This window comes from Furipterus horrens, unplaced genomic scaffold (genome assembly GCF_987537825.1).
Source record: "Furipterus horrens unplaced genomic scaffold, mFurHor1.1.pri manual_scaffold_10, whole genome shotgun sequence".
NCBI classification, from domain to species: Eukaryota; Metazoa; Chordata; class Mammalia; order Chiroptera; family Furipteridae; genus Furipterus; species Furipterus horrens.
This window is the reverse complement of record NW_028327180.1, coordinates 83,210,802-83,280,868: the sequence shown is the minus strand read 5'-3', so window position 1 is coordinate 83,280,868 and position 70,067 is coordinate 83,210,802. Positions and strand designations below refer to the sequence as shown.

The window sequence follows — 70,067 nt, the reverse complement described above, 5'->3', positions numbered from 1 at the left end:
ACCTTCTTGGTGCACAGCCTTGTGTGCGGCACACAGCTCCAGATATCAGCAACCCCATGTCCCTGTGTGTGTTCTTTGATAGGAGGAGGAACAACCGCCCTGCCCTGAGCTCTGGTCCTACTTGCCGCCCTGCTCTGGGGAGGCAAGACCAGCTCCCTAGAGAACCAGGTAGTAATGGGATCAGGCTTGGAAGGGAGCAGAATTCCTTGGGGGGGAGGATAGGGGGTGGCGGGGCTTTTGGGGGTAGTGAGGCTCAAGGTGAGTGAAATGTAAAGACGCAAGTGGGTGAGATTTTCCTTCAAAAACACCGTTCCCATTCTGTTCACGTTTCTAGGACTGTTCCGGAAGCTGGTGATGAAAGGGTTAATGGCACCAGCTGCCATATACCCCTAGCATTCTGAGCAAGTGCAGGGATTTGCCCAGAGAGCATCAGGGTCACCACCTCTCCAGAGATGCCTTTTAGCTGTTCCCAGGATAAAACCCCCCAGTGAGTGAGATGGAAACCTAAAATGAAACTTTGTCAGACTTCTCGGACTCCAGCCTCATTACTGTCACCCTGTCAGCCTTGCCAGCAGCAGCAGCAGCAGCACTGACTCCATCATCATCATTGCCGCTTCCTGAGGCCTGGTCTCCCTTTGGGGTTGGAATGTACAGCCTTGTTTTCCTGGGCAAATGTACCCTCCCCTCACTGGCCTCAGGCTGCCTTCCTCCTTAGGAGGATGTCTCAGAGACAAAAGGAGGTTACAAAGAACAAGCCTGGCACAGTCCCAGTACCCTGGGAGGTTCAGACCCTATTCCTTGCCTTCCCTACTTCCCCGTCTCTCCCAGGGTCCTCTCTCCCCTCGCCCATCTCCTATTCTGGGGTCCAGGTTAATTGAAGTACAAGATTTGCATAGGCATGAGGCCTCACCCGGGGAAATTCCCCCTGGTGACCAGGCTTCCTTTCTGAGGTCAGGCCACATCATCAGACACTGCTCCTTCCTCTAGCGCACCCCAGGCTCCTGCTGGCTGTGGTCCCTATCATCTGGCAGGTGTACACCCAGGCTCACAGACTTAGTCCCATCTTTTGACGTTGGGTGCTGTCCAAGAGACTGTGAGCATAGCGGGTGGGCTGGGGAGCTGGAGCAAAAACAGAGGTGGTAGATGCTTGAGGAATATAGGAAAGGGCAGCAGGCAGGAGGTGGTCTGGAAGCCGGGATTGTGATGCTAGCTCATCCATCAACAACTCCCTGCCTGACCCTGGGCATGTGCATCCCTGTCCCATGGCCTCAGTTTCCTCTCCTGCCCAGCCAGGGGGTTGGTTAAAACAATGTCTAAGCTTTGTTCCAGATCTGATAGGCCAAGAAGCCACTTCCTTTAGCAGCACAATCTTGCAACATTTGTCCTTGGATCATCTTCCTTTGCTAAAATCTTGCAACATACTGCCCTGTATTTGTTTCCTTGAAAAGCACAATTTTGCAAAATGCATCCTGGAATCCCATTTTTCAGATGCTGACAGAGTTACATGTACCTGCTCTCCTCATTGTGACTTGGTTTGAGTTTTAATTTTTCTTTCTGCATCCATCACGTATAATGTTCTGGGACCCGTAGGAAGTGGGATAGAGCTCTCTTCTCTCCAGATTCTAAAATCTGTCACCCTAACTGTCTGATTCTCGTACTGAGAAGGCACCTTCCCTGGTACAAAAAGGGGAAAAGGTGGGGTGAGATCACTTGAAACAGTGAGGTCCTGGAACCACCTGCATCAGAACCAACTGTTGGGATGGCAGCTTCAAGAGTGGGAGTCACAATTTTGAGTCACCTGGGGAGCTTTTAAAATAGCAATCCCAGGCCACACCATCTGAAATTCTGCTGTATTTAGCCTGGGGTGGCACCTGGGCATCTGTATTTTAACAGAACTTGCCAGGCGATTCTGATGTGCAGCCACTGGTCTAAGGACCCACCCAAGACCACGTGGATCAGGTGATTCTGTTGGACAGCAAAGGTGATGACTCCCTGACCTACGTTATTCTTTATGAAATTGTCCTAATGGGTCTCCCTTCTATAGCAATTCCCGGGTTCTAGATGGGCGATAAGAGTTGACCAATTTTCACAGATGAGGAAAGTGAGGGACAGAGAGAGGAAACTAATTGCTGAGGTCATATGGCGAATTCAGGAATGGCAATGGGTCTGGCACCCAGCGGATGCTTGGAGACTCAAAGCGTTTTTGCAAAAGTCATAGATTGGATGTTGAGGGACCGAGGTACTAGCAGATTCGGTACTTCCTCATGGTTCTTGACAGTGAGTTCTCCTTGGCTGCTGTCTACGAGCAGCTAATTCTCACTTCGGAGTCGGAAGACCCAACTTCTGCAGTTTGAGTTTCCCAAACTCTACTAAGTACTGAGGTCACCCCTGGGAGGTTATGAAAAAATGCTGCTTTCAGGGCCCTCCCTGTGCCAGATGGTCTGATTTCTTAGGTCTATGGTGGGACCCAGATATCATGCCCAGAGTCCTGGGCTAGGTCCTAATGACATGAGGAGTCCTCATCCTTGGGGAGCTTTCAATAAAACTAGTGAATCAGGAAATCTATGGGATTCAGTCCGTTCATTCACTAAACTGATATTTATTGATTGATTATTATGAGGCTGGCCCAGTGCTATTCCCACACATCAATAGGAAGACCAGAGATGTCAGGATGGGACATGGGGGGTTGGATAATTAAGTATCAAAGGCAGAGTCTTATGACAATGCCCTTGTGTTTACCCAAATCTCACCCATCTTCTGAGGTCCAGCAGAGATCTCCTCATCTCCCCCAGGTAAGCTCTAGAGACATGACCTGAGTTTGAACTACAGCTATGCCACTTATTAGCTGTTGGCTGAAACCACTGTGAGCCTCAGTTTCCTCATCTGTAAAGTGGCAGCACCCATCTTGTAGGGTTCTGACGAGGAACGCATGCAATAATTCATTTAAGAGCACTTAGCACCATGCCTGGTCCGTGTTCATCTTAAATATTAGCTGTTAGTGTTATCATTTCCTGACCATCTTGGCTTGCCCCGACTTCTCCTTCTTCTGAACTTTTGGACTTCTTCACAGTGTCAGAATGGAAGGTCTTTTAGTGATTACCTGGTCTGACTTCCTTTGCACTATAGAAAGGGAAACTGAGGATCAGAGCAGGAAAAAGGACTTGCCCAGGACCACACAGCAGAACCAGGACTCAAACTCAGCTCTTCTAATGCCTTGTCCCAGGGTCTCTTCTTCCTCGGTATCTATCCCATGGCCTGAACAGGGAATTCATTGCTGGAAGCAGGAAGAGGGGAGAAAGCACGAGAAGCTTATTGCTCTCAGCATTTCGGCAGGGAAAGAAACCCAGTGCTAATCTTGCCCTAGAACGTGCAAGCCAAGTATTTCAAATGGGAGATTCCAGCTCAGGTGGGCCCAGCTTCTTTAGCCTCATTAGCCCCTTCAGGGTTCCCCTGTCATTTAAGACTCCACGAGCAGGAACCGGTCTAAGCTGGCCTTCGTGAATGCTCAGAGGACCTGATTACTGTGGCCTCTAGAGAGAAGACATTGTGTTTGGAGGGAATGTCGCAATCTAAAAAACATCAGGGTGGGATGACGCATTCTCCTGATGAGGAATCTAAACCTCCATTTCCTCAAGGAAGGGCCATTCCTCAATTTCACAGGGGCTCTGACTGACTCAGCTCACCAGGAGATTTCATAAAGGGGGCCAGGGACAAGACCTCTCTCCCTGAGACTGAGCCCTGCCACCAGCCCACATGCCTGCCTCTGCTCTGTGAGGGAGGCCCTTCAGTCTGGTGTCGGAGGGCAGGGAGGGGCACATCGGACGGTGTGAGTGTGGGAAGGTGTGTTCTACTCCCAACAGAGGAAAGGGTCTACGTGGAGGGAAGCGTAACATCCTTAGCGCCTGGTCTACCTCCAGGATTGGGGCTTTTATTCCTGCAGAACTTTCTGAGATGATGGAGCTACCTGCACAGTCTGGCCTGGTAGCCATTATTGAACATTTACAAAGTGGCATCTTTCACGGAGGGACCGAGTGCGGTGCGGGACAGAGCACTGGAGTAGGAGTCAGAAGTCCCTCCATTTAACTCACTTGGACAGTCACTTCCCTTGTCTGGGCTTCACTTCCTCATCTGTGTAGTGAGTGCATTGAGCCAGGAGATGTCTCTGGCATTCCCCATGGGTTCCCAATGGGAAGGGCACAGAAGCAGTTGAGGACTGGATTCAGTGAACTCACCCCCTCCCTCACCACCTATCCCCCTCAAAGCCCCCTGCCGAGGACTGCATGTTACCCCTGGTGGCCTGGCCTGCCTGTTTCTCCAAGCCCTACCTGTGTTACCTCCCGCTTGCCTCCAAACTCCATGCTCCACTCTGAGTGAACAGTTTTCAGTTCCCTGAAGGTCCTCTTCTCTTTGAAAGGTCCATTCCGTTTACTGAGAACACTCTTCCTTATGCTCTTGCTGGACCATTTTCAGATCTCAGCTCTGGTGTCACTTCCTCCAGGAGGACTTCCCGGATCCCCCAAACCTGACCAGAAGCTCCCTGGTCCAGGCTCCTGGAGCTCCCTGTATTTCCCCTGCCGGAACACAACTCTGCCACACTTAGTGTACTTACCTTCACTTGCTGACAGCCCCAGAGCATGACAGAACTCTCTGCCATGATGGAAATGTTCTAGACATGTGCAGTTCTGAGCACTTGAAATGTGGCTAGTGCTACCGAGGAACTGCTTTACTGATTTTATTTCATTTTAACTAATTTTTATGTAAACAGCCACATGTGGCTAATGGTTACTGTACTGAACAGGGCAGCCCCCAAACCTGTGAGTTCTGAGCAGGCAGGAAACAGGTCTGACTTGCCCATTCCTGTATCCTCAGGGGCCTGTAAGACGGTAAGTGGTCTGAAGGAACTGTAAGAGTGAAGAAACTCTAGAACCAGGAATGATCAAGGAAGGCCAGCTCATCCAGATGGTCCCCTCCCCACACATCAGCAGAGAATGAATAGAGTCTTTATGTTTGTACAGTAGTTAATAGTTTATGAAGGATGTCTGCAAACCATCATTTTATCTTCATTACCATTCCGGGAGGCAGGCAAAGCAGGCCTCATCATTCCCATTTTACAGCAGGGCTCACTGAAGCTTAGGATGGGGAAGCGGGGCTCCGGAGCACTGGCTGGTTCTTGCAGAGCTGCGCTGTTCCTTGGTGGGTAGGTCTCTGAGGCCCCACCCAACATCTAAATGAGATCTGGCACATCTTTTCCTTCCCTGTGGGGAATCCACAGAGACTATGTGGAAACAGATGAGATAGGATGGAGGGCAGGAGGATGTGGACTGCGTATGTGGTCATTTGCTCGGGGTCCCTGGCATTGGAATCCCCCACCGTAGGCAAAGGCGGAAATAGACGTCTTTGGATGACCCCAGGGAATTGGGTGGGGAGGGGTGGGAAGGCCAGGTGGCCCTTGCCCTGCTCCAGCTCTCAGGCCAGCTCTCAGGCCAGCTCTCAGACCAGCCACAGGATCAGCAGGCTTCCAGCTCTTCCCCAGAGCCTTCTCGCCTCCCTGGAATTCAGAGCAAGCGGCAGGCAGTCTGGGAAGTGACAGGCAGGAACTGATAAAGAAGGGCCCTGTGTTCTGCCAGCGGGGTGGGAAGGGGCCTCTGCTGAGCCTTGTGTGGCTGCCTGGCTCCTCCATCTCGGGGAATTCCCCTCCTGCCTAAAAGTCAGCCCAGCCCAGCCCTCCTTCCTGCAGAAGCACAGCGAGCAGAGGAGGCTTCACAGGGCCGGCAGCCCCCACTGCGCACACCCTTGTCTTCTCCTGCCCTTCTCCAGGTGAGTGACCCGGCCTGGGGGCAGTGAGCCAGGCAGGACAGGGGAAAGGGCTCACTGCACTTGGCCACCAGACCCTCCCACCTCTGGGCCAAAAGCTTCCCGCTTTCCTGCCAGCTGGGGTCGGCTGCCCCGGGGCCCAGCTCCCTCTTTTCCTGACTCAGGGCTTGGGCTCTGGGCCTCTCTACCTCCTTGCCTGGCCCGGTTCTCTTCTTGCTTCTCTCCTTCTTTTTATTTCCTCTTCCTGCCCTCTTCTTCTCCCCCAGCCTTCTCAGCCAGTCTTCTCTCTAGTTGCTACTGGTTTTTCCAAAGGGAAGGAAAAGAAAGATCTATTTTCGTCTTATTCTTCCCCCATGAAAAGGGAGTAGATATATAAGTATGAACGTGGATGTTTGTGTGTGTGAGTACGTGGGTCTAGGTTTGCGAGTGTGTGTCGGATCTACTGAGGTATATATGTGTATGTCCGTGTGAACGGAGGTGTGCAAGCATGTTTCTGTGTTTGTTTGTCTGGGTCATTCTGTGTGTGTGAGTGTGTGTCGGTGTGTGAGGGAGAGTGTGTGGTGTGTGTGTCTGTGAGTGTCTGGGTCATTATGTGAGTGTGTGTGTCTGTGTGGGTGTCTGGGTCATTACGTGAGTGAGTGTGTGTGTGTTTGTGTGAGAGGGAGTGTGTGGGTGTGTTGGGAACTTTAGCGATCTAAAGTTAGACAGGAAGCGACCAGGCTGGAGTCCACCCCTGCCTTCCCTGAGGACGGAATGGAAGGCTGAGACTCGCTAACACTGGAGCAAGTGGGTCTGGGGAGCGTTCCCACCTGCCTTACTCCTGGGGCAGCTGAACCTTTCTGTGGCTGAACCTATAACAGAGAGCCTGGGGCACTAGGAGTGGGTGAAGGGCTGGCAGGCGGTGGTGATGTGGCCTCCTCTTTGATCACAAACAGTCCATATTTTCCAAATACAGTCAGAGGCCCAACCCAGGGAAGTCCCTGGCTAGGAGTGGCAAGGAGTGGAGGCCAAGTCACTGTGACAGTGGCTTCTGGGCGGGAGAGGCAGGAGGGGCCCGGGAAGAGGGAGCATGAGAGGACATGGCATGAGGCTGAAGGAGGATGGCTCTCAGGGCCCTGTCAGGGCTTTTCAGGATTAGAAAACGTGCTGGTTCCCATGGGTCTCCTTCCCTCAGGGGCCGAACTGGGCCTGGCTGACCTCTTCCCATGCCAGGAGGATGACGAGGGACAAGCTTGGATCTAAACCCAGATCCATTTGACACTCTGACCTGGAGATAAGGAGGCCAGAAGGATAGGAGCCAGGGCAGGGAAGGCCCGGGCTCCTAGAAACCATGGGAGGGCCCCAGCGAGGCCACAGAGGCCGGGAATGTCCCCAGTGTCACTTCGCCCTTTCCTCTCCTCCAGTGGTGCCCCAGAAACCCTAGAGTAACAGGCAGGTCCAGGGACTCAGGGGAAATAGTTGGGATGGGGAAAGAGGGAAACAGGAAAGACCTTCTAGGCCTGGCAATTCCGAGCACACACTTTGTGAGGTTTACGGCAAGTTCCGTGGCTCTAGGCCATGGGGTCCTCACAGGAAATAGGAGGTAAACAGCCCCTGCCCGTGGGATGGGATTGATGATCATAGTTATTATTGCTGCTTTTCACTGATGCCAGGCCCTGTGGCATTTCACTTGCTCCACCCTGTGCATTGGGCACCGCTCTAACCTTCACGTTACGGATGCGGGAAGAGTCGCAGAGCGATCACAAAGGGTAACTGCTGGGGCAGGGCTGGGATCTAGGCCCAGGTCTGTCTGACTCCAGAGCCACACCCTAACCCTCGAAGGACTTACCTCTTGGAGGAAGGACAATTCTGAGTGAATGGTTTAATTCACCTTGGAGTACCAAATGAATATGTGTGCAAAGTTGTAGCTGTCTCCATCTACGCCCTCATTCAATTATTTGGGAGGTAGGTAGAGAGAACTAAAAATGTGTTCTCAGGCTGAGGGTCGGAGGCAAGGGACGTAGAGGTTGCTTGCTTATTTGCTTCTTACGATCACTGAGTACAACTTCAGCCAACATCATGTGCTTGACACGGATTTCTCATTTAACTATCGCTGAAATCTCTCTCTCCTGTACACACACACCCAACACCAAAAAGCACCTAGAATTCATGATAGGGCTTTACATTCCCGAGATGGCCTCAAGCTATGGAGAAGTGAGACTGGATCCAAGGAAGGACCCAGACCCAGGATTACTCTTTTCCTTGTTCCTTAGCAGCTTTTCCTGAGTTTCACTGACCCCCTAGCCAAGGCCCCAACTCACTAATTCACATAATGGAATGATACACTTGCTTGTTTGCTTTGGAAGCTTCATTACCCATAAGTGGGGCACGTGGAAATAGCACTGATCTGGAAGCAGGAGACTTGGGTTCTAGTCCCAAGTACTAATCACAAACTTGTTAATAAGACCTCTGGTGCATCCCTGCCCTTCTGGTCCACAGTAGCTTCATCCCCACAAGAAAAAGGCTCAGTCTGATCCTTCCTAACAACCTTCTAAAAGAACTGGCATTTTTAATTCTGTCTTGTTAGCTGGCAAGACTCCATAACACAGTGCTTCAGGGTGTCATGAGTTTAAGAGCCTGAATCTTCCTGCTCCCGTTACCTGTTACTGTGTAAGACCTTGTCCAAGTCATCCAACAGCTCCAAGCCCCAGTTTCATCTGAGAAATGGGGATGGTAATGGTCGTGGTCTCAGAGAGTGGTTGGGAGACACGATATGTAAAAGTATAGGCCTAGCACACAGCAAATATTCCACAAAGGTTACCTTTTAATGCTTTTAAAAATATATATGTAGCCTCCATTCCTTTTTAGTCATTTGATTTAGAGCAATCAGCTATAGGTGGGTTTGGGGGTATGTTTTTTATTTCCCTCAAATGTGGATTTAGGTCTGACTTTGGAGCAGCCTTGGTGGAGGTGGCAGAGGGAGTGGCAGAAAGGAGATTGGGAAGCTGTGTGCTTTAAAACAAAACGGAACACAGATCTTTTAATTGTCCTCGCAGATGGCGCTTTGCACAGGTGCTTCTTGTTACTCTGGAAGAGCAAGAGATTCTCGGCTGCCTGAGTCACTCAGCTCCCAGTGTCAGGCCCAGCTTCCTGGCTTGGAAATCTTCTTCCAGATCTGGGGGGAGAGGAGCAGGGAGTGACAGGCTAGGGGACCTGTTTCCCACCCTGCCAGGCCTCCAGTCCAGGGTCCCACAGTGGATGTGGATGGTGAGATATAACCTGGGGAGACTGTATTTCTGGGTTTAACTGTCACGTAACGCATGCAATCCATGTCTACACACCACTATCATTTCTCAAAGGCCTTCTGTGTGTCAGGCTTTGGGCTTTACTTGCATTATCTCATCTACCTGCATGATCACCTGAGGGATAGGTACAATTGTTATCTCCACATTCAGAGAGGAATTGAGGCTTAGAAAGGCCACCCAGGTAGTAAGTGGTTGAGTAGGGGTTAGAACCCCATTAGTTAAATTCATAGCCTATGTTCATGAGTACTGAGTCTCTGTAAGACGGTAAGAAAAATCATGACATTGTAAAGACAACATGGTGTTGTGGAAAGTGTACGTATGTCTGAAAGCCCAGGTCCTGAATTCCAACCCTGATTGCATCACTCAATATGTGTGGCCTTGAATAAGTCCTTTAGAACCTGTCAAATAAGGGACTTTGGTCAATGTTCTCCATGGCCTCTGACATGGTGGGGTGTTCTAAAGTCAAAGACTTAAAAGGATGGGAGGGGTGGGTGTAGTTATGACTTGGAAGAGATGAATTTTCTCACACATTGTAATTGTTAAGAAAAATTACCCAAAAGTAGGAAATCAGGCAAAAAGATGACTGTGTGACCTTTTTATGTCATACTAGAGCATTGTCCAAAAAACCCACCTAGGATCCATCTGGCCTTTTGGAGAATGAAATTGTTTTCCTAACTCATAAGGTCAGTCAGACATTTTACAAAAACAGTTGAAATACTTTGGAAACAAAATGCAGATAGTTGGAGACCCTTCATTTTTTTAAAGTCAATTTCAGTGTTCATGAGAAGACTTGGGTTGGGGTTAGAAAGAGAGCATTCTAAGAAAAGGTCATTTGGGATGGACAGATGAAGAATAGGAAGTAAATCCGTTTGGGGAGACCCAATGGGTAGAGGTGATGCCTGAGGGTTGCCACATAGATTCTAATCTCCCTGTTCCCTCCCTCTAGTGACACTCAGTTGTGCTTTGGTGTTTGCATCCCTTCCTTCCTCCCTTTCTTCAAAATCTGGGTATATGTGTACTTATTTTCAGAATTAAAATGAACGAGGATTTATTGTTTTGAGAATTTGGCAACACCTTTAAAGTAACTGACGGCATCCCTGGATGTCACAAAGACTGAAAAGAGAATGCTTGGAGTTGGCAGGCATATACTTGGGTATGTGTGTGTGGGTTCGCACACAATCCCAGTTGATTGACAGACATCTGCTTCTATAAAATGAGGGCCTGTGTGAAATAGCTCCTCAAATCCTTCCTAAAACTAAAGCTTACCTTCTTTAAAATAAAATGATGATCTTAAAAAAAGGGGGGAAAAAAGGGTTTCCAACCTTAAAACAAGTTACAGCTCCTGATGGATCTGGAGCTGGGAAACGCCACGGTTTGTCTGGATGACTCGACCACCTAAGGTGTACGAGGTAGGCCGGGCAGGATGCTGACTCTGGGTTTGTCCATCTGGGTTTGAATCTTGATTCAGACACTTACTGGAGTCATCTAACCTCTCCGTGCTTCGCATATTTATGTTAAATAAAAACCCGCACAGGTGGGGCGCGGGACAAAACCTATCTCACTAGGATGGCTGTGCAAATTTAAGTGATGCATGCAAAGTGCTTACAATGACTTGAGTAGTAGTAGGTGTTAGCAGTAACAATAAGATTCCTGAAGGCTCCTTTCAGCTCAGAACGTCGATGAGCTCTGCTAAGAAGTCCGGGAGCATCCTGCACCGATCTCTGGGGCCCTGCGCTTTAGGTCTGGCTTAGCGCCAAATGCCTACGTGACTTTTGGCAAGCTCCTTCCTCGCTCTAGCCTGGCGCCCCTCGGTACAGGAAGTTGTGGGGTGGTCTCTGCGGCTGGTCGCCACTGTGAAGTTTGGGCTTTCAAGGTGGCCGTAGCCTCATTTCAGAGCCCGAGGCTTCCGGGGCTGGGAGTGCGGTCGGAAGCTGCCCAGACCCAGGGAAGTCGCCAGCCTGTGGGACTGGACACCAGCGGCCACTCGGCTGCCTCTCCGGTTGTTTACTTCGCTGGGTCCCACCCTGGCGCTCGCGGGCTTGGCCCGGAGAGTACAGTGCGATTGGACGATCGACCTGTCAATCTCTGGGGACTTTCCCAGGGGTGGGGCAGTCCGGCCCCTGGGCACTTCCTTGTCCCACCCCCTTCTCGGGAGCCGGTGGGGTGCTGTGGAGCCGGACCCTGGCCTGGGCCGTCACCCTGTCCCTGGCCCTGGGACTGGAAGGGGAGAGTGCGGCGCTGTCCCTCAAGGCCCTCACCCTCTGGTAAGCAAGCAGGCTGGGCCTGAGCGAGGATGGAGCGGGAGGAAGGGAGTCTGGGACTGGGCCGTTCAGGGCCTCAGCAGTGGGAGGTTAGGCCTGGCCTGGTGGCCTGGGCACCTCGGCTCCTGGGCTCTGGCACATGAGGCCCCCGGGTGCCTGGCGCTTCCCGGGACGGCTGGGAGCGCCCGGCTGTGTGGGGAAACCCTGCCCGGCGCAGAGGGTGGTGGGTGCGCGTGCGCACTGCCTAGGCAAGCGCGTCTAGAAACGGAGCACAGCGAGTGCAAGGCTTGCAGGCTTTGTGCACCATCCGGGTGGAGGGTGTGTGCGGGCGTGAGTCTGCTTACAGCGTGGGAGACCAGTTTTGGAAGCAGTGTGCACAGGTAATGAAGAGATAAATAACTATTATTTGGGCGCTTTCCAAGCACTTGATCTAAACCCTTTACATGCATTAAACTCATCCATCTTCAAAATGAGTATTATTATTATTCCCATTTTGTCTCCAGCCGAGACACTTGGAGACTGGGGTCTCACAGCTAGGAGTTGCAAAGTCAGGATTCGAAAGCTGGCATTTGGCTCCAGAGTCCTTGCTCTGCTGTTTCTGTTGAACATATTTTCACAGTGTGGGAGACAACATTCGTGTGCACGTGCAGGGTAGCTGTAGATGTAACATTTCTGGGAGTGATTTTGGGCGTGGCGTTTCTGCATATGGGTGACTTTTCCACTGTAGAACATTTGTGTGCCTGCAGTGATGTGTCTGGAAGCGAAGGCATTCTACATTCATTAAATGTGTGTGACTGGGCTGACAGATTGTTGTTTTGGTTCCGGGGGGCGGGCCTTTTGTGGATGATGCAGAAGAATCAGCAACATCCATCCCCACCTCTTTGCAGAATGACAATGCAGGGGAATCTGTGGATTCCTAATGCATCATTTTTATTTTACAGTCTAGTCAAAATGGAATTTAGGTAGCACTTACTCACTTTCCAAATAGTGCTGTATGGTAGAGGGGAATTTGGCAACTGATGAGAGATCAGGAAAGGAGACTCTCAAAATTTTTTTTACTCCTGACAATGGATATTGCATTATTACAAACTCATACCAATGTTGTGATGTTGTATCACTATCCCTATTTTACAGCAGAGGAAACTGAGGCAGTGAAAAACCAGTAATGGTAGTAATAACAGCTTTTATCTATGAACTTACCATGTGCCAGACATGGTGCTTTACATTCAGTATCTCATTTAATCTTTTCAACAACCCTAGGAGATAATCACTATTAGTAATCTCAGTTTTCAGATGAGGAAACTGAGGTCCAAAATGATTAAGACTCACCCAAAACTAATAAACTCTGAACCCTGGATACTGTTTCCATTCCACTAACCACGGCTCCTGTTCTGGCTGTGTCCTGGGAAAATCATGTGATCAGGGACTGGTACCTCATGGAAGCACTTGATCGTGTCCCTCTGGAAGCTGCAGCCATGAGTGCCCTGTGTTTTACATACTTATATAACCCTCTTTCCCCCCACCCATGGGTGTCCCGTGGATATAGCATGGCACTCATACTGAGGGTTGGTGCCTGCCCCTATGCCCACACCAGGTCTTTTGGGGCCCCAGGAAGACGTGGGGTCTGACTCACACCCTTAACCCCAGTGCTCCTTGTGACTTAGGCCCGGATGTCCTGGGTTGGGTTGGGCCGACCTGATTTGAGCACCTTAGAACTATAAGAGGTTGTCTGCCTGCCTCCCTATCTGGGTACTACTGGGTGCTCCCTTACTTCTGCACTCACTGAGGTTTAGCCATGACACCTGCTTTTCTTCCCTGCCAAGCTTATTCTTTCCTTGAGGCCTTCGTATGTGCTTTCCTTCTGCCTGGAACATCTTTCCCCAGCTCTTTCCATGGCTGGTTCTTCCCTGTCAAGTCTCAGCTCAAATGTCATCTCCTTGGAGGGGCCTTCCCTGACCTTTCTATGCAAAGTAGCCCCTTTTTTCACTTTCTGTCATAAAACTATTGTATTTTTTCATACATTTGTTATGCTCTGAAATAATCTTGTTTATTTGTGAGTGAGAAAGTATATGTACAGAACTTAGTGTCTGGCATATAGTAATTTCAGTGTTGACTTGTTAGTGGTCTTTCTCTTTTTGCAAGTCTGTGCTGGCTATGTTCAATGGGTGAGTAGAATCGGAGAAACTAGAATACTGGTGCATTTCCCAGGTGAGGAGACTGAGGCCTAGAGACAGGACGGCACTTGTCCCGGAGAGGTGGTGGCAGAATTGGGATGAGAACCAGAACTTGCTTCCCAAGGCACTTTTTTCTTCTGCTGGCCCTTGTGCCTGGTGCTGAGCAGGTGGTGTGATGCTCAGGCACATATGGAGTTGGCTCTGCCTGTGAGGAACTGGAAGTGGAACGGGGATGAACGTGCTGTGAAAGCCATTGTGTGCCAGCAAGTGCCTGGCAGTAAGTCAGACTGGAGTGCAAAGCAGTTAGGGGACACCAGGTGGGCAGGGGGCTTCTGGATGGAGCTGCCTCCAAGGCTGGGCCCTAGAAAGATGATGAGGAGCAGAATTGGGCCTGGCAGTGGGTTTGGGGTAAGGCTCTGCTGGCTTGGGGGAGATGACAAGCTAGACTAGGAAAAACCCTATGGTCTTGACTACCAGGCAGAGAGACCTGTCAGTTTTTCCCTGTGGGCAGCACTGGGAAGTGATCATTTCGCTGGCACACTTGAGCAGGCATCAGAATCACTTGGGTGACTTGTTAGATCGCTGAGTTGCGTCCCATGACACCTGACCCAGAGGGCGCTGGTGGCACTGCTTCTGGTCCGGGTGGCTCTTTGAGAACCCCTTGTGCAGAGCTCATGCTTTAGAGTTTGGCACACCTGGGTGGGTACTGCCTCTGCTTCTGCATCTCAGATTCTGTGCCCTCAGCGCTGCCTCCCAGAGCACTCAGCACAGGGCTGATGCAGGGCCAGCCGTCAGTGAAGGCCCACTGCTGGCCTTGTTCACGGTGATAATAAGGATATTGAAGGGATTTCAATGGGAGAGGAGGATTGTGCATTTCTCTGTGCTTCAGGAAAACTTGCCTTTGACCCTGTGCCATCTGTGGACCATGCTCGGTCCTCTCTGGCTGGGTCGCCCTTTGCTTGGTCTCTTTCTGTCTCTGGTTTCTCTGGTTGGAATAGTGGAAGCTTATCTGTGCGAGGGGCTCCGAAGACAACTGGCCTATACACCCTCCACAGCACGCAGCACCCCAGCAGGTGCTCACCCAGCTCCCACTTGACCCCCACCCTCAGGGTCAGGGAGCGCTCTGCCAGACAGGCAGCCCCCCAGTGTTGTTACAGATGGCTTCTTTTGCAGGAAAGGGAAGGGGGCTTTGCGAAGGGGCTTCCATTCTTACCTTCTCTTTGTTCCCTCACTGCTCATTTGAGCACTTTGGGGAATGGAGGGAAGGACAGAGGCAGGGTAGTATCAGGGTGTGGTAAAGAAGGCACAGCTGGCCACCAGAAGACCCGGTCACCTCCCCTCTGTATCACTGCCGTCTCAGCAGCCTCAAGCAGGCCTGTTCGCTTTGCTGGCTTTGGTGTCTCAGCTGCAAAATGAAGGAATTGCACTGGCTGGTGTCACTGGTGTCTCAGGGTGTCCCCTTCCAACTCTCAAAACTGTAGGCCAGCGATTGGGCCCCGAACAGTTTCTGAGATTTTCCTGCTGGGCCAGGCCTTTCTGTGCCCGCCCTTCCTGGCCCTGGCCCTCTTGGAAGGGAGGGTGTGTAGGGTCCTCTGGAGAGTGGCCAAAGAGAAGGCACAGGAAAGCGGGGAGAAGCTCCCCAGCCCCTAGAGACAGGCTGCGGGAAGTTCTTGATGTTTTCCCCAGGACAGTCACTCTTCTGATAGGAACTAGGAACAGATGAGTGGCCTGAGGAGCAGCTGGCTCTTTGTCTGAGGGCTGCCCTCCTCTTCCCGAGGACCTCAGCCCAGGCTGTTTCCTGTGTCCTTGAGCGCCTGTGCACCAAACCCTGAACCCCAGACCTGGTGACCCAGGCAGATGGGTGTGTGTGGGGGGTGGGGGAAGGCAAGGGGAGGGGTGCTGTGGGAGTCCTGTCACCAAGGAGTCATACTCAGAGGCCAGAGGTGGTATTTTTAGGGCGGGCGTAGGGGGTGCCCCATGAGTCAGGGGCCTTTGGTTGGGTCTCCACCCACACTGGAGAGTACTCAGTCGGCTGGCCATTGCCCTCTGCCTTCATCGCGACCAGCGTCATCAGAAGGCTGAGGAACCTGGATCCCTCCACACCTCCACTTCTGCCTCAGCAACTGCTACCCCTGACCCCCTGCCAGCCCCTGGGAAGAGGGTCTGAGAACAGCAACATTGACTTCTAGTAAATATTAGGATGGGATCTTTCACAAATAGAGGGTAATGTGCAGATGTTAGGCACACACTAGGACACATTTCTGTGTGCCTGGAATTTCTCTCTCATTATCCCCTTCCCTCCCCTGAACTTAGAGTTTATTCTCTTGCATTTCTCCATGGTTTCATCATGAATATGTGCCTCCCTAGGCAATATGTAGTATTGTTTTGTATGTTTTAAAATATTACTTAAATGCTATCATATTGTCTATATTCTTCTGAAAGTTGCTTGTTTTGCTTGTTATCTCTAGCTCTGGGTCACTGAAGTTTCATTCCTTTTTTATGGCTGTATAATATTCTCTAGCATGAAATTGCCCTGTTATAGCTCCTCATTTTCTTTTCCATTAGGTAGTTTCCAGCTTTTGCTGTTAAATGAGGATATATTTGGCTTTTTCTGAAAGGTCGTACCTCTGTCCAGCTGTCCCCTTCCTAGCCCTTAAGGCTCCTGTTGGGATAGCATTTAAAATCTACAGAGAGCTATCTGGTTTCTAGTTGGTCCTCTCAGCATTTCCAGAGGGAGAAATAAGGAAAAGGTCATCATGGTCACCTGGTGAGGGAGCAGAGACAGGACTTGAACTCATTAAACCCTCTTTCTATCATATTTGGTATAAAGGAATTCTCAAAAGTTGTCATCTTTTGACTTAGAGGGGGCATTTACAGGGCTGGAAAAACCCTTCGTTGGATACACCAGCTCTGGGCATACTGGGGACTGAGAGACAGAAGGACAGGGGAGTTCCTCATCCATTTTGTCCCAAGGTTGGACCTAGTGCCCTTTGTCCCTGTAGCTGATAGTTGAGGTCCTTCTGGGTTGGGTCCCAGCTGCATGGAGTGTTGCACCGTGGATCCCAGGAGCTGAGAGGAGGCGTGCGTGGGGGAGAAGACCAGTGGGCTGGTTTTGCTCGGCTGGCCTTCTTAGCCTTCCTTAGAGGGCCGTTGGCTATGGGGGCACATGGTGGGGGACTGGTGATGGTTCCACTGTTGCCCCTTGGGAACTGTGTGGCCTTAAGCCAACCTCTGCACCTGTCTCGACCCAGCTTCCTCTCCAGCAAAGCAGGCGTCAGGCCCTATGTGAGGACCCATGGACAGTAGGCAGGAAGCTTTGCACCTGTTCCCAGTGAGGGTGGTTATCCGAAGTCTGGTGCTTCTCTTCCCGCCTTTGCTGCCTCAAGGCCAGCCCTGACCTTCCTGAAGCCAGAGCCTTTCTGGCACATTCCAGGCTGAAACTCTCCCCTGTAGTTGCCAACTCTTTACCCACCGAACCCCTTGACTAGAAAACTTGCTCCTGGACTTTGCCTTCTGATTTGTGATCGCATCCCTGTGGCCCTGTCTGCCCACGTGAAGCAGATACATAATAAGGAGTCTCTCACTCACAGCCCTGCAGCCTTCCCTATTATTCCGACCTTAACAAGACACTTAAATTTTTTAAAAATTATTTTTAAACCTCTCCTTAAAAAGTTATAAAATAATGTGTGCTCATTGGAGGAAATAAAAAAAAAGAACAACAAACTCAACCAATACAAAAGGTATAATGTAAAAAGTGAAAATTATCTTCTCTCTTTTTCCTCTCCCCTGCCTTATTCCCTCTGTATTTTAAAATTAATTTTAAAAAATAGTGTGCCAGCAAATGGGTTGCCATAGCTGGTGTGGCTTAGTTGGTTGGAGCATCGTCCCATAATTGGAAGGTTATGGGTTTGATTTCCCGGTCAGGGCACGTACCTTGGCTGCAGGTTCAATCCCTGGGTGGGGTATATATGGGAGGCAACCGATCAGTGTTTCTCTCCCTCCTTTTATCTCTCTTTCTCTCTCTCTAAAAAGCAGTGAAAAAAAATGTCCTTGGGGGAGACATTTCTTCTGTAAAGAGCTAAAAAATTATAGGTAAAATAAAAGTTTCTTTTGACTCTAGTTCCGTATTCCAATTTCTCCTCTAGAGCTATCCACTGGTAACAGTTTGGTGTGTATATTCCCAGACCTTTATTTATGCATACTTGAGATTTTACACACACACACACACACACACACACACACACCGTTGTGTGTTTTGTAAAAAAAAAAATTCCTACTATACATATAAATCCATACTTCACCTTTTTTCCTTAATGATATTTTATGGGCATCTTTCTGTGTGTCATTGCAAAGCAGCCTGCCCTCATTCTTTTTGATGGGTATATAGTATTCCATTGAATAAGTGCCCCATAATTTATTAAGCCAGTTCCCTCTTGATGGACATTGAGGACATTTTTGTCATTATAAAGCATGTGACAGTGCACATATTTGTCTAGCCCATGGGTACAGCGATGCACAGGTTTCTAGATTCTTAGATAGAGGATTACTCAGTCAGTTACCTCTGGACCTTTAGATAGCTGATAACTCCTCAAGCATGCTTTTCTACAAGAGACCTTTGTTTTCAGCCAGTCAGGCATACAGGCAGATTGTTGACATCATTGACAAAGGGCTTGCTTTACTTCGCGTGCCCCAGCTATAAGAAAAACAAATGTTTTTCTACTAGGTGAGATCAGTAGAAACATAACATATATAAAAGGATGGAGGTGAAAGTTTTTGTTTGGTCAGACACACCGTACCTGGAGTGTGTGTTCAGTTTCAGGACCAGCTACAGGTAGGGTGGAGGAGGTGGAGGGTTGAGGGGAGTGGATGGAGAGGGGTCTGAAGCCGTTCCCCATGGGAAACAATGGAGGGAACAGAGGCTGAACAGCTTCAAGAGAACGCTGCAGGGCCCAGATCTCAGGGCTGACATGGAGAAGAGAGGCGTCTTGCTCCCTGTTCCAGGGGACCTCAGAGGCAGAGCAACAGCTGGTGGAAGCAGAACTGGGAGTAGCCTGACTACAGCCAGTGCTGGTTCCCCAGGGAAGGCTCCTTGAGCTGGGGCAGTGGGGAGTCTGGGTCAGTCCCTTGGTTCCCCTAGGAGTTTTCCTTGAGCCTCTTCAGCCTGAGATTCTAAGCCTGGGGATGGCTGGTGATTAAGGGCAGCCTGGGACCTGATTGCGTACAAGGTTGGAGACACATAGAGGCAGGGGCTGGGAGCTTGAGGGCGCATTCCAGATGGTTGACAGCAGGACTGGTGTCCTCCCTCTGAGCTCCAGTCCACTGCCTCTCAGGCAGTGCGGGCCAGTGGGAAGGGCACCAGCATTGGAGTCCCACAGATTGAGGCTTGATTGATTCTTTGTTCTTCCACTAACCAGCTGTGTGTCCTTAGGCACGTGACTTCACCTCTCTGAGTCTGCTTTCTCATCTGAAAAACAGATAATGCTCTCTAGCCAAGAGGACTGGTTTCCTTGCTGGTAAACAGGGGTAATCATTTTTATCTCTGTGTGATGGGAGGAGAATGAGGCAGCGTACATCATGACGCAGCCTAGGGCCTGGCATACGGGAGCACTTCACACCTGTCAGGCTGTCTCCCAGCTTTAGTGAGGTGCTCCTTGGTCTTCTTTTGCAGTAATTCCAGCTGGCTGATGGCCCTGGTCCACTTCTCTGTCCCTAGGCTGGAGGTGTGGAGCCTGGGTCTTGCAGGCTAAGTGGAGGCAGTGGGGGTCCCTCTGTAGGTGAGTCAGGGGAGGGGAGAATGGGGAAGGGGAGGAAGAAGGACACTGGAGAGGAAGAGAGGACCTGGTGAAGGGCTGCATACACTATCTGGGACTTTCTCACTGTTTTGGGGGAGGCAACAGTACCCCTATAGCACTTGGCTCCAAGTGGGGGTCATGGGTCAGGGAAATCCACCTGAGTGCCAGGAGGAATTAAAGCTGCAACCAGTAGCCTTCTCAAGATCATAAGATTGTAGAAGGGGTGATAATAAATTGCTAGTTCTGGACGTTAGAACGACAAGGGGCCTTAAAGATAGGCTAATCCCCCCACTGTGTTACATTGTTGCTATTGTTGGGAAGCCCTCCTTTCAGGAAACAGACTCAGTGAGGGGAAGATGTTTGCCCTGGTCTACCTTGACTGGATCCCATGATTCCTGAGCCCCAGCTCCTCATATTCCACCCAGTACCTGTGCCTTTTTATTGCTGACTTGGTCGCAAAGACTTCCTAAGTCCTTGGCCCCTCACTGGTGAGGGTGCCAGGGTGGGCTCCCTGAGGACATAACCATCCAAAGAAGGTGCTGTGTCTTTGCTGACAGTCATCAAGAGGGCACAACCTGCTCTTTGATTCATGGGCTTGGGTCCACAGTGTCCCTGACTGTGAAATGGGTGGGGACAGATCTTTGCCTTTGCTTTGCTTCCATGATGCCTCACTTCCTCTAAGCCCTGTGGGGAATTGAAGGATAATTCTATTTACAATTGATGAAAATGAGGTTCAGATGATGCTCAGCCTTGCATGAGTGTGGTACCGTGGCCCATGGGTTTCTTGTACCTACATCTTCACTGGTTGTGGCGTCGAACCAGTGTTCCTTCGAACGGTTATTTGAAGTTATCAGACATTGAGTGGATGCCACGACCCAGTGTACTGAGCCTACAAAGGAACCTAAAAATTTGTTAAAAGAAGAAATAAATGGGGTGGGGAGACTTAGCCCTTAAATCAGCTGGGCACAGTTATGGGGCTGCCTCATCCTTTTATTAAGAATCGATGTACCAGGTACTTAGCTAAGTACTATACACACATTATTATTATTGTGGAAATTTTATTACAAAATGAATACATTTCTTGTTAAATAAACGAAAGGATGAGGCAGTATGGAGTGAGAACTTCCAACTGTACACATATTGTTTCATTTAATTTCTTTAATCTGATACCACGTAGATTCGGTTATTACTCCTATTTTGCAGATGAGGCAGCTGCAACTTAGAAGAGATGAGGGACTGGTCCAGCATCACACAGCCTGCAGGGTAGACAGAGCGGGGACTAGGTTGAGGCAAGCACAGGGAAGGCCCCAGGTGCCACCGGGAGGAGGGCCCTTGCTCAGTGTCACATGCTTGCACTTGGGAGCCCCCTTCAGTATAGGGCCCTGTGTGCCTCACCTGCTCCACCCTAGATCCTGCCCTGTTTGGACCCTTTCTTCCTGATGCCAAGGCTGTATTATCTCCAGTGTGCTGGGTCCCCTCTCTTTTCTTGACTTGCTGCCTGGCTCCTCCGTGTGCACACGAGGGAACCAAGGTGCAGGGAATGGACAGGCTGGTCTATGGCCATGGGTGTGGAGTAGACGCCAGGACCCTCTGACTTTCTGTCCTGTGCCTTCCTTCCTAGAGACCCCTTTCCTTCACCTCTCTGTCCCCTGCACCCACCAGCGTCCCTGGAAGGACTTGTCTCTCCCTGGGGAGTGGATCGGTCTCACTGTGACCTCCCAACACCAGAGATCTGCCCGGACTTTCCCCTCTGGGGCAGGGAGAGCATCACTTCCCTCCAGGGCTGTAGGGTGTCGTTGGCCCCAGGATGCAGCCGGTGCCCAGCAGCATCAGCTTGGGCTGATGAGGTTCCCAAGTAGGCCTCAGTTTCCTCATTTGTCAAGCAGGTATCAGTCCTGCCTTCCTCCCAAGGCTGTGTGACAATCAAACAGAAAAACTGCTTGGGAAACTACTAGGTATTTTGCAAATGTTACTGGTTATGTAAATTTCTGTCATTTGGGGGGCCTGGGAGCCCCCCTCCAGGTAACAGCACATGACAGTCTCAGATGGACGGAAGCAATTCAGGTCAGAAGCTGGGATGTAAATTTAATTCTGAATCTCATCTTTTTCAGCCCTCTTCTTGGATGGAGGCTGCTATTTGGGCCCACGCTCCCACCCCCTCACGCTCCCTCTGCTGCTGCCTGTCACACTGCTGCCGCCTCCTTTTTTCAACAGTGTCATTTCCATCTTCACACTCTGTGGGCACTGCCTGGCCTGTCTGTCTGGACCCCCTTCTGCCCCCACACCGGGCCTTTCTCGTTCCAGTGGGCACTCCGGCATCCCTCAGGGCAGGCTGTGGGAACACCCTCCTACCCTCCACCCCTCCACCCACCCTCCCCAGCCCCCAGCTGAGGTCTTGTTTTGGAAGAAGGTCTGAACTGGTTGCCTCTTCACCCACAGCTGTTCACCTGCTGATCTGTAGCTGCTGGAACCAGGTCCGGGTGGATATGGACTCTGGGCCAGCCCCACGAGAGCATGGGGTGGGGCCTCTGCTTTGCAGTGGGATCCCCGTGCAGGCACAGGAACAGAGGGCAAGGGCAGTGGGCAGGCTGGAGAGAGAGCAGGGACCTTCTGGTTCCAGCTCCTTCCTGACTTGGTGACTTTGGTCCTTGTGCTGTGGCCCTGACTGGTGGCCTTCATACCATGGGGGAGAGTCAGATACCCCAGGACCTCAGGCACTGAGCTCCCATGCTGGCCCAGGTAAGGAGTGGGGTCTGTGACCCAGCTGGCTGTCAGGCTCAGGAGCAGGAGGGTACTGCAGCCCCTCATCCAGAGAGCCCCGGACGCCAGTGATGGTCTCGGCCTCGGGGCCCTTGGAGATTCCTGGGCAGCCCTGTCTTCCTGGGGATGCTTCCTCTCTCCAGGAAAGGTTATAAAAACCGCGCTGACCAGGAGGAGAGTTCCTGTCTGCCCGGCAGACTGCAACTGCTGACGGCCATCTGGGCATGAGGTCAGCAGGACGTGGAAATTCCCCTTGTGCCTCTTTGTCTTTCTTTCCTCCAGAAGTCCAGACCCTCCCTTGGGTGGCTCCTCTGATCTCCAGGAAGGGTTTTCTCACAGTAGACTGTTTCGTCTCTTTTCATCTGCCCCCTGCCTGGCAGCCTGTTCTTCTTCCCGCTGAGGCTGCTGAGGCTGGAGTTGGGGAGATAGCACTCTCCTTTTTTGCCTTCCTGAACCTCCTTCCCTTTTGGCTCCCCAGTGCTGAGGGGATAGCCTGCGCCTTGTGTGGTTTGAAGGATGTGGAGATGGGGTTTCAGTTCCTCTATCCTGCATCCTGCAGTGTCACCTGGTAACATCTGGGCACCTCTGAGGTAGCACGGCGATGCCAGCCCTGATTCTGGAAGTGTATGATTGATTGTGCAGAGAGCCCCTGGTCGGGGGTCATGGTCAGGCTCTTGGATGTGTGCACATGGCCTCTCAGGAAGCGGGGCAGGGCCAAGGGCTCCACTGGTCCTATCTCTTTCTGCTCTGATCAGAGATTTACTGAGGCTTTATTCTGGACCACACTGAAGATACCCTTGTAGACAAGATAGACTCGGCCCCTGTTCTCAAGGAGCTTACAATCTATTGGGCAAGCCAGATATGAAGGAAAAATCATACTCAAATTACGTCACGTCGTCAGTCAGTTCCATGTCGGGTGGGTGTAGAATGGTGAGCAGGAACTGGGACTCCTGCCTCCACTTACCACCAAAGGTGGTTATAAGCCCCTTCCAGCTTTCAAGTCTCCCCCTGGTGAATGCCATTCAGCTGTCAATCATGGCTCACCTTCCAAGTGCCAGACCTGCTAAGGCAGGAAGCTCTCAGTCAAAGGCACAAATGCTTACAGCAATCAGATACATTCCATACCTGTCTGTAAGTGTTTGCTGGAGGAGGAAGGGGAGCATCAAGGAAGGACCCCCCCACACGCATAGACCAACATTTGGGTACTGTGCTCTATGCCAGTCACTGTGCTAAGTCCTTTACCCACACTGTCTCTTCATTCAGTGAACATTGCAGGGCTTTCTTGTTCTATTGTGAAGCATTGACCTTTTAAGTTAAAAACATACCCCCCTCCACCCCCAGCCAAAGCTGAGTGATGACTTTTGTGTTGGCGGGCAGGCAGCTGTCCTTTCCCTCCCTGGGGCCCAGTAGGGCGTGGGTGCCTTCCAAGTGTGTATTCATCTTCTGTGTCAGTCTTTGGAGGGGGGGGTCCCGCTCACCAGAACTTTACTTTTCTATCTGGCCCATGGTAATGTGGACCCTCTGGTCAAAGTCCTTGTTATTTCTTGTGCTTCCGAGGCAGGGGAGATAGCCCAGAGGGTACATAATAGCCCCATGTTACCCTACAAACTGGCTTGAGTCTTGCTAGGGAAGCTGTGCAAGGTGGCCGTGGTTAATTCAGTTTTCTCAGGCAGAGTGGGATTTGCATCTTTGCTGTCGCTTGCTGGCCATGTAATCCTAACCTCACTGAGCCTCCCTTATAAAACGATGATAGTTTTGTGTGTGTTTTAGGGCGGTTGTGCAGCTTACCTGAGATAACGCATTTGAAGTGTTTAATGCAGTGCCTGGCAAGTAAATGATTCATGAATGGCGGCCATTATTTTTCGTCCTTTTTTTCACTCTTTTCTATCAGGGAGCACTGTGTGGGTGCTCAAAGGGCTGTTGGGGATTCCAGACTGAAAGAGTTTTTGCCCTGGGGGTGGTGATCTTTGGCTGGAGGTTTCGGGGCCCCAAGTCCTTCTGAGGTCTGGTGGAGCTCTTTGTTGGGGAAGCTCTTTGTAGCACGCTGGAGGCTGGGTCAATTTTTCAGCCTTGGAGCCTTTGCACTTACTGTTCTGTCTTCCCCTAGATATCTGCATGGCTCGGTCCCTCACCTCCCTTCAGGTCTTTGCTAAAATGACTCCTTCTCCATGAGATCTTTCTTGGCAGTCCGTTTACTCATGCTTCCCAGTTCAATTTTTGTCCATAGAAGTTTTCATCACCCCTAATACTATGTGCCTCTGTCTGTCCATCTGTTTCTGTCTATCGCTTCCACCACCAGAATGTAAGCCCCATGAGGATTTTCGTCTGTTTTATTGGCTGACAATTTCCCAGTACCCAAACTAGTATCCAGCACAGAGTAGGTGCTCAATTAAGTAATTGTTGAATGAATGAATGAATGCAAGAAAGAAGTTTCTCTACTAACTCACAGAACTAGGATTTTGAAGTCCCTTTGCAAAGTGGTTTCAAACAAAAGAAAGCAGAGGAAATTTAACAGATTAACACAAAACACTTATTCGGTAAGTAGATAGTGGTTTGGTGGTAAATTCATCTGTTCATTAGAACTGGAAAGGATAGTGGTTTGGTGGTAAATTCATCTGTTCATGAGAACTGGAAAGGACAGACCATAGTCATATGAGACTGAAGGATGACAGTCACGCTACCAATTAGAATAATAAATAATAGTCGGGGGTTTTCCTTTCTTTTTTAAAAAAATGACACACATATAAATGGAACTTTGGGTTGGATTGACTTGCTTATCCCTTAGGGCATAAGCAATTCACTTTAAAGATCACCAATTTAGTGTAAGACTTTCATTTCCCCTCCTCAGAGAGGGGAAGGGACTGCCCACGATTTCACAGTGAGTTGATGGTTAGACCATTTATTTATTCAGTATGTTGTTTATTGAGCATTCATTTCATAGCTAATACTGTGTTGGGTGCTGGGGATGCTGTGATGCAGGGTCCCTGTCCTTCTGGGCGCCACCGATAGGACATAAACTCAAGTTTTTTAACTCCACGTCCAGTGCTTTCTTATACTTCATTCACGTTGCACCTCACAGTTGATTGCTGTTCCAAGTGAACCAGCAGCACAATAAGCTGCTGAAAGAAACGGATGCCATTCTTAGGTTGCATTAATAGAGGCAGAGCACCCAGATCAAAGAAGGACCATACTGCTCTGCTGTACTGTGGCCAGACCAGCCTGAAGTGCTGTGTTCTCTTCTGGGTTCTGGGGACTGCCTTCTGGGGCACCTCAGTGGCCTGGCCAGCCCCCTGATTTCCTGCTGTTGTCCTTACAGCCAGGCGGGCACCACGGCAGGGGCTGAGCCACCCTCATGGAAGGGAGAGGACCTTACCGGATCTACGACCCTGGGGGCAGCGTGCCTCCGGGAGAGGCGTCTGCAGCTTTTGAGCGCCTAGTGGAGGAGAATTCCCGACTAAAGGAAAAAATGCAAGGGATAAAGATGTTAGGTAAAGCAGACCCTGCACTCTCCCCGCAAGCCTCCTGCCTGTAACCTGCAGTGCCAACTGGCATATGCCTCCACCCATGTCATCCCTCTGTCCTTCCCGGCCCTGCATTGGCTCCTGCCGCACAGCTGTGTCTTTGTGCACCTCCATAGCATGGTGGCAGCATTCCTAGCCCTGGGTTCCCAGCACCGCAGAACCATGAGGATAGGACTCAGGATACCTGGAGGGACTAATAAAGAGGTGTGGGGGTCAGGGAAAGGGAGCTTGAAGGCCCATTTTGTGGATTTAAACACAGGGGCCTTGTCTTCCAGAAGCACCAGAGAGGTGAGAACTGACGTCACCAGGGCAACTGGGGTATGGTCCCCAGGTGTTGAGCAGGCGGGAGTAGGTCCCTGGATTTCTCTTTTCCTGGCTTTTGCTCAAGCTGTCCCCACTGCCAAGAGCAACCTCACCTACCTTTGCACAGTCGAGTCTTCCCTGTCCATCAGCACCCAACACAGGTGCCAGCTTCTCCTCCATGAGAGACATTCATTGATTTTCCTGTGCAGAGGGTCTCTCTTTCCTCCAAACTCGTAAAACTCTGCCTTTGCCTTGCTGCCACCCTCTCTAGCCGTAGGCTTTGGGGGCAGGCTCACTTCTCCAGTTCTTCAAATGCTTTCTCCTTGCTTTGCAGACCGCTGCTTGGGGTGGCAGATTGGGGAACGAGGAGTAGAATTGCCCCTTCTCCACTTGTGGGGAAGGAAAGCTGAGGCCCGGGGGGTGTGGTATTATCGAGGGTCTTGTCCCTTCAGACTGACCCTGACTGTGGATGCGGGCTGTGGGTGGCCCCCAGTGCCCTGAGAGTAGATTTCAGAGAGCACTGGCTTTCTGTGGAGTCCTGGCCAGCTGTGGCAGAAGTGAGAAAGGAAGAGGGTGCGGGGGGCTAGGAGTTTGTTCTAGATTCCCCTCCACTCCTTCTTCCCTGATTGCAGGGCCCTTTTCCTATTTCTGGTTGTGGGCTGGAATGATGTAAATCTCACCCAGCTAACAAGGCAATGGTGGAGTTAGGTCCAGGGCCTGGGGCGACAAAAACCAGGCCAAAGCAGGCTTGGGGGCACAGGGTGGGGAGAACTCGCGCACAGAGCTGAGTAATTCCTTTTGCCCCTCCTTTCCCCGTTTTCTCCAGGGGAGCTTTTGGAAGAGTCCCAGATGGAAGCATCCAGGCTGCGGCAGAAGGCAGAGGAGCTGGTCAAGGACAGTGAGCTGCTCCCACCACCGTCTCCCACTTTGGCCTCCTTTGACCACCTGCCTGAGCTCACAGGTCCAAGGGGACCTGGGTTGTTCTCTACCTTTCCTTGTACTCCCAGCTCCCTAAACCCTCAACAGTGGATTCCCTTCTTGTTCAGAAGGCCATAGGCCATCCTCCCAGTCATGCTTTGGATGGGACTTCAAAATACTGTTGTCTCTAAATGGCTGGTGACTCAGCGCTCTCAAGGCCCTGGCAGACATTAGTTACAGATCACAGCAGTCGACTGCACCTAAGAAGTGGCCTCAACATGTTTATCAGCCCGTTTAATCAGCAGATATTTAATGAGCCGCTGCTGTGTGCCAGGCAGAGGGCTCCGGGCATCTACTTCGAGTCACTCAGAGTTGACATATGAGTCAAAAGCTCTCTGGTTGGCCCCTCCTTCCATTTTCCAGCTGGGGAAGCTGAGGATCTGGATTTGCCTGTTAGCGTGCTGCAGTGTATTTCAGATGTAAGATTACATATGTTACTTATTAATGGAAAGTGTTGACTGTGACTAAAGGTTAGTGTCCTGTGTGTGGTCACCGTGCATTCCTCTGGCATGTCTCCGAGTCCAGGGCAAGGTCTTGGGCCAGTGGGGGAAAGGTCACTACACATGGGGCTCACAGCCTCAGCCCAGGCGAGCATGCCAGCCTTCCCTCTGGCTGGTGGCCACATCAGCTAAATGGACAAATGGAGGACAGTGAAGACCTCAGAGGAGACCATGCTGCTGTCAGTGGGTGTTTCCAGCTCCCACTTGTCCCTTCATCAATGTTCTCTGAGTCCCAGATTGGTGCCAGGTCCACCCCAGAGTGAGATGTGCAGCTACCCTCAAGGGCCTCCCTGTGGCAAGGGCCTCAGGGGGTCAGGGAGGGACAGCCACGTGTGAGTTCTGGTTTTTCAATTGCTGGCTGTGTGACTTTGGGTTAGTTGGTCACTTTTCCATGCCTCAGTTTCCTTACCTTTAAAATGGGAATTCAGAGATGTCGTGAGAGTTGGCTGAGGTGATAAATATAAAAACACTTTGTTAATTGTAAATAGTTATCCTTTTCATCACTGAGGCAGGTCCAGGGTAGCAAAAAGCAGTGGCCAGCAAGTCCAGGGAAGAGGTCTCTTTGCCCAGGTTCTGTCCCCCTCATTCCAGGGCCGGTCGTTTCCCAGGCTCCCTGGCCCTGGTGGGACCACCTCCCAAATATTTTCCCAGACTTATGGAAGGAACTCTGAGAACCACCCTAGCCAGGGCTCTCCTCCACGGGGCAGTGCTGGGGCTTTTCCCCTTTCCCTGCTGCTCATGTATGTTTTCTCAATTCTCTAGGAAAAGATGCAAATGTCCCAGCACCCCCTGTTGACCCTGCGCTCCCCAGTGACAAGCCAGAGCCAGTCCAAAAACCTCCATCCAGTGTAAGTTGTATTTGGAGTCCTGGTTGAAAGCTGCTTGGACTTCCAGGTCCCTTTGACAAATACAAGGACACACACAGAGAGGGCTGGACGTCTAGAAGCCTAGATTCTGACTTGCTAGGGGATGTTGCGCAAGCCGATCTCAGTCTCTCTGGGGTCTTGGTTTCCCCAATTTAAAAAGAAGGTCACAGTTAAAACTTACCAGGAAGACCCTGATATGCATAAGGAGTTCCTCCCATACACTAAGTTGCATAATGTGAAGCATGTATTGACTGTGCACCATGCTAGAAACATGGACGGGTGTGACAGGGAACTCACATTCTCAGAGGGGCTCAGAAACTATCTTCTACAGATTTGCCTCGAGAACTTTCGCTTGATATCCCAGGACTGGAAGGGACTCAAGTGATCGTATCACTTAGCATCTCCATCCTATGGATCGGGTCCAGAGTGAGAAGAGCATTTTCCAAGGTCACATAGTCAGCAGGGGAAAGGTAGAGGTGAAAGGGAGATTTTTTGTGGGGCAGGGCCAAGATTCAGAGCTGGCTTCCTGGTAGCCATGAGGCTCAGCAAAAGCTGCGAGGGGAGATCCTCCCATCCGTTCCTATCCACCTGCCCTTTCCAACCAGGTTTAATAGCAATTCCAGAGCTAGTTACTAGTTCAGGGGGACTGTTGGCCTATCTGTTGGGTGCACAACCAGTATATTCTACTCGGAGTGGCTGAGAGATGAGAAACAGATTGGGAGTCCTTGACCACCCTGGGTTTGGGTGAATCCTGAAAAAATCCAAATTCCTTGACATATCTTTGGGGTTTATCCCAGATCTGAGCCCTCTGGGGCTGGTTGGCAAGGCTGGCACAGGACCCCCAGCAGTGGCCACACTGACTGATGCCTGTATTCTCTAGGTGACCAGCTGGGAGCACCAGGGCCTGGGAGACTGCTCTGGTGCCACAGCCGGAACAGTGGTTTTGCAGGCCTTGGGTTCAGTAGGGTTCAGTCCCTTCTTCTGCATCAACTAACGAAGTGCCTTCAGTTTCCTTATCTGTTCTAAGGGGCTATAACCCTATCACCATACTGGAGTTCATGAAAATATTTTAAAAGTGCAAGTTATAAAAAAAAGATCCTAAAATTCTAGGGGTTTAAGATCAGCTAGTCCAGCCTCCCTGTTTTACAGATGAGGAAGCCGGTCACAGAGGGGGTGTGAGCCCAGACCACACAGTGAGTGGGTAGCAGGCAGACTTGTTGGGAATCCTGCCTCACGGTCCCACATGCACTGATGTGTAACGGCCGGGAGCTCAGCTCTGCACGGAGGGCCTGCCCAGATGACCTGGGTGTGAGGAGAGATTTTGTCCTTCCGTCTCTGCCCTGTCCTCCTGCTCTCAGCTGTGGGTTCCCACAGGAGGGGTGAGGGGTTCTTCTCCCAGGTAGCCCCTAACTTCCTTTCTGCACAGGGCACCTCATCCGAATTTGAAGTGGTCCCTGCCGAGGAACAGAATTCTGCACCAGAGAGCAGCGGCTGCAACAAAAACACGATGGTGAGTGGATGGCAGATGCCTGGACACATCCCATGACTCCTCTCTGTTTCAGTCACCTGCCCTGGGTGAGAGGCACAGGACTTGCCCAGGTCCCTTGGGCACTCTGGAGTCACTTGGGGACATATGTGGGGCTGGAGCAGAGGATGCTTCTCACTCATGTATGCAAATCCCTTGCTGGTGACTTCCCCTACTTGGGTTACACAGGCGCTCGATCATTGTGAAAGCCTGGGCACACCACCAGCCCCGCTGGCTTTCGCTGAGTTCCGTGCAGCTCCGCACACTCTGACTCAGCCTTAGGGACGGTGGGCTTTACCCGGGCAGAAGATAAAGGGTCAGGGAGGCCCAGAGCAGTGGATGGCAGGTGATGTACCTTTTTGTGCAGGCTGAGGATTAGAAAGGTTCAGTGTTTTGTCTCCTGGGAGCTTCTCTCCCCTTGTCCTGTTCTGTCCCTGAGGGCTCTGAGAAGCTGGCACAGGCTGCAAGAACCCCCTGCTCACAGTATTTGCTCTGTGACCTTGGACCAGCAACTTCATCTCACTAATAAGTACCTCCTTAGCCCCACCATGTGCCTAGTCTGTGCTGAGCGAAGACAAGATGGCTCCCGTTGGAGAGATGAAGCAATTCGTGGGCCTGAAATAGACCAGCATTCTCCACCTCAAATCCTTTGCAAAGAGAGGCAGAGGGGACGAGTGCAGAATCAGAGGAGCAGTGTTATCTCCCAGTAGATAAGGCGCTAGCAATATTACATAGGCGTTCACTGAACTTCGAGAAGCTTCAGTCCAGTCCTGGCTCTGCCACAGACCCACCGGTTGACTCTGGGCAACTTCCTTATCCCCATACCTGGTTCCCTGGCCTGAACCCTGCAGCTGCCCATAGCTCTGATATCCTGAAACTTCCATAGATGTTTAGGGGAGGCCTGCTAGAATGTGGGCAGGGCCTTGAAGGATGAGCACAGGGGACACTGTGGGAATGGAGCCTGAGAAGGTGATGGGCCTCAGCCTGGGGAAGGCAGGATCTCAGATGCCTGGTTGGGGAGCTGAGCTTGTGGCCATTAGCTGTGAGGTACTGCTGTGGACCCTCAGGCACAGTGTTAGCATAAACAAGGCACTATCTCTGGAAGGAATGTTCTAGGCACAGGAGTGATGGGGAGAGAGAGAGTGATTGATTATTGAAATTGGACTGTCTTGCCCACCATATGCTTCCTTTTTTATACTCTACTGGATTGGGATTCTTTGAAATGTCTAGAGCTATGATTCTTAATCTGTTTTGAGTCTTGGATCCTCTGAGAAGCTGATGAATGCTTGGGCCATGCCCCAGAAGACACATGTATAGACATAAAAGTCAGGCAGTTCTGGTGTCTGCGTGGCTTCCTGGGCTTGCTGCTTTCATGTGTCCATTCACCCTCCTAAGAGCCCTGTGAGACTGAAGGGAGGGAAGGGGTGTGTGTCCATGTGGTAGATGAGGATTCTGAGGCCCAGCAGATGAGTGATCCGCCCTCAGGCACTCAGCGAGGCCCACGGCGTGGGAGGAAAGGGGCTCCGCTGCTGGTAAGCCAGCTGGTGGCCTGGGAGTCCCAGGTCGTGCCCTGTGAGTCAGCCCCAGACAGGGAACCTGCGTAACCAGAGAATTTCCCTGGGCTGAGCCGGGATCAGAGAGGGAAACTGAGTCATGAGGCATGGGGAAGCAGAGGGAGAATGGCTGTCTGCGCCTACTCAGACTCTGCTAAAGAATGGTCCTTGTCCCCTCCCCCTTACCAGGAGCTGGGCCCTGTGCCGCACGAGGACAGCAACTTGATGCTGCACCTGCAGCGCCTGGAGACCACCCTGAGTGTGTGTGCAGAGGAGCCGGACCATAGCCAGCTCTTCACGCATCTGGGCCGCATGGCCCTTGAGTTCAACCGGCTGGCCTCCAAGGTGCACAAGAATGAGCAGCGCACTTCCATCCTGCAGGTGAGGGCGGCCTGGAGAGGGCCACCTGGGACGGGCTGATGTACTTCCTTCTTCGCCTCCTCTAGCTCTTCTTGGGAACTCAGGGTACCCTGGGGACTTCCGAGAATGATGTTGATGTTGGAGGCTGACTTCAGGCTTCTTGTCTGGAGCGGTGAGCAGGGTAAGGAAGTTGTGGGAAGGGGCAAGGAAGAGGAAGGAAATTGGGAAATAGGGGGCGGGCAGTGCAGATTTCATGGTGAGGGTATCCTCGGGCCGTGGGTGTGGGCAAGTCAGCCACAGCCCTGCCCTGTTTTTCACAGACAGGAGGGGAGAGGCAGGGAGCAAAGGCAGAGTCATCATTCCCACTTCACAGGGAGGGCACAGTCCTTGAGAGGTGATTTTTTTGTTGTTGTTGTTGTTTTGGCCTAAGGTTGCCCAGCTAGTAGATGGTGCACTTGGCATTTGCACGTCAGTCTATCACATTCCAAAACCCATGCTCTTAGCCACCATCCCAGCTTGCCTCCCCAGTAGAAGAAGCTGCCTTTCATAACCCTCCATGTGCCATGGGAATGAAGTCAGATTTACTTCCTAGGCCAGCCCAGGCCTTAACGTCATATGGTCCTTGGTTTGAGTAGTGACTATTGTGAATGACCTTGGACAAGTCACTTATCCTCTCTGTCCTCCATTGTCCGTGTCAGTAGCATGGTGCCGAGAATACCTACTCCACAGGATTGCTGTGAGTGTTAAATTAAGCCCTGGTACAGTCTAGAACATAGTAAGTGTTCGAAAAGTGGTCACTGTTAGGATTTAATCATGACGAGATGTTTGTCCTGGGCAGGGGATCTCAGCCTTGTGGGCTTGGGTGTAGGGAAAGAGTCACAGGTGGCGAAACTGAGGCTCCTGGAGGACCTGCTGAGGACCTGAGCACCTGCACCTGTCCGCTTAGTTGACAGAGCTATTCCTCCCTCCCAGACTCTCCCCAACACCAGGCACTGGTCTGAGGTCTCATTCATGTCAGCAAACATTCAAGCTCCCAGTTAACTGGAGAGAAGTCTACCGTGCGTGATCTTGAGAAGGGCCTAGGTTGATTGATGAGAGCAGGAGAGACATCCAGGCTGGAGACACAGTGTGAGGAGAGATGTGGGGAGCAGGGGACTCCAGGAAGAGCTCAGGAGCCCCATTCCACCTCGAGTGAGGGGCATGTTGGGAGGCGGGGCTGGAGAGCCAGGCTGAGGGAGGGAATCTCAGATGTCAGTGAGGCTTAGAGGTTTCAAAGCTGAGCTCTGGGGAGGTGAACCTGGAGCATCGCAATGGTGGAATAATTTTCACTGTCAACTTTCCTGGTTTGAAATGGGCCTCATGAAAGAGGTGCCTGTCAACCTCTTATTTTTTATATCAGGCCTCTGTTGGTTTCCTTCTTAGCTCTTATTATAGTTTGTAGTAATTTTATTTTATAGGTGGTTTATTTACTTTGTGGTTTTTCCCTTGCACTTCCTGCTAGACTGTAAGCCTCACAAGAGAGGCAGGTACCATGTCCGTCATATTCATCACTGTCTTCCAGTGCCTGGCACTTAATAGGTGCTTCATGCACATTTGGTGAACAAATGAATGAATGAATGAATGAACGCACAAACGAACTCACAGGTGAGCTTTCTTAGCCCCTTTCATGGAACGTGATGACCTTTGTCCATCGGCTGCTTTGCACCCATAGCATTTTCCCAGAAACTTAGGGGAAACAGCCCTCTAGCCTAAAAGGGTGGACAGCACATGAGGCCATGTGAACATCCCTTAGTGGTCAGGAGCAGGACATTCTGTTCCCTGGAGGCCCCGCCTGGGGACATGGCATCCTGGGTATTTGCCCTACCTGTGGGTGGAGGCACATGAATCCAGTTCTTCTTCATTCATTCGTTGTTGTCTCTTGGTTTACTAAACAAACATTTTCAAGGCCGGGTATGGTGCAAGGCCTCTGCTAGGCATTGGAACCAATTACAGTAGTTTTCTCTTCTCTTTGCCTTGGACCCCTCATGTCCGACCACCCCCCAATTTCAGGCTTTGATGCCTTCCCAGGTCTCTCCTGTGAACCAAACAACTCTGAAATCCCTCAGGAGAACATAAAAGTTTTCCCTCATTTCATGTGGCAGGGGCTTGTTCCTGCTCCATAGTTAGTTTAGTGACGTCTTTATCTTGTGCCCTTTGGAACATGAGGCAGCCACAGCCACAGGGAAAAGAGACCAGGTAGGACACTTATCACTTCCACTTATCTTTTCTTGGCCAGAACTAGTCACATCATTGTATTGAGCCCAGGTCAAGGAAATGGAAGGGAACAGGTGGAATGTCTGGTAAATTCCAGAGTCTCTGCCCCCTGCCCAGCTCCCAGCTATTACCTCCCTTCTCTACTCTTATGTTATGTTTGAGGGAGGGAGGGGAAGGGACAGAGACCAGGTGAGGGCCTGCCAGATGGAGTATAATCCCCTTGGTGGTTCTTAACAGCTGTGCAACCTCATGCAAATTAATTCACCTGCAGTAGCCTGTGTTCAAGATAGAGATGAATTATGTAGCTTTGGGGACTCTGTGAGGCTCTGATGAAGCAGTGAGTGGGAGAGCACCCGGCCACGTCCCTGGCACGGTTAGGTGCTCACTAAGTACTTGTTGAAAGATTGAGTACTTAGTCATGACACCGTGCAGCACCATTACTATTCGGCACCTCCCACCCCTCCCCATCTGTGAGATCCTGCATCTGGCTGTCCACCTTCCACACCGCCTCCCTCAAAGCACTTGGAACCCGAGTCCTGAGATATTATCAAGTGATTGACAGTTCCCAGGGTACTTGCGCTCTCACGGTCATGTCTGTCCTCATGGCCCACACTTTGTAGAGGAGGAAACTGTGTCTCAGAGGTGAGGGAGGCCTGAGCTACACCTAAGGTGTTGGCGAGGTCTTGACTGCGTACCCTATTTTCTGACTTGCCAGTTGACCACACCGGAGGCCTTGCCTGCTTTCCAAATTGCCTAAGCTGGTGGGGCGCCCAGGTCTCAGATTTTCACTTGTTCATTCATTCATTTGGCCATTCTGTCTTTCAGTCATGTGTTCCTTCAACAGTTAGGTGTTGGCCTGCGCTAGGTCCCGAGCTGGAGCTGGGGATCTGGCACTAGACCAGAGAATGGGGAGGGGGTCCTAGCCCTTTGGTTGCTTGCAGATTAGTGGAGGACGGGAGCTGGATATTAAGAAAATAAGGACATAAAAATGGTTCTTGAGTTCTAATTGTTACAAGTACTGAGAACAGGGGGCTCTGAGCAAGGATAATGGAGGTGACCTAACTCATTGAGATGTGGAAGTCGGGGATGACTTCTCTGAAGAGGTGACATTTAGGCTGACTTGAAGCAGGAGTAGAAATCAGTCAGGGGGAGGCCTGTGGGGAAGAGTGTTCTAGAGTGTTCTCGGGTGTGGGAACAGCAGTGAAGGAAAGGAATGGAGCTCTTTGCCTTGGAGAACCAGAAGGCCTTTGCCTGGTTCCTGGTGGGCGTCCTCATGGCTGGCTCCTGGGGGTGCATAAAGGAGCCTGGATGGGCCTGGTGGCTCGGCTCTCAGCTGTCCTGAGAGGGGTTGGGTCAGGCCATGCAAAGGCGATAATGTATAGAGACCTGGTATGGCTGTAGCCCTTGCCCTGTCCTCCAGCATCAACCTGCATTCAGGGTGCTCTCCTTCGCTTCCCTTGCCCTCATCTACCCCTCTGCCCTGCAGACCCTGTGTGAGCAGCTTCGGAAGGAGAACGAGGTCCTGAAGGCCAAACTGGACAAGGGCCTGGAACAGCGGGATCAGGCTGCCGAGAGGCTGCGGTAAGTCCAGGCTCCTCGGGGCAGGGCTGAGGAGGCAGGTGGCCAGGAGAAGGGGCGTGGTGCACGCACTGATTTCCAGGCTGCGGGCTGCGAGGCCTGCGCCCAGAGCCCTACTTTGGAAGTCTGTTGGTTCTTCTCCGTGAGTACCTTGGGGAGTGTCTTTATAAAGTGCCTTGAGAACGTCAGAAGAAGGTCGTACAGATGGCACTGCTTCCTTGGGAACTTGCCCCTAAGCTTGGCCTGTAAACCAGCAGCCACTGGCCGTAGGAGGGAGGGCTCGGGACTTTGCTGCCCCTGCTGGTCATCATTCTGTTCTACCATTTTGCTGAGAACAGTCAGGGCTCCCTCACCTGGGCGAGTGGGTCCCGGACTTGATTATGCCTCAGGATCTCTGAGGGTCAGGCAAAGCATACAAGTTTACACTCCCACCCCACCCTCCTCTGCCCAGATTCTGAGTCCATGGGTCTGAGGCAAGACCTAGGCATCTGAATTTTCCAAAGGGCCTCTGTGATTATGATGTAAGTTGCCCCAGGATCACATTTGAGAAACACTGATCTCGACTGTCAGAACTTGAAGGGCCCCTTGAGATCACGAGGGCTAAACCATCAGCTTGTGCAGAGGGAGACTTGAGTCCTGGAGAGGCATTGAGTCCAGGTAGAGTGATGTGCAACTACTGAGCCACACTGCCACTTTGAATCTGCATCTGTTTATTTATTTCCAAGCAGTTGGAGTTTTATAGTGGTAATGACTCTGTCCATGGATCCAAAAACCCAGGCTAGAGGAAAGATTCATGACTAGAGGGCAAGAGTACAGGTCCCTGCTATGTGACCTGGGAAAGCCACTTTATTTTTTTGTTTTTCTGTTATCACATGGAAACCCAGCTGGCAAACAGAACATAAAGAAACATTTTCCCTATTTCAGTCACACCTGAATCTACATCCCCACTTTTATTACATCCTGTATCCCCTACCTTATTATTTACTTAAGAACTTAATTTGAACTGTGTTTTTTTACTTTAAATTATTATAAAGAAAGCTTTCTCTAAAATAAATGGAAGACAGCATTACCTCTAATAAGTAAAATATAACTGACAATAAATGCAATGAAAACAGGACGACATTCATACATTCTGGCAAAGTATCATTGCCCCTGACACCTGCGCTCTCTCTCTCTCTCTCTCTCTCTCTCTCTCTCTCTCTCTCTTAACCAGGGAGGCTGGAGAGTACTGGAAAGGTGCTCGAGGCCTATTAACATCAAACTGAAATGTTCTCCATCCTCTGTGCAGAGAGTTCAGAGATAATTGGGAAAGATGTACCTTTCTCACTGGAGTGTGGTCCAAGGTTATTTAATGCAGATTTCGCTGTGTCCTGAGATCTCAGGTCTACAGGCACCCACAGCCAGGGAAACCCTGCTGTTGATTGGCGACTTCTATAGAGGCCCACAGATTGCCACAAAGTGGCTTACGGATGCCTTTTTGGTTCCGCCTGAGGACAGGTTTCAGGGTCTTGCCTTATACCCCAGGACTCAGCTGCAAGTCAGATGAGCAGCAGGTCCAAGGCCCCCAGCCTCCCCAGCCCAGCGGCAGCAAGGTGACCTCTGTGTTTGCCTCTGACCCAGGGAGGAAAACATGGAGCTTAAGAAGTTGTTGATGAGCAGCGGCAGAGAGGGTGCCTGTGGGCGGCCAGGTTCACCAAAGATGGAAGGCACAAGCAAGAAGGCAGCGGCTGGACAGCCCCAGGTATGTATTCAGACACTCCTTCCACAGCGTCCCCGTGTGCTGGCGCCTGGCCTCTGGGACCACATCCAGTGGCAGCGACCTCACTGCCTCCTGCTGCAGCCAGCTCCACTGTTCGGAGGTTCTAGTTGTTAGATGGCTTTTCCTTGGTTTGGTCCAACAACCCACCTCTCTAGAGCTTCCACTCTTCAACCCTTACTCTGCCTTCAGCCGCATGGAACGTCCATTCCCTGCGACACATGCTCAGGCTGCCAGCCATGACCATGGCTCTGTGCCCCACAAGCCCTCTTCTCCCAGCCATTGCTCATAGAAGGTGGTGATGAGTCATTTGCTCAGTGTGAGCACATTCCCTAAACATGTCCCAGTTTGTCAAGGGCTCTTACAGGGTGGCTCCCAAATGGCGGTTTAATATCTCAGATATTCTGGGCAGAATTGGGGTGTTAGCCCTCTGCAAGCCTCTCGGGACTCTGCTAAGTTCCTGTGATTGCGTCCTGGAGCTCCAACATGGAGAGAGGAGGGCATGGCCTGGTAAGGCCACCGGGCCGGCCCTCTTGCCCCCTTCTCTCGCCGTGGCTCCCACCCAGCCCCCGAGCAGGAGCTGGCTCTCTCTTCCCTTGCCCGGCTGTGCCTTTCCCCTGGCTGTAGCACAGGACTTGATATCTTTAACAGGCCCCACACCTATGTAATAGTTGTAATTATCTTAATAACTTAATTACTTGTTACTGAAGAGTTTACCCAAGACTGGTAAACTCATTGTCCTATTTGGACCTCTTCTCTACCTGTAAGATAGGAAGACCAGGACTATTATTCCATGACCCAGCCATGCCAGGAGGCTGGAAAGGGTGACCTTCCTTCCAGAGGTCACATGCCATCACTAATCAAGATTCCTGCAGCACTTGCCGTCTGACAGGCCTGGGGTCCAGCAGGGAACTGTACTGAGAAGTGGCCTTCTGAATCCCGCTCACGGAGCCCCTTTGCTTCCCTTCACCCCTCACACTGGAGCCTGCCTAGTCTGTCCTCTTACGGAAGTGACTTGGGGACTCCCCTGATCTCCCCTGGGTTCTCAGGATTCTGTGGGCAGGCCACTTCACTTTCCCAAAGCCCTTTAACATCAGCTCATCTCATTTGACTTCCTGGAAGGCCAGATGTTCTTATCGTCCTGCCCAGAAGCCCTGGGCCGGTCTCGTAGGAGGCATGCCTTTTGGGCAGCAGTGAAGCCTGGGCCTGGAGTCCTGTGTGGGTGGAATGCTGCTGCCACTTTGGACAAGTTACATGCACTCTCTGGCCTGAGTCTTCTCCCTCACATAATTGAGACATTAACACCTACCGCAGGGGGTCCAGTGATGTAATGCCTGTAGAGTAGGTTTAGTGCTTGGCCCATGGTCAACTGTGAACATTAGCTCTTGCTTTTAACGGCAGATTTGGTGCCAGCAGCCAGGTAGTCTGACTCCTCTCCCCATTGTGGAGGTTAAGACTGTACCCTCTGGGAGCCCTGTACCCTCTTTTCTTCCTTCTGCAGTAATGCTAAGCACAGCCGCCCTCCAGGAGGCCCGCTAGCCTGCTGGCTCCCTTTACTCCTGATCTGTGGTGTGCTTACAGACCGTCGCCTGCAGGGGGAGCTTGAGCCTCCCAAGTTCTGCCTTCAAGTCCGACACTGCCATGGTTCAAGGATCAAAACTAGGAAACGAACTTGGGCACAGTGCAGTGAACTAAGCTGCAGACTTTTCAGGTTTCCCCAGTTTTCCATTCAGGTCCTTCTGTACCAGGATAGATTCCAGATCCCACATTGTATTTGGTTGTCATGACTCCAGTCTTCTCCAGTCTGTGTCAGATCCCAGTGGTTCCTTGTCTCTCCTGAGCTTGACACTTGGGGTTTACCGGCCAGTAATTTTGTAGGATGTCCCTTGATTTGGGTTTATTGGACATTTTCTCATGATTGGATTGAGGTATGGATTTGGGCAAGAACACCACAGGAGTGACATTATGCCCTTCTTAGTGTATCATGTCAGGGCCACGTGACATCAGTGTGTCTTCTTACTGTTGACCTTGATCAAATGGCTGAGGGGGTGTCTGTCAGGTTTCTCCATAGAAAGTGACGAATTTTCTCTTTGTAATTAATAAATACTTATTTTTGAGGAGAAACTTGGAGACTGTGCACATGTCCTGTTTCTTCTTATACTTTTTTGCCATTTCAGTATCCATTGGTGAATCTCACTGCAGTGATTATGATGACTGTAGTATTATAATGGCAATTTTATATTTCGCTCATTCCTCTACAGTTACTAATAGGAATTCTACTGTAAGGAGGAGTTGTCCCTTCTCCCCACTTAATTATTCAGCTATTTCTTTCTACCAGTATAGACTCAAGGATGTTCATTTTATTCTTTGGATTATAACCCAATACTACCACAATTTATTTTCCTGTTCTCATTATTTCAACTTGGCTATAGGAAGCTCCTTCAAGTTGTCTCCTGTGCCCATTTGACATGCCATTTATTATTATTATTATTATTATTATTATTATTATTAAGCACTGTCTTAATTTCTGGCACCCTAATATGCCCGTACCCATTCCCTGCCCTAGCCCTAGAATTAACCACTTGTCCAAGGAGGGCTGTTCCTCTTTGTTCAATGGTATTTAGAAACCAAGATCTAGGCTTTAGTTGCGCCCACTGCTACTGGAGTGTCACTGCTTTAGGCTCTCTCGGAGGGCAGAGCTAGGGAATATGTGTGCATGTACTAATCACACATACACACATCTTTATTTTTGTATCTTCCTAAAAGTGTTTTTAAATAATCGTTTTATAAAACATTTAAAAATATATCACTCTTGCCTTCCAGGCCAGAGGATTGTTGGCTGACATGGGGATGGAGGAGGGGAGGCAGTTGGCAGTACCTTGGAGCTAGAGTCTGAGCCCAGGAAAAAAGTGGCTCCAGGGAAGGGAGGGGAGGAGGATCTAGGAGCCATTGTGGGTCAGGGAAGGGAATAGTGATCTCAGGGGACTTCCTGAAGGGGGCTTAGTCATGGCTGGGTTGTGTAGCAATGTCCTGGCGGGTGGGAGGGTAGGGACGTGGGAGAGTGGGTAAGGGGCCTTAGGGGAGCACTGAGTGGTGAGACAATTGTTATTTGAGGCTTTGCTAAAGGCTCCTATGTGTTTCTCCCCAGGCTAGTGTGACAGCAGGTAAGATCCCAGAGGTGGGAGCCTTGGGTGCAGCTGAAAAGAAGGTGAAAATGCTGGAACAGCAGCGCACAGAGGTAGGTGGCCTTCTGGGACCCACAGGACAAAGGCCCTTCCTGGTTCCCTGGCTCTGGCTAGTCCTAGGTCACCATGGTGAGTTACCATGGTGACTACCTAACCATCTGGTTATGGGAGAGACCAGCTGTCTTGTCCTGGACTCTTGTTCCTTGATCAGTCCCCTTGCCCACAAGGGTCACACTGAGGAGGTGGCATTTGGGGCATGGCCTAAAATTGTTGGCTGGGGAGGGAAAGTTTAGGAAGACTAAATCGTGGGTGGTAGGAAGAGGTTGTGATAAGGTAGGCGAGTTTCAACCTCAGGAAAGGGGAGCCTGGAGTTCATCTGTCACCACGCAGCTGGTTTAGGGAGGGACTGTCATAGCAGGAGAGCTCCCATGGCCTCTTGTGGCACTGCTTCTAACCAGCTGAGAGTCTCCACAAGTTGAGGTTATTCCCTTGTATTTCATGAATGTTCCTTCTCCATCTTCCACCCCTAGGCCAGTATTTCCAGGTGGAGACTGGTTCTCTTTGTCTCCTCAGCACTTCCTCTTCACAGAGCTCAGGGTCCCCTCCAGGTCCCCGGGCCTTTCTGTCTCCCTGATCATCCAGCACATCTGGAAGTCAGGCTCCATTAGTCTTGCTTACATGCACATTACTTTTATTTCCTGTTGATATTTTTTTCTGATTATAAAAGTAATATAATGTTCATTGTAAAAAAATTTGAGAATCTCACCTTCTAAAGATGACCACAGTTAATAACAATTCATTACACATTCCTTGTTTTCCTCCATGTACTTACTAAGGTATAATCTGTTGTTTTTTTTTTTAAGTAGCAGAAAAAATCATACTGCATTGAACTTTTTTCCCTTTAAAATAAAATATCTTGAGGGTATATATGTATATACATATATATACATACATACACACACACAAACACACACCTTCTGAGTACTATTTATTTTGTTTCTGAAATTGGGATAACCTTTCATATTATTTTATTTGTTTAATGATGTAGGGTTGTTTTTTGTCCTTGAGAATTGTTATATTGAGAGTAGTGTCATGTTAGAACTGAGGCAATGTATGAGGTTTTCTGAATAGCCACACAGTGTTCCATTTTCTGATTATCCTATAATTTCCCATGCTTGGGTGGGCCTCTAGATTTTTTTGTAATACAAACATCGTTGAGATGATCAGTGCTATATGTATATTTTTATGTGCAAGTGCTTCTCTTGGTTACGTTTTTTAGAGTGGAATTATTGGGTTAGAGAGAGTGAAAATTGAAAGTTTTTATTCATAGTCCCAAACTACCCTCTACATGGGTACGTGCTACATAATTGCATAGGGAACTTATGTACTGTTCTGTGTATTGGTGTTGGTCTTGCTGTCCTGGCAAGGATAAATGTGGCGGGGGGTAAAGGGGAATCGCTCTGAGCAGCGTTGAGCTGTTGAGAAGCGAAGGATGGAGGCAGTGTCTGTAGCCAGTGTCTGCACACACTGGGCGCTGCTCAGGAAGCTGGTGTGCATGGAGTTGGCTCTCTGGTCCTTCTCTGCTTCTCCCCTGCTAACACTCATCTCTCCCTACAGCTGCTTGAAGTGAACAAGCAATGGGATCAGCATTTCCGGTCCATGAAGCAGCAGTACGAGCAGAAGGTAGTGTGGGAGTTACGGGAAGTCAAGGCTGTGCCCGTGTTCTCGGCTGCTGTCAGCGCATCCCCACTGTCCTGCTTTGCTGCTTCCGTCTCAGCAGCTTTGAACCTGGGACAGTCACCCTCACGCACCCTATCCCTCTGTATCTGAACCCAGATCACCGAGCTTCGCCAGAAGCTGGCGGACCAGCAGAAGCAGGTTACTGACCTGGAAGCTGAGCGGGAGCATAAGCAGCGTGACTTTGACCGCAAGCTCCTCTTGGCCAAGTCCAAGATTGAAATGGAGGAGGCAAGTGTGACTGCTGGGCCCTGCGGTTTCAGCTCCTGGAGGCCTGCTCCTCCCTCCTCATTAACCAGGAGCTCAGTGGAGCCAATAAGGTGGGGCAGGAGTCGGGAGACCTGGGGGTTCCAGCTCTGGCTCTGATGCTAACAGGCTGTATGGCCGTAGGCAAAAGCCCTGTTCTTCCCTGCACCCCAGTGTCCGGTCTAAAAATTGAGAAGATGGGATAAACTGTTACTTTTATATTTTCTTACTTGCCTTCAGAAGAACATTTTGTTCACTTAAAATCTTATGGGCTAGGGAAGCACAGAAGATAAAAGGTAGAAGAAGGCAGGCTGTGGTGTGCTTGATGGAGGTGGGTGCTATTGATTGTTCTGAGTTGTGGTGCCTCCTTGTGAAGGAGGGGCGGAAACATGAGACAAAGCTGCTTGATTCATTCATCTGGTCCCATTTGGCACGGTTCTGGGCACAGAAACTCAGCTGCGAACAGTCCAACCCCACCTTTGAGGGGGAAGAGATGCTAAACAGTGGATTACGGAAGCAAATAAGCGGAAGTGTGTTAAATCCTACTACACAGGAGAAGTTACAGGGATTAGGGAGAGGGCAGAAAGAGGAACTAGCTTCACTGAGGGGGGGCCAGGAATGCATCCCCTGAAGCAGTAGCATCTGATCTGTCATGCATGTGACTGATGCCAGCCAGGGCCCTGCAGGATCCTGTTACAGCTTAAAGAGGAAGGGCCGTTTGACCCCAGATGTGTGGGAGGTTTTATGTCTCAGTGTCTTCCCTTTCATGGGAACTGGGCCCAGGCCGTTATTATTTAGCTTAAAAGTGGTGTGGCTCAGTGGATTGGGTGCCAGCCTATGAGCCTAAGGGTCTCTGGTTTGATTCCCAGTCAGGGCACATGCCTGGGTTTCAGGCCAAGTCCCCAGCTGGGGGCAGGCGAGAGGCAACTGATTGATGTATCTCTCACACATCGATGTTTCTCTCCTCTTTCTCCCTCCCTGCCCCTCTAAAAATAAATATATTAATTAAAAAGTGGACATTTTCAACAGAGATTGCCTTTCCGAGTTTCCTCTCATCAGTGTGTGACACCCAGGGGCCTTATCTGAGCTGTCATCCTGCCTCAGTGACCGCCCCTCCCCTTGAAAATGAGTATTAGGGAGGACACTGCTTATCTTTTCTCTTGAGCACAGTTACATCTTGTGACTGTTGGCCAGGCCCCTGGCTCTTCAGTCCCGTCCCTGGCTCACATGAGGAGGTAGACCTGACACCACCTCCCTTTCAGCGGGGGAAAGCGCAGCCCATAGAGAAGGACACATGGTGATAGAAGCGATGCTAATCCCGGAACCTCCTTAGCGGGAGTCCGGACAGCTCCCACAAGTTCTGATCAAGGCTGCCCTTCCCTATTTTAAACACTCTCTGACTTGCAAGGTGAGCGAGAGCACCAGAATTAAGAGACCTGGGTTCTAGCCCCAGCTCAATGTGTAGCCTGGGATAAGTCACCTCCCCTCTTCACATAGTCACTTCCCATCACATGAAGGGGCTAGGACTTAATGCCATCTACAGGCCAATCCAGCTGTGGCCCTCTGCAGTGAAGAAGCCCTGATTGTTCCATAGTGGGTGTGGGGGCCGTGCTTCCATTTTGAAGTCTTCCCTGATTTCTTCTCGACTGTAGTGTTCTCTCAACTTCAGAGTACTGTTCCTCTGAGGAGGCACACTTTCTGTCTTATGCTGCATTTATGTCTTTGAATATATTCTCTTCTCTAGGTTCAGAGGCTGTAAGAACAGAAAGGTCCTTTAGAGTTTCAGTGGTTCTCACTGTGTGTCACAGAAGAGGCCTGTGCAAATCTGGCAGACACTAAGGCTTTTCTCCCTAGAAAATTGCACAGAGAACTTTTTGCATTCAGTTTTGAGGCTCTCAGACCTCCTGAAGCCCATCTGTGACTCATGTTAAGAACCCCTTACCTATGGCAGACAGGTAATATTTAGACCAGAGAGGGCTGTGACAGTGCCCCAGGGGTCAGCTGGGTGGTGGAGGAGCTGGTGTCAGGACCCAGGGCCTTTCATTCACCAAAATGGGCCTTCCTGCTCTGACCACAGGTGCCTTGCACGGTGCGTTGTGTGTGAGCATTGTGAGGGTTGCCGAGGGAGAGCGAAAGAGGAGGCATGCCCAGGTGAGGGTGGGGCTGGCAGTGCAGGGAGTCCCAACCTCCTGGGGAGGCTTCCTTTCTTACCAACCCTGTGCTCCCTGTAGACCGACAAAGAGCGGCTGTCAGCAGAGGCCAAGGAGCTGCGCCAGAAGGTCAAATACCTACAGGACCAGCTGAGCCCGCTGACCCGGCAGCGGGATTACCAGGAAAAGGAGATCCAGCGGCTCAACAAGGTGGGTGCCTAGGCCCTGGTCCCTTGGGCAGGCAGAGCTTCCCTGAGCCCAGCTGCCATGCCCACCCCATGACCAGTACCCCTGACCCTCTGTTCAGGAGGGGCGAGTCTGGGTCAGGGCGCTGGCACTGGGGGCCTCATTGCTACCCTGATATTCCCCTGCCTCTGCCTTCCCCTCCCCTCATGAGGGTGGCCAGCCCTGGGACGAGCCTGTGCTCCCCGCCCACCGCCAGCCCTTGGACATGCTGTGTCCTCACTCAGTGCCACCCTGCTCATGGTCAGGCTCAGCAAGGCCTTCTCAGAATCTCGTTCAGATCACCTGTTCTATGCACCTTGAGTGCCAGCAACATCTTTCACACCTCTTCTCACATTTTCTTGTGATATGACTTGTTTAACATTCTGTCTTCTCATGCAGTGGTGGGAGGTGCGCGTCTTCTTAGGGCACACACCCCCAGTGCCTGGCACGGTGCCCGGCACCAAGCACATGTTCAGGAAATACTCGCTGACGGGAGTGGATGAGCACAGGCCCGAGGGTTCCCATCCTTGTGAAGTGGGATCCAGGGAGACGAGGTGCCCAGGGTGGACTGGGTAAAGCAGAAACCCTATCCTCAGAGCCAAGGCAAGTGGCAGTGGGCCAGGCCACGTCTGTACCCTCTCTGGGCCTCCGTGTTGCCATGTGAACCCTGGTTGGACTCATTCTAGCCCTGCCCTCCTTCCAGTGCAGGGGTCAGAGGAACGCACTGACAGCAGGGAGCTTTGAAAGCAAACGTCCTCTGAAGGCCTGGAGGAGCTGTTGAGTCTGTGGGCCAGCATTTCCCTCGCATTTGGTTTTGGTGTTTGAAAAGCATTGATTATGCTGAGTCTGAGGTCCTTGGGACTTGATCTCAGAGGAGAGAATGATTTGTCCCGAGCTGGACGACTTGGGGCCTAAATCCACGCAGAACATTGTACATGGTGCTGGTCATAGAGATGGCCGAGGCAGAATCATTGCCCTCCAGATCTCCTCGGCTTAGCTGGGGACAGAGACACAGTGTGGGTGGCTGGTGCAAGGCTCTCCCTGTCCCTGGACCTCTGTCTTCTCAGCTAAAAAATGGGGCCGATGGAGTAGGAGAGAAGGGGGGCCATAGCCTCTCATCAGCCTCCTGAATTGATTCTTGGCTCAGCTGTTTCCTTGTGTTCCCGGGGGTGTCAAAAGAGACCAAGTGGGGGCCCAGGTCCAAGTTGAGGAAGGTGTCCTTTATCTCCATTGTCATCCCGGGAGGCACCGTGGGCTATGCTCACTATGCTATGGTGAGCAGAGGCCCTGCCGTCCAGGGGGCTGAAGTTCAGGTGGTGATGAGGGTGGCCAGTCTTGAGGCTGTTCCAAAGGTCTCGAGTAACATGTTAACAGTGTTGAAGGAGAAAACCAGTTAGTAGAAACCTTTTAAGATGTGAGCAAGTTGAAATTAAAATCCAGTCTAATCTAATTTCAGAAGAATTGAGGGTGGAAGGGTTGGCTTGGTGGGAATGGGTTGTAGAAGCTGAAGAATCTCAGGGCAGGACAGGGCAGTGGTCGAGGAGACTGAAGGTCCCCAAAGGACTTAATATTCCTTCTAGGTATGGGTGCTGGGATTCAGCCACACCTGCTCAGGGAAAGGGAAGTTTTCCCTTCTACATGAAGACCCCAGTTTAGGCTGCTGGTTAACAGCACATGCTGGATTTGAATCCCTACTTTGCTACTTACTAGCTGTGTGGCTTTGGACAAATCATTTCAGGTCTCTGAACCTTAGTTTTCACATCTTTAAAATGGGGATGATATTCTTTTTTCCCCAGGACTGTGGAGAGGATTTAGTGAAATGATATGTGTATAGTGTTAATACATGAGGTAGCATTTATAAAATAGTACTGGTGGTTGTTATTATTATTATCATTGTTATCAAGAAGCAGGTCTCTGAGGTTGACCCCACCAATGGGGTCTAACTTTCAGGAATTCTGCTGATGGGCTCATCTCCTCTCTTCCTGATTGCAGGCCCTAGAGGAGGCACTGAGCATCCAGGCTTCCCCATCATCTCCAACAGCCTTTGGGAACCCTGAGGGAGCTGGAGGCCTCCTCAGAAAACAGGAGCTGGTCACGCAGAACGAATTGCTGAAACAGCAGGTGAGCCTGAGGGGAGGAGGCCAGTGGGAGCTGGAGCATTCCTGAGCACCCAGGAGGGGCTAGGAATCATGTGGAAGCTATAATTAATGGTCCACTTGCTGGCCAATGGCCAGGACCCCGGTCTGGTTATAGGTTTATCCTTTCTAGCAGTATGTCCCTAATTGGGTCATTCCTTCGCCACCTCTAGGATTTAGCCATCTCTATACCGCAACTGTGCCATTATTTACCTAGTATTTTAAGAATAATGCCCTTGGCTGGTTTGGCTCAGTGGATTGAGCGTCGGCCTGCGAGCTAAGTGTCGCTGGTTCGATCTTCCAGTCAGGGCACATCAGAGAAGGAAAACTCTGACTCCAAAAAACCTCCGCTGCCTTGCGGCATACCTCTTCAGGGGAAAGGCTAAGGGAGTAAACCCTGACAGAAAATCCGGAGCCGGAGTCCCTAAGGCGGTTCGACATTGTAGTCAACACCGGCAACTCCTGCGGCGCACCTGAAGCCAAGCTGTATTGACTCCGTCTTTCCCTTGGACCCTTCAGCTGCGAAGAGAGGGGGGGTCTGCTGCATGGGCAACAGCAGACCCTCCATATCACCCTGCCCAGGCTCTGTAGCTTCAGCTTCACTGGAGAGGACACTTCAGCGTCATCACAAGATGTCGATTCAACACGGGAGGAGACAGATACCGTGTCACTCCCGAGTCGGACTGCACAGCCATTCTCGGCGGTGCAGATAGACTCTTAAGAAGCTACACCATCGTCTCTCGAGACAGACGGCTGCCAACGATTTTAAGAATAAATTACTTTCAATAAGTGTAATTAGAAGGGAGCTTTATATCACTGTTATAAATAGGAAAACCTGTTTATTATTTGCATAAATAAAAAGTCACTGTAAGAAATATGGTAAAAGCAAAAATGTTATTAAACTCCAGCTGGATACTCTTATCTGATGAAGACGCTGAACTTGAGTCCTCTTTCCCATCATTTAAGGGAAATTAACACATACTAGAAAGGCATTAAAGACCTACTAGCATAAAATGGAGACTTTCTTCTTGAGGGATGCGGGAAGTTTTAAAGGTGATTGAAAAGGTCGTAGCTGTCCTGTGTGTCTCTTTGTGGTGCCATGCTGTAGATGCTTCTAAGTCATCTGGAGCCAGTAAGGATTTGAATCTGCAGGTGCAGAGACAGAGCCCCATCCCAGCCCCTTCCCTGTCAGGCACCCTGGAGCCTTGGCAGAGTTTTGTAGGCTTTCTGCTCTCGGAGGGTCTCCCATCCACACTCTGTCCCATGGCCTCCACCTCTGGGGCCAAAACAGAGTGAAAGGGTTGGACTGGCCAATGGCCATAGATCCCTTATTTCAATGAAGACCAGAATATAAAATTGAGGGATCCAGAACTACTCTCTATTTGAAGTTGGGGGTGGGACTGGAGGTGTAGCTGTTCCCCTCCCTATGGGGGCTGTCAGGATGGGGTGACACCAGCTCTGATGTCTGTGACTCCCAGCAACAGGCCTGCGTTCTGCTGCCCCTCCTCCCTTACCTTGGCCCTCCTCGCCCCTCCCTGCCCCCACAGGTGAAGATCTTTGAGGAGGACTTCCAGCGGGAGCGCAGCGATCGGGAGCGCATGAATGAGGAGAAGGAGGAGCTGAAGAAGCAGGTGGGGAAACTGCAGGCCCAGGTCACCCTGTCGAATGCCCAGGTGAGAAGAGTTGGCCCGAGGACGGGGCCGCTGGCCTGTCTTTGTGGGGTGGGGGGCATGGATTGGAGGGTCCACGGTGAGACTGATGTCAGGAGTCACTGCTTCTCCTTCCAGCTCTGCTACCAGGTTTCTGTGTACCTCAGAAAGGCACCCCACCCCCACTCTGACCTCTGGCTTGGACTTACCGCTATCACTCTTGAGGCCTTTAAAGAGCAAATTTAGGGACTGGCCCTGAGTCCCCCACTGTCTGGCACTGACTTAAAAATGTTAATATGGAAGCGCAGGAGCAGTGAGCTCATTGGAACCCTTCCGACCTGTGTTCGAACAGGCCTTACCTGTGGCCACTGGCCTGGGCTGTGCTCTGCCCCACAGGGCCCTTCCCCGGGGCTGGGCCACACTGGTGGCCCTGTGCATCTGCTGGTCAACCCTGGGGCTGCTTAAGCCCTGGGTCCAGGCTTGGCCAGGAAGCACTGAGCCAACCACCATCTCTTTCTCCTTTATTTTCTTAGCTAAAAGCATTCAAAGATGAAGAGAAGGCGAAAGAAGCCCTTAAACAGCAGAAGAGGAAGGCAAAGGTGAGGGGGCTTACGGGAGGAAGCAGCACTTTCCTTGCCTGACCATCAGGGAGCTACAGTCTGCGGGGAGAGGCAGCGTTTGTTCAGGTGCCCAGCTAACTAATGAGGTAGCGCAGGTGGAGCACTTAGAACAGTATTTGGGGTGCAGTAAGTACTCGGGTCACATCAGCTGTCATCACTGTTGATATTCCATGCCCATGTGCCAGCCTTCCTGGTCCGTGTACCAGTGTCCGATGCCTGTGTGCCAGCGTGCCGGGCCCATGTGCCAGCCTTCCTGGCCCGTGTACCAGTGTCCGATGCCTGTGTGCCAGCGTGCCGGGCCCATGTGCCAGCCTTCAGAGAACTAAAATTCTAGAGCCTGGCATGAGATCGGTGTCACTGGGGATGGCCTGTGACAGGCTGCACAGGCCAGAGCCAGACCTCAGCCTTCCTCGCAGGCCTCGGCAGAGCGCTACCACATGGAGCCCCACCCGGAGCACGTCTGCGCGGCCTGCCCGTATGCCCACCCGCCCGTGCCAGCCATGCCGCCGCACTGCGGCTTTGAGGACCGGCCCAAGATCCGGTACCTCGCGCCCCCAGTGCCCATGGAGCACCCACCGCTACACCCCAACTCACGCCTCTTCCATCTGGTGAGTCTGCACCCCTCCTTCACTCCAGGACACACACACAGGCCACTGCAGACACTTTCCAGAGGGCAAGGTCAAGGGAAGGCGTCGGAAGCTCCAGCTTGGACCCCCTCCTAGCGGCACCTGTGTGCGGGCGGCTGTCCCGGGCCCGGCTCTGGCCTGCTCCCCCAGGGGCGGCACTGTCCCGTCCAGAGCTGCTCGGGGTCACTGGCATCAGACAGGAAAGGCTGAGAAAGAGGGCAGGGCAGCAAGGAGGGCTCCCTCTGACCACCCAGGCCAGGGTATCGGCATCTGGGTTTGACTTTTTCTTACAACCTCCACATGTAGGCAGTTAGCGCAGATCCTCACCACGCGTTCTCTCCCTTCCCGTTTCCTCTTCCTTCTCTTTTCTTTTTCAATTTCCTTTCAGTTTTCTCTCTAATTTGCTTTCTTTTCTTTTCCTTGCCCATCATTCTTTATCCGAAGAGCTGCTGTCACCTGTCCTACCCTCTCCAGTCCCTCCGCCACAGCTCCCCAGCAGGCATTGCCACTCTCACAGGGACAATGACAGCAGCTTCCTGCCCAGCCTTTCTTCCAGCTTCTCTCCCTGTGGCCATTCTTGACACACATCTTTAAACACTGGAATATAGTGTAGGGCTTAAGAGATTGACTCTGGGGTAATGGAGACCTGGATTCAGACAGAGGTTTGACCACTTTCCTAGACGGATGACCTTTAAAAAGTTACTTAACCCCTCTGAGCCTCAGTTTCCTAACCTGTAATATGGGGAGGACAACCTGGATTGTTGTATGGATTCGATTATAGTCGGCCCTCCATATCCACTGGTTCCACACCCATGGGTCCGATCAACTGTGAATTGTAAATATTCAGGGAGGTAGAAGAGGGTATGGGGGCTAAATGGTGATGGAAGGAGACTTGACCTGGGGTAATGAACACAATACAATATAAAGATGATGTATTGTAGGATTGTACACCTGAAACATGTATAACTTTATTAACCGGTGTCACCCCGATAAATTCAATAAAAAAGAAAATAGTTGGAAAGAAATGTTACGAGATTGCTGACATATACTATGTAGTTAGGCCTACAATGATTGTGTCTCTTCTGAGCATGTACAGACTTTTTTTTCTTGTCATTATCCCCAAAACAATACAGTATAACCATTATTTATCTAGCATTTACATTGTATTAATAATAAGTAATCCAGAGATAATTTAGAGTATATTGGAGGATATGTGTAGGTTACATGCAAATACTACAACATTCTGTAGAAGGGACTTGGATCTGTTGATTTTGGTATCCTTGAAGGGGTCCTGGAACCAATCCCTCGAGGATACCAAGGGACAACTATATACTCGATGAATACCTATTTAGTACTGTTTTGGCGTGATAGCTGCTACTGTAATTTTCAAGTGTGGTTATTGATTACTAAGTACCGTCTCATTGCAGCCAGATTACACCTGGCGGCCACCCTGTGGAGGGATGCACAATCAGTCCTCCCAAGTGATGGACTCGCCGACAGCTAGGCCCACAGAACCAGGTAAGCATGATCCCCTGGTACAGAGGAGTTTTGGAAGGGTCTCAGCTGTGCAGAAACAGAGCAGGCTCTGCCAGGAGGCAGCATGCCCTTCACAGGTGCGCAAGCAGAGGCTGCAGGTGGCTTGGCGGGAGTGTGGTTGGAGGGGTTAGTGGTTGGGAGGAGGCACAGGGCCACTCAGTCCTTTTCTCACATTCCGCATGGAGCCCTGGAGGCTGTGTGGGCCCCTCAGAGGCTGCTCTGACGAAGGGCAGAGGGTGGCCAAGTGGGCAGGGCTGTCCCCTTCTCCAGAACACCCCACTTCTGGGATCTGCAGTCAGACTGACATTCTAGAACTGGGACTTCGGACTGGTTTTTTAAAACCTCTCTGTGCCCCAGCTCCCTCCTCCCTAAAGGGGTAGTAGTAATCTGCTGGCTTCATAGGGCTGAACCGAATGGACGGAGTGATGAACGTACCTCAGGTACTTAGCCCAGGGCCTGGCACTCAGTAATACTCAATAACTCTAGCTGTTATTTTCACTGTTACTGTATTGGTTTCCACAGGACTTTGAAACCTACTGTACTACCTCATCTTTAAGTCCTCAAAATTTTTGTTTATTTAGACTCCACAAAACATGACCACCAGGGGCCTCAGTGAGACCAGGTTACGGCACTTGGCTCCACCTTCATCTTGCAGAGCCAGCAGACCTCAGGTTACTGAAAAAACCAGAGGTCACGTGCTCTGGGTGGCCAGTGTTGGCCAGACAGGAAGCTGAGATGGGCCACCAGCTTGTGCCCCAGGCTCCAACCTGAACTGTTTACAGACTGGGAAGGGTCTACCCAGAAGGCTTCCAGCTGGGCCCTTCCTTTGGCATGACCAGAAAAAACTCGCTATCCTGCTCCCAAGTGGAGAGAGGACCTGCCATCATTTGTGGAATCCGCCAAGGAATGTCAATCTCAAAAGTGGAGTGCAGCTGAGACTCCTTTCTTTCAAAACTTCCCCAGAAGCGGGTCAACCCCTCTGGGGACTGCATTCAGTACATGTGTGTGTCTGACTTTTGCTTCCAGCTCTGTAGTAGCAGACCTAGACCACGTGCATTTCTTCCCCTCTGTGAGGAGCTGTGGGAAGAGTAGGTTTGCATCTGAGGACAGAAGATTACGACAAGCTGTTCTGCTACGGGGCCTTCTGCCCCCACCCACGGCAGCCTTGCTGGCGCCACTGCAGCCTGGAATGAAGATCATGCCGGCCACAGGGGCCAGGGGCCCCAGCCTGAGGCTGCCAGGCCCTGTGCCCCACCGCTGAAGGCTTGTGGTGCTGGAGGCTCGGACTGGGGTGGCTGTCCATCCCCGGGCAGCTCTTTGCACGAATCTAGGACATAAATCAAATGGAAGATTCTTTGACTGGTGTTTTTATATCCCGGCTAGTGTTCCCCTCCTCGTCAGTCCCTGCCCTCTGTACTGTTCCCCCAGTCTCCCGAGAGCATCACCATTAGTCTTGGCTGATATCCCCTGGGGTCCTGTTCAGAGCCCCCTGGAGAGCAGGGCATCCAGGGGCAGTGGAAGGAGCCTGGATTGGGAGTCAGGTGACCTGGGTTTAAATTCCAGCCCTGCACCTCATTCATCAGGAGACCATGTGCAAGGCCTGGGCCTTCGGTACACCTCAGTTTCCTCACCTGCACATGGAACACCTCATCTCAGCCCTCGCCGCCTTGGAGAATTGGGGAGGAAATGAGAACAGGTGTTTTATAAACTCCAAAGGCTGAGTGAGAGCAGCAGAGTGGGCCTAGGCGTAAACCAGAAAGCAAGGGCCTGAAGCACTCCCTTCATATCTTTCCTCCTGCCTGCCCCCCACCCCCTCATCCCGGCTGTGGCGGCCCATTGAGGAAGCACACAGTAGGCTCAGCTGCTGCAGAAAGGCCTTTACTGGGCATACAGGGGCGAGTCCAGTGCCAATGGGTTAGGGTGAGGGGTGAGGGCACATCCTCTGAAGTAGCAGGGGTGGCATCCCTGCCTGTGGGCTTCAGCCTGAATGCACTAAGGGCTGGCCCTTCAGACAGGCTCAGGGGAGGTCCGCCCGCAAGGGCTTCGGGCCCCTCCTTCATGGAGACACCACTCCTGATGGGGACGTAGCCCTTGCTCTCACGTCTGCCTTGGCTGCTCAGGGAGCACTATGGGGTGGGGTAGGGGGCCTGGGAGGGCCCTTCAGGAGGGAGAGGGGAAACTTCTGGGCACTTCAGTGGTCGTATTTAGAGGCAGTGGGAAATGCTGGCCCCAAAGCTGAGGTCCAGGTAGAGCAGAATAATTGGATCTAGAGCTGGGTTTTTCTTTGGGCTAAGCTGAAGGTGAATTGTTATCACTAGAGCAGAGAATTGGAGAGAAAGGGGTGTTATTCTCTAGCACTCTCCACTGCACACAGCTGTGGGCACACATTGGCACACATTCCTGGGTATTGATGCAGGTAGACACATGCAGCTGTACATGTGGGTGCGTTCACATACATGGTCACACACCTGTAGGCATGTGGGCAAACACCCACATGCACAGCCATACGAACACATAATTGTATGCACACTTGTGTGTCAGGCTGGGGACTTGTATAATAGGAAGGGGTCTATGGTGGGAGTGTGGTGTGGCTGGAGAAATAGTTTCCTTCCTGAACAGTCCCTCCCTGGCCCTGCATGGTGGATGTGGGGTGGGGGCATGGGGGCAGGCTTCGATTACTTCCCCCTGATCTCCTGGGCTGCCTTCTGCCTCATGTAGGCCAGGATGTCTGTCTTGACGTTGCTGACCGTGGTCCGGTGGTACCAGCGCATGATGGGTTTACCGTCTGGCCCCACCAGGAACTTCTCAAAGTTCCAGCGGATGTCATGGATCTTCATGGGTTCCCAGAAGAGGCGGTGAGATGAGCCCAGGAGCTCCGAGGTGGGAGGACAGGAGTTCTGGAACAGGGATGAGTAATGTTAACCCTGCTTCAATCCCCTTCCACCTTCCTCCCCAGGGCAGGCAAATAGCCTGATGCAGAGAAAGGAGCATCAGTTGGGGAGGTCAAAGATTGGGTCTCAGAACCATCTTTGGCTTTAGCAGTTTTGTGAGACCTTTAACTTGTCCCATCTGAGCCCTACCTGGGCCTTATTTGTAAGATGGGCTGATGAGATCCCAGGGTGTGCAAAGCCCTCTAGTTGGGACGATAGATGCCAAGAAGTTCCCGGAGAGCCTGAGAGCAGGCAGGGTGGCACGGGCCTTGTCTCTGCATGGCTGGAGCCCAGAGCGCTGCGGCCCTGTCCAGAGCCAATGGCAGCTGGGCAGAGCCGCTCCCCCAGAGGTGGCTGTGCACTCACCTTCAGGAACGTGTAGATCTTTTGCTCTTTCTCCCCATTCACATCTCCTTTCTCAAAGAGTGGGAAATTGGGGACGAAGCCACCACCTGGCCGGACATGCCTACAAGAAATGTTCTTAGGTGGATCCCAAGGAGGTGGCTGGGTACAGGGCTCAGAAATGGGAGGAAGGGACAGAACTGGGCAGGGGGTGTTCAGAATCTGGATTGGATTCCATAGTAGGGAGCAGTGGGAGCCATTGAATATTGACTGGGCATAGGCATGATGTAGGTCTGTAGTCTTTCCAGTTCAGGACCTTCTTAGTAACCCCTCCCCCCACCTGCACCCTCCTTCCCCCATCATGCTCTCACAGCCAGTCATTCCTGCCCCTGTCCCTCTCCTGTCCCCTCCTCTCATCATTAAATGGGGTTCCTGGAAAGGGAGAGTTCTTGGGGGGCTGATGCAAGAGATGCCTGGGCTGGGACATGTGGCTGTGCTGGAGGAGCACTCACTTGAGGCTTGGTAGGATCTCCGAGTTCTCTCCTGGCTCCTGTTGTCCGAATTGGTTGCAGGGGAACCCCAGAATGACCAGACCGAATGGTGCCAGCTCCTCCTGTAGTGCATTCAGTTCTGGGCCAGGGAGAGAGCAGAGACTGAGGAACCTGGCAAAGAGCCCTGCCTTATCGCACCACCACCTGCCTGCCCATGTCCAGTTGAAATCACTGGGGCCTGCCACGGGAGTTGCCCAAGATTACTCAGTGAGTGTGTCAGTGCTGGGGTTCGAGCCTATCCGCCTGACTAAGCTGGATGGGTTGGAGGTTTGAGGGGGAAAGAAGGGAAGGAGTCGGTCACCCACCCACTGTCAAACCCACCACCTGGGCCAGGCTCCCTCAGGACTCTCAGATTTGAATTTCCTGGAGCAAAAACTATTCATCCCTGGGAGAAGGCAGAGGACTTCCCTGAGGGTAAGGGGCCCCTCACAACCCCCCCTAAACTCTGGGATTCAGGGATCTGAGGAAGGCCCTGGCCCAGCTCCCTCAGTGGTCCCCTGACCTCCTATACAAGGCCAGTACCAACCCATCTGCACAAACACGCTGCTCTGATTCAGGGGTCCGACAGAGGCATTCTAGACAGAGCACTCCCAGACCACTGAGCTCTCCAGCCCAACAGTCCACTTGCAGGAATTTGCCCGTAATTGCCAGGCAGAACTCAGGTTGCCTTGTCTTCTTCCAGCCCCTCACGGCTCACTCTTCAACCCCAGGGCGCTTTCCTTCCTGATCCCTCTATACTCTGCCCCAGCTAAAAAGAAAGGAGCGGGGACACTAGAGATCACAAAACCTGGGTGAAATGGCCTTGACCCCATTGCCTGCCTTCCAGATAGGGGCCGAGGGAAGTGCTGAGGGCAGTGGAGCTGAGGGCAGGTGACAAAGTACCATTTCTTACTCCAGTGGAAGGACACTTTAGGTACAAACCCAGCCTCCTCCATCCCTCTGCTTTTAGGGTAGGTGAGGTGCCTGGGCATGAGGAGGATAACAGGGAGCCTTCTAGAACGTGTCCAAGGCAATCATCTCAGGCTTAGATCACCATTCTCCCAAAACCGTGGAACACAGAATTGGGATACACAGTTCGGAGCCTCATGATCCACTGTCACCCCTTCTCCCCCTTGCACCAGAAAAGTGATTGAAATATTCCCAACTGGCAGAAACGGCCCCAAATAAAGCAAAGGGGTGGGCTCTTACCAACATACTGGCCTGTCAGGCCTCAGTAGCTGGCCACGTTGACAAAGAGGACATATTTGCCAGCATACTGCTTGAAGGGGACGTACTCCTCCCCATTGAGGGTGAGGGCTCCGTACTCGAAGATGGTGCCGCTCACGTCAGCATAGCAGTCCGTCTGCAACAGAAGAGCAGGGCCAGGGAGCGGTGAGAGCTGGGAGGGAACTGGGATATCTCCATGATGAACATCCTAAAAGGTCCCAAGACTGCTCCAAGCTTTGGAGCTAAACCAGAACCGAGGTCTCCTAATTCCTTGTTCAAGGTACTGATTGTGACGGCACTTAGTGTGCTGGGGAGCGCTGTGGAAACCCAGAGAATGACTTACTATAACCATGACTTCACAGCCCATGTCCTCTTACAAATGCTTAGCAGGCCCTGAGGGAGACTGCGCTGATACCGGTGGCCGCGTTACTGGATGGGTGATGGAGACTGGTTGGGTGGCTGCTGCGATAATCGGGGCAAGCGACTATGAAGGCCTGAACCAAACCATTGTAAAGGAAGACCTGCCTGAGCAGAAAGAAGGATGTGGCGGTATGGAAAGGGGTGATTCAGAGATTCCAAACCTGGAGAACTGGAACGCTGAGGCTGTTACAGGGATGTAGGAGTAGGAGCAGGAATGGGGAAAGGCCTGCCGTGAGGATGAGGGTAAAGCACAGCACCTCACGTGTATTAGATGTCCCTGTAAGTGAGCAGTTGGGACGATGACCCTTATGCCTTCCTCTCTGCCCAACTGCTGCTCCAGGACAAGCAGGGACAGAACAATGGACTGCGAGTTGGTGGACCTGGATTCCGCATCCAGCTCTGCCACGCTCCCTGTGTGGTCCTGGACTGGCTCTTTCTCTTCTCTAAGGCCTCAGTTTCCTTTTACAAAATGGGAACCTTGACCTGGACCAGCTATTCCCAACCATGGTGGCTTGACAGCATCGTATCAGTGGGATTACTGCTAGCAAGCGGATCACATTTGACTCCGCTCTGCCCCTTCCTCATTTATGGCCCAGATTACAAAAATCTGAGTCTACTCTTGAAAGGCTGTCATGGCATTAATAACACAATCAGCAGGGGAGCTGGTAGTGATGGGAAAGAAAAGAGCTTGCCGCTATTGTATCGGGGACTCTCTAAGGTGCTTTCTGGCCCTGACCACCTATGGGAAGTGGGAATACAAACTAACCGTGAGAAATGGAGACAGGTGATTGGAGATTCAGAAGCAAATCCACGCCCTCTCTTCCCATCAGTCCTGGAAGACGTGCTGTTAAGGTGAAGTACCTTGGCTCAGCTGGGTGAAGGGAGCCATCTGAGCTGGCAGGGCGTGGCTCCAGGAGGGTGAAGAAAAGCCACCTCTGCCTTGAAGACACCACAGGCCTGCTGAGCCAGGTGAGGCTGGGTCCCTCCATCCCCTGACAGCCACAAGGTCTCTTGGCTTCGGTGCAAATTCCCTGCTTTACATGTGTCTAATATTCCATGCCCCGTAACGTGGTGGGTGCTAAAGGCAGGCCCTAGACCTAAGCCCAACATTCCTCCGGCCCCAGGGCCTCCTTGGCCCCAGCTAGGATCAGTTCCACTTAAAATACAAACAACAAAGGGCACAACGAACACATCCCGGCTGGCCACAGAGGTCTAGCAGCCAGAAGGCAAGGCCTCCCGCACACCTCTGCACCGCCTCCGCTCCGCCCTCATCGGAAAACAAACTCTGGGACATGGAGAGGGGAAAAAGCCAAGAGGTTGTCCAAATAATGAAAGCTTGTAAACAACAGGCGGATCAACTTCTGGGCACCGTTGCAGGGTGGGGGTGGGGCAAGGGGAATCTCCTCTCATTAGGTTTTATTTTAGTCTGCTGGCTGTGTAGCGCTGGGCAAGTTGCTCTCTCTGAGCCTCCCAAAATGGCTGTGAGAATCTGTCAGCAGGTTAACCTGTCTTGAATGCCTCTCGGAAAGAAATCCTCATATCAAGGGATAGTGATTATTCTGCCTGCAGCTAGGGCAAAGGGCCCTGTTGGTCCCACATACTGTCAGATGTTCCCCGGCCAGTATGAAGAGGATGATGCACCGGTAGGGTGTCTCCAGCAAGAGAGACCAGACCAGTGGGTGATTAGAGGGTAGCCCAGGGTCAGTGAAGCCATGGTTCGCACTCACCAGTGCAGCCTAGTTCTTACATGAGCCCGTCCCTCTTCTGGGCCCATGGAACCCCAGAGCTCTGCACCTTCAACCGGAGGCCAGAGAAGACAGAGGAGAGAGGCAGCGGGAGTGCCTCAATCCTCCCCCAGTTGGACAAGACAGGACTGAGTTCTGATGGCAATAGTGGGAGGAGGGTGGGGACGCAGTCAGGACCCTGGCTAGCTTGGGCTGCAGGTCTTGTGTCTTTCTCCTCTCCTGTCTTACCACTCCCATCAGTGCAGTGCTGTGAAAGGATGACGACTAGGGGGCTGGAGGCGCGAGCTCCAGGCCACTCCTTTCCCCCCTCCCCCATTCTGAGACAGGTTCAGATTCAGTGCTGTCTTGCGGGCCCTTCAGCGCAGTTCAGCCTGTGGTTCCATGATTCTCTGCCTGGCTTAGTCACCTAGAAACCAGCGGTTACTAGGATCCCCTGCACGTCGGCAGTTGTTACTGTCTCCAGCTTCTGCGCAGTCCTTTTGTAGAGCAAGGACAGGGAGCCTGGGCAGCCTAAAGCTGGACTGGAGAGGAGACACAGCAAGGGAAGGGCATTCCCTTTGTTCTCTAGCCCATGCTTTTGAATTGGGAGGAACAAACAGCTCTTTGGGACCATCATCTTTGGTCCATCCCGTGCTCCACATGGCCACCTCTTGGCCCTGGAGTAGGAGTGAGGTAAGTGTTTGAGTCCTAGAACCAGGGTAATGACATCTCAACTCTCTAAGGACCTGGGAGGAGAGATGGGATGCTCAAACTCATTAGCCAGCAAGTCCTAGCTTGTAGCATCTGATATAATCATACCTTACCCTAATATTTTTCTAGACCATACTCATCCTGCTCTCTGAATCCATCTATTCCTCCCCAGATCCTTCTGAGAAAAGACAGCAATGATGAGTTATTCACAGGGTCCATGTTCTCACCTCCAGCCTTCCTGAGGCAGGGCCCAATCTTCCTTTCTCTGGCTCTCCCGAACCTGAGGTTATAGGACCTGTGCATGGTCTGTTCCCACCTCAACTCTACACCCTAATCTTGAAATCAGCCCCATCCCTGCCCTGGAAAATGCTGTTTGAGTTGGGGGTTATGAACAGGGCTGGATATAAAGGAGGAGGCTTGGAGGCGGTGGCTTGGTAGCCATGTAGTCTCTAGGCTGACCCCAACGGGGGACACACTGAATGGGATTTAGGCTGAGGACAGGACAGGATAGAAAGAGAAGGAACCCTGTGCTTGGAATGGGCTTCCTAAGCAGCGGATAAAAGTTTAGAAACAGAATCATAAACTCTGAAGATCTCAGAATAAAGACCCAGAAAATATTAGAAACCCAGAGGCTCAAAGCTTCTCTTAAGCTTATGCAAGCGTGGTGTGTGCGTGCATGCGTGCATGCATGTGTGTGTGTGTGTGTGTGTGTGTAGGTTGGGGAGGGAAATCTCTCTCTTCGGGTCTATCCCTATACCAGGTTTCTGCCTCCCTACCCTGAGGAAGAGAAGTCTACAGGGCCTACCTTGGCATATAAAATCCAAGGAGACAGGCATGCTAGGTCACCCTGGTCCAGCTAAGGGTCACACAGCCTGCTGGGGATAGGCCAAGGCTCAGGAGAGTTCTGCTTCTCCTGTTGAGCTGGCGTCCCCAGCTTGCTCCAACCACCAGATGCGCTCATGTCACTGTGGGCAGTGGGTGGTGGGTTGGGAGGCTGCCTCAGAGCAGGGAACCCTTCAGAGAACACAGAGAACAACGTGTGGATTTTGCAGCTCCTCCAAGCATCCCTTCTGAAATCATGGGCTTCATTGTGCTACTGTTCCCCAGCCCCCACACACCTCCTGAAGATGGAGAAACAGTCCCAGAAAGGAGCAGGGGTCTAGTCAAGGTCCTGGGTGCTGTGCATGTCCAGTCCAGACCTCTTTCTGTCACAGATCTCTGCCTCTTCTACCAATGCCCCAATTCAAGTGCGTTTCTACCTGCGTTTGTTTATTTTTGGTCTAGAAGAACCCCCAAGGCAATTCTTCAAAACGGGACCACCCAGCTGCGATTCTCCCTCCCTTACCCCTGGGACCTGTCAGTCTCTCTGGAAACCTTGCCGCCAACCAGGTGCCAAGGCTCTAGGCCATTTTCTGTGACCACACCCCCAGGTCCAGAGGTGGCATGGATGTAGCAAGGCGACCCCAAGGTAGCCAAGGGAAAGAAATTGCGAGCTTGAGGAGAGGGATTTTTCTCCCCTACTCACCCTGCCCACCCGGGGCTCCCAGGCCACCCACAGATGGGACAGCGAGGAGACTGAGTGCCTGGGGGTAGGGATCCTGGCGCAGGAGAGGGAGGCAACCAGAGTATAGGGCATCCCTCTCACCCAGGTATGGCCCTTCTGGAGGGGAGCCTGGGAAGGGGGAGTGCCTTGCCACGGAGAGATGGGCACCTGAGGGCTCCGCGTGTTCCCCGATCCCCCACCCCAGAGGCTCACTCACCTTCGACTTCTCCTGCCCCCAGCTCGGGACGAAGCCCGCCAGGAGCAGGGACAAAAGGCAGGATGCCGGGAGCAGCCTGGCCATGGTGGCTGGGGGCGCGCGTCTCGGGCTCGCCGGAGACGCTGCCTGATCCCGGGCTCCCGTCCGACTGAGGTGTCCAGCGCTCTAAGCCACTTTTCAAGCCCTCCGTGATGACCAATCCTCGGCCGCCCTGCTTGTAGCCAATAGCAGGGCGGCTGGCATTTCAGGGGCGGGCACGGTTTACCCGCTTCTCCCCCTCTCCTGGCCCAGGCGACAGTGACATCAGCAAGTCCCGGCAGAGAAGTGGGAGCCAGGTCCCTGTGCACCTGGGAGGTGGCCCCCTCTTCTTTTGGCTCTAAAGTGCAGGAGGCGGCAGGCACAGTGCCCTCCAGCACAGCCGGTGCTTCAGACAGCACCGAAGACCTGATGAAAGGCTCAATCCTCGGGGGCACCTCTTACTCCTAGGCTTTAAAACATCTCATGGTGTTCCCACTTCCCTCCTGCCCCCGTTCATGTTGAAGGTACGTTGAGGATTTACAATGTCAGCAACATCTAAAGTTAGTCTTCCAGGAACATTTACTCTGTAGGTTTAATGTTTACAAAGCCAACTGTGGTTGCCCTAGGATTCTGAATGCAGCCCCCTCCTTGGAGGCCATTGGGAACCTCAGCTGCTTTGGGAGCAGGATATACCTTTGCTCCCTGCATAGTCTTGAACAAGTAGTTTTCCCTCTCTGGGCCTCAGTTTCCCTAACTGTGTAATGGGATTGACTGATGATTTCTAAGGCCCTGCTGGTTCTGGCTAGATGACTTGCTTCTAAAATAAGTGACAGACCAGAAGTCCTTTGAGAGCAGGGACCATAATTACCATCTGGAACAGAGCCTAGACCACAACAGGTGCTTAATACTTTCTGCATTACTCAATCAGTGAATTCATGTCTCTGCTTGGAGATAATGATCATTAGGTCAGGAAGCTCCAGGTCTGTGCTGTCTAGGTTTGATCCTGTCCACAGATAGGGCTATGTGGTGAGATCAGTGCTTCCCAAATCTGCCTGATTACCTGGGAAGCTGGCGATACAGATTTCCAGGCCCCACTTCAGAGTCGCTGCCTTAGAATCTCAGGGGCAGAGGCTGAGAATCTGCCTTCAGACATGTTCCAAAGGTGGTTCTGGGGCAGGTGAGTCTCCGTCTTCTGATGGAGAGGTACCTTGAGATACCACGTTTTTATTATGATTTCAGACACTATGTTCCTGTGGGAGTTTAGAAGGTCAGTCTGCAGTCTCACATTCTCTGTGAAGCCTTCCTTATCTCAAACCACAGCTTGTTGAAATGAAGGGAAGCTGGAATGCCAGGAAGTCTGTAAATGAGTTAAAGCATAGAAACATTTGAACATTGGCTGACACAGAGTACGTGCTCAATAAATGCAGATGGGGAACAATTTATCCAAGTTCCTAGAGCAGATAGGTGGCAGACCAGAATCCAGGTCTCTAGACCCTAGTCTCAGGCCCCCTTCACTTTGTCCTGTCATCTTTTGATTGTCACATATACGCAAAGATTCAAACATCTGTATACCTATCAGTTTGTCAGAAATCTGTTGTTCACATTGCATCTGTAGACATCTAGTGATGTCAGAGAGTTTTCTGGAAACTATAATCCCTGCCCTCAAGATGCATCCAATACAGTGAGGACTAGGATGAGGCAAGCAGGCACCTAGGATGGGGGCAAGTTGAGCACCTGGTCGTGCAAGGGCAGAGCTGGCACCTGAGAGTGAGCAACTCCTTAAATGTTGCACCCTATGTGCCTGACATGCCTCACCCTAGCCCCAGCCCTGCTGTTCAGTTTCTTTGGGGGAAATGAGAAGGCCTTAGAGGCCCGAGGCTCGCTGTGGGGCCACAGACAAGTTACTTTCCTTCTCCAGGCTTCAGTGGGTCCGTGGGTTAAACAAGGATCCCTGACTATCTCTCAGTGGTGTTCTCTGTGGTCCTGCAGTTCTGAGAGTCTAAGGAAGTCCTGTGCTGCACCGTAGTCAGGAGTCCTGGTTTCATGGACGTGGGGTGAGAGGTTTGGGGAGCACAGCTTGGCGCGGAGGAGGCCTTCAGGCTACAAGACAACTTTCAAAGGAGGTCTGAGCCTCAGTACAAAGCACATGAAGGCAAGAAGGAGAACAGTACTTCCCAGTCTTCCCTCCACCAGCTTTTTAAGCACATTTTGGTCGATGTGTTCCCAGGAACCCTATGTTCTGAAAGATGTTATTCTCCACCAGGCTGTTTCCTCTTGCCCTCAGGTTAAAGTCCAAATTCCTTAGCGCTTCAGACATTGTCCTCAAAGTCCAGGTGCCTCCTCGTCCTTTGCCACACTCACCTTTGCCAGCTGTGCTACAGATGAGTCGGTTCTTCCAACCTGCCATTCTCTCTCACCTCCAGTTTTGTCTCTGCTGTGCCTAGAGCACCATGGTCTCTCTTTAACTGGTTCTCTCCTACCGTTTTTCATGTCTCAACTTCAATGTCACTTCTTAAGAAAAGAGTTTTGTTCAGGTCTCCTTATATAGTCTCCTTATTTTATAGTTCAGGTCCTCTTATTGTTTCTAGAGCATATGATACTTCCTATATTAACCTTTGTGATACTTTGTTTGTCTGTTTTCTACACTAAATCATAAGATACACCATAGCTTTATTCCCAGTACTTTTCACAGGGCTTAATACATAGTAGATGCTCAATAAAAATCTATTAAATAAATAAAATACTATTTGACATTAAGAATAAGCAGAGCTTCAGGTCAGCACATGCTAACAAGTTTGAGACCACAAAACTGGTCTGATTCCACCTGTTAGTAAGACTCCAGCCATGTAAGCTATGCTGAGTGAGCTTGTCAGAGGAGAGTAGATGATTGCATTGGGTGGAAGGGTGGAGACAGAAGCTGTAGACAAATCATAAGCCAGTGTTGCTTCCAATCTGAGAAAGTGCTCTACTATATCCCAGACAAGTGGACACCCAGTACCTCTTCACCCTCTTTTTTTGAGACATACAGAGGGAGCTCACTACTTACCCAGAATATATGGTGGGTGGGTGAGGAGGGACTGCAGATGACTTAGAAGGAAGTTTTTATTAAAAGTGCTGATGCTTTGTGTCTCCAAGGAACGTAGAACATGAGTTAATAAACAGTAAAGGCTGTAAAAGCCAAAACAATGGAATCCAGCCCTATCAGTGCTGAGTCAGTGCTGGACTCAATGATGGGGTCAGCCAGCCCAGCTAATGGGTCCGGATGGAGGCAATAGCAGGGAGGCCCAGCCCCCATCATTTCAATGCCAACTTCGGATAGTGGCCCTGTTATGCAATCAAAACGGGATTGCGGAACTCAGGTAGAGCCAGGTGCCGGTTTTCTGAAGAAGTGGCAGATCCAGTCTCAGAGCCTGCCAGTAGGTAGGAGTCTATCAAGAGGAGAGGTGGCTATAACCTTTGCTTCTGAAACCTCTGCCTTCCAAGCGCTGAGCCTCAGTTTCCTCATCTATGGAACAAGGAGTCAGATAAGTTGACCTCAAGGGCCAAGCTTTTGGGTAATAAGAGTAACAAACAGCATTCACCCCACATCCTATATGCACCAGGTGCTGTGTTAGAGTTGTGCGCTTTTTGAAGTTTCTGCACCCTCACGAGCTAGCTAACATTACTGTCCCCATTTTATAGATGAGGAAACAAATACACAGGGAAGTTAAATATATTTGCTTAAGGTCATGCAGCTGGTAGGTGGCAGAGCTAGGAGTCTGACCCGGATATTCCCACCATTAATCTCTAAGCCTGTGCTGTCAACATAGCAGCCACTTGATGGGTGTGGCTAGTGAGCACCCGAAATGTGTCTAGTCCAAATTGAGGTGTGCTAGTAATATAAAATAGACACTGGTTTTTGAAGACTTGGTGTGAAACAAAGAATGTAAAAATATCTCAATAAATCTTTATATCATTACAAGTTGAAATGTTAATTTTTTTAATATTAGGTTAAAGAAAACATTTTTCTTGAAATTAATTTCACTTTTTTTTTTAATTTTAAAGTGTGACTTCTAGAAAATTTAGAATTCTATAGAGAACTGATGTTATATTTCTATGGGCCAGTGCTGGTTTAAGCTATCTGTTCATAAGAGGTTGGTATAGGGCTATGGTCTCTGTGAAACCTAGGCTCCTTTCCTGTCTGAGGTCCCCCAAGACCACCTCCAGGTTCAGTGACTCACAGAACTCAGCCTGTGATCATATTCATGTGATGATTTATTACAGCGAAAGGATACAAAGCAAAATCCACAAAGGGAAAAAAGGTACATGGGCCAAAGTCTAGCAGAAACCAGGTATAAGCTTCTAAGAGTCCTGTCCCAGGGGAGCCACACAGGATGAGCTTAGTTCCTCTAGCAACAAACTGTGACAACAGGTGTCAAGTGCTGTCTGCCAGGGACTTTCATTAGAGACTAGCGCCCAGCACTTCTGTCGGGGGCAGCCATGCAGAACTTCTCTGCCTAATATGGAACCGCAGACCCCCAGGAGGAAAGCAAGGCACAAACCACCTTGTTGGTACAAGCAGTTAAGGCACCGTGAGCCCCTCTTACCAGTTCTGGAAACAATAGAAATTCTCCTGAAATCAAAGTTCCTCATTGCCAATCAAGGACCAACTATGCAAGCAGATCTTTCTAAGAATAGCAGTCTCTGGCCTGCTTTCTTAATTCTTCTTCAGTCCCCTGGTTTAATGTCAACAGGACTCGGCCTGGCAAATATAGGTCTTGGCACATGTGAATTGTAGCTAACGACTCCCAGTGCCTCCAGAGTCTTCTTTGTTGGAGGGAGAGTTATAAAGAGGGGAAGAGTCCCTACAAACTGCCTCATTCAGCCCTCTCATCTGAGAGGCTGAGGCTCAGAGAGACTGAGTGGTCTGTCCAGAGTCACTCGAACGTAGGCTGGGTACAGTTCCAAGCTTTCAGTCAAAATATCCCTTCTTGCCCTGGCCAGTGTGGCTCAGATGGTTGGGCATTGTCCCGCAAACCAAGAAGTTACAGGTTTGATACCCAGTCAGGGCACATGCCTGGGTGGTGGGTTCTGTCCCTTGTCAGGTTGTGTACAAGAGGCAAACCAATCCATGTTTCTCTCTCTTTTTCCCTCCCTTCCCACCCCTGCCCCCCTGCAAAAAAAGTCCCTTCCCCTCTCTCGATGTTCTTATATGTTTCTGGAACCTAAAACAAGTACCCTTTCCCCCATTTCTTAGTAGGGTTCCCTACCTATGACTCTGCTGGCCTCACTCCACCCACCCTCCATCCTCTCTAGGTTATTGCTAGCTGGGAGATCACAGTACTGGAGGAGCAATAACAATCTTTATAAACAGTCACTAAAGAGTAAACAACCCACTTCCTACTTCTTATGGGTTAACTAACAATGCCCAAAACCAATGAGATCTAGAGGGGCCTAATAAACTCTACAGTAGGACCACCAGATGGGTCAGGTGGCTATTAGCCCTCCTCCCTCTCTTCTCCCATCAAGACCCCAGATTAAAAATGGCCAAGTCAGGTCTACATCATTCTTACCCTGTCCCCAACTTAGAATGTTCATGTCAAGGGAATTTGGGAGGTATACTTGAGAAAGGTTTGGCCTGAGACTCTGGACTCCTGATCCTACCTCAGTATGTGCCATAGACTAGTCTCTGAGCCTTGGACATCCCCCAACTCTGAAATGAAGAAATTAGACTTGAGAGGTTTTGTCTGTGCTCGTCAGTCTAGAATTGCACAGTTTCTTATGAAGTGACCCCAGGGGAGGAGATCCTGAGGAAAACGGGGGTGAGTGTTTGCTCAGCTGGGGCCGGGTTACAGGGAGAGAGTGGACTATGGGTCAATCATGTTGTTTGCTCCTTTGTGGTTGCTATACCCCTCAAATGGGTATTTTGATTTTAAATGAGTGAGGACACTTAGTTCAGAGTGCACATTACCACCCCATCCCACATGCCCGGCAAGATGAAGAGGTTGGGGTCAATGACGTCTCCCATCTGGAGGAGGAGTGACCTTTCCCCACTGTTAAATGGGGTCGATCGTTTCTTCCCTGCCTATGCACTAAGCTGTGAAGGAGGCTCTGATGGACAGTGGGGGCTGAAAGATGCCGGAATGTGAACTCCAGCAAGGACTGGGGTTTTTTCCTTGCAGTTCATTCTTTGTCTCCAAAACCATGTCTTGCCAATGCCTTTTCCTCATATTATTGAGCTCTTAAATTTACTCAGTGTTCATCAATTCAACAGGTGTTTCTTCAGTGCCTATTATGTGCTAGGCGCTGTGCCAGCTGTTGAGGATTCAACCATTCAGAGCAAGCAAAACATGACTCCTGACCTCAAGGAGCTCACAGCTTGGTGAGTTGATGACAGCAAACTGGCTGCACAGAATAATGTGCAGAAAGGACAGCACAGAGGGACGGCTGACCCAGAACCAGTGGTGGCAGGGCTAGCTTCCAGGTGGAAGTACCTAGTAAGCTGGGTGAGAGATGTGGAAGTGGTAGGGCAAAAGGGAAAGAGTGTTTGGGGTGGAAGGAACCATGTGATCAAAGGCTAGTTGGCCCTTACCGACTTTGATCCTCCATGTTCTTTGTGGCTGAAGGGAAAAAGTGACAAGAGATAAGGCTGGGGCAGTAAACAAGGGCAGCTAGAGATGGGCTTTGATGACCTTGGGGTTTATCTTGAGGACAGTAGACGAAAGAAGACTGCCATCACTTTGTTCTTGCTAGTGTGTGATTAGTTATTCTTTTATTACTTTTCAGAGTTTTAAATAATCTCACTTATTTATCTGCCTGTTTATGGTCTATCCCATTCTCCTCCCAACTAGAATGTAAGCCAACATGAGGTCTAAGACCACACCTGTTTATTCTCTGTTGTAACTCCAGCCCCCAGCAGAGGACCAGGCACATAGTCAATAAACAGTTGTTTTTTTTTTTTAAATGAATAGATGGATGGATGAGAGAAACAAAGTGGGGGCACATAGATTTGAGAGTGTCTTGTTCTTCATTTGCCCTTTGCCTTCATTTAGGGACAAGCCTCTGCCTCCCCCCTTCCGTAGGGGAGGGGTGTGGCTCAGAAAGTTTTGTCCCTTGACTTCAGGTAGTGAAGCGCAGGTGAGGCTAAGAAATGGGCTAGGGAGGAGGGTCCAGGTGAGCTGACCCCAAAGCTGAAAGCCTGACGGAGCTCTGGACATAACGGGATCTGTGGGCTGTGGGAAATAAATACCCTGGCCTTCACACTAAACTCCAAAGCCTTTAAGGGCATGCGTCAGATCAGTCCTTGTTCTTCTTCTCACACTTTGCTCTCTCAACCTCATAGAGACTCTCAGGCCAGAAGGGTCCTTAGAGATGACCTAGTTCCTTGCTACTCAAAATGTGGTCCTTGGACTCCATTGACAGGTGTTCCCAAAGCTGCCTGCCCTGCTCCGGATCTGTCTTCCCATCTAGTGTAAGAGAGCATTGCAATCTATTTTTGGCCTTGTTATGTTTTAATAGGCCTAATTCTTTTCTCTAGTTGCCCCATCTGCGAGATGAGACTAATAGTAATTCTACCTTAGAAGATTATTGTGAACATTAAATGAGAAAATCCAACCTATCCAAGTAGTCAGAAATAATAACTGATAATAACTTTCTAAATCATGGCTGCCCTGGCTGGGGGGCTCATTTAGTTGAAGTGTTGTCTTGTACACCCAAAGGTTGCAGATTCGATCCCCTCTCTGGGTGCGTACAGGAGGCAACTGATGGACGTTTCTCACATCCATGTTTTACTCTCCTCCTTCCTCTCTAAAATCAATAAACATGTCTGGATAAGGATTTAAAAAAAAAGATAAGCCTTTGCTTTGTGGGGGCATTCTTTCCCTGTCCTTGTATATCCTCCCTCTTGAATGTGGCGCAGTGGGAAGAGCATTGAGCTGAGACTAGACTACCTGGTCATTGTCACTCAGCCCTTAAATCCCTCACTGGGCTACTGTCTTCTTGCCTATAGACGGTGGGGGAAGTTTGTGGATGAGATGTCTTATAAGCTCTTCAGACTGAAGTCTATCTGTGCTTTAGATAATGCTGCCTGATCCCCTGAATGGGCAAAGCCGAACCCCTAGGGGAGAATCTCCTTTGCCTATTGTACCCTCCTCGGATGGTGTATTTCTCCAAGCAGCTTTACAGTCTTTTTCATGTTTAATTGCCATTCCTAAAGCCACACTTGTGGCCCTCCCCTGGCCCTGGTTTGGCAAGGATCTTTGAATAGATTGCTAAACCCGGCAATCCATGGTACTCTGGAGGAATACAAAGGTCAGCTTGACATTTATTGTCTAAGCCACGGTTACACAGCCTGAACTCTATGATTTTAAAGCCCTTCAAGTAGGAACTACCATGGTGTCTATTTCACAGACACTGAGGTTTGTGGAGTTGAAGTGACTTGCCCAGGGGTCATAGTGAGTCATGGGGCTAACCCCTAAAATGCAGGTTTTCTGACCCAGGTTTCATTCTTTCCACCCATACTTTCATTCATTTTTCACATGTTTATTGAGCACTGACTATAGTCAGGTCCTGGGTTGGGCTCTGAGCATATTGTAGGGAGCATAACAGATGAGTTCCCGCACAGGTGGGAAGGCAGACAGTGTAATATAAATTATACATTTCTTACACTACATTAAAATGTCAAATTCATATAGACTATAGACTTTACGTTTTTTGAGAGGAAGAAGATCTTTTTCAGGTTACCCTCTTTCTTATTTCTGCTCTCACTTGACTTGTCCCTGATCTTCCTGCCCAAGTCACTTAAGGCCCTGGCTGAAATTTGGGAGATTTGGACTTGGCCCAAAACTTCTCCCCAGGCTCAAAGCCCAAGCGGGGAGAAGGAGGTGAGGTTGAGGGGCCTTGGAGCTCTGCCGCAGCAAGGGTGATGGGCCCAGAGTTGTCCTTCATCCCAGGAGGCTCCCTGGGCAAATCTTTATGAGAAGGCTAACCATTGCGAAGGACTGTGACCTTCCCGTCTGTCTGCTCCTAACCCGTGACTGC

At 50.9% G+C, this 70,067-nt stretch overlaps 2 protein-coding genes across 2 annotated transcripts; one reads left to right on the top strand and one right to left on the bottom strand.

Annotated features, from left to right (window-relative positions):
• The first annotated feature begins 11,210 nt into the window (after positions 1-11,210).
• Positions 11,211-52,073, top strand: TNIP1 (TNFAIP3 interacting protein 1). Its single transcript, XM_090288436.1, has 18 exons — positions 11,211-11,362; positions 25,402-25,573; positions 26,736-26,870; positions 28,150-28,235; positions 29,680-29,763; positions 31,521-31,712; positions 35,431-35,525; positions 37,143-37,263; positions 40,427-40,516; positions 42,081-42,146; positions 42,300-42,431; positions 44,678-44,806; positions 46,814-46,942; positions 48,504-48,629; positions 49,139-49,204; positions 49,642-49,833; positions 51,279-51,369; positions 51,969-52,073. The coding sequence occupies exons 2-18, from the start codon at positions 25,438-25,440 to the stop codon at positions 52,001-52,003; spliced, it is 1,905 nt and encodes a 634-aa protein (XP_090144562.1). The 5' UTR covers positions 11,211-11,362; positions 25,402-25,437; the 3' UTR covers positions 52,004-52,073.
• A 1,176-nt stretch (positions 52,074-53,249) lies between these two features.
• Positions 53,250-61,199, bottom strand: GPX3 (glutathione peroxidase 3). Its single transcript, XM_090288435.1, has 5 exons — positions 61,032-61,199; positions 56,399-56,552; positions 55,172-55,289; positions 54,684-54,783; positions 53,250-54,284 (listed from the first exon to the last, which is right to left on the bottom strand). Exons 1-5 carry the CDS (start codon positions 61,113-61,115, stop codon positions 54,063-54,065), a joined length of 678 nt encoding a protein of 225 aa, XP_090144561.1. The 5' UTR covers positions 61,116-61,199; the 3' UTR covers positions 53,250-54,062.
• Positions 61,200-70,067: the final 8,868 nt, after the last annotated feature.

Bases quoted from the DNA above. Each gene is read 5' to 3' on its own strand.
- TNIP1 (XM_090288436.1), top strand. From the start codon at position 25,438: ATGGAAGGGAGAGGACCTTACCGGATCTACGACCCTGGGGGCAGCGTG. The intron at 40,517-42,080 runs GTAGGTGGCCTT...CTCTCCCTACAG, and splicing joins TGGAACAGCAGCGCACAGAG to CTGCTTGAAGTGAACAAGCA. The intron at 42,432-44,677 runs GCAAGTGTGACT...TGCTCCCTGTAG, and splicing joins CCAAGATTGAAATGGAGGAG to ACCGACAAAGAGCGGCTGTC.